The sequence below is a fragment of the Leptodactylus fuscus genome, unplaced genomic scaffold, assembly GCF_031893055.1.
Source record: "Leptodactylus fuscus isolate aLepFus1 unplaced genomic scaffold, aLepFus1.hap2 HAP2_SCAFFOLD_228, whole genome shotgun sequence".
Taxonomy (NCBI): domain Eukaryota; kingdom Metazoa; phylum Chordata; class Amphibia; order Anura; family Leptodactylidae; genus Leptodactylus; species Leptodactylus fuscus.
This window is the reverse complement of record NW_027440251.1, coordinates 103,121-175,209: the sequence shown is the minus strand read 5'-3', so window position 1 is coordinate 175,209 and position 72,089 is coordinate 103,121. Positions and strand designations below refer to the sequence as shown.

The 72,089-nt window shown below is 51.4% G+C and overlaps 2 protein-coding genes across 2 annotated transcripts; one reads left to right on the top strand and one right to left on the bottom strand.

The window, feature by feature from the left end:
* Positions 1 to 14,233: 14,233 nt before the first annotated feature.
* TMEM256 (transmembrane protein 256) lies at positions 14,234 to 17,018 on the top strand (the record flags this gene model as incomplete). Its single annotated transcript, XM_075261594.1, has 3 exons — positions 14,234 to 14,271; positions 16,527 to 16,607; positions 16,840 to 17,018. Coding segments are annotated over 3 exons (263 nt in total), but the record flags the coding sequence as incomplete, so codon positions are not given.
* Positions 17,019 to 44,538: 27,520 nt separating this feature from the next.
* On the bottom strand, positions 44,539 to 50,572 carry LOC142187389 (cornifelin homolog). The gene is made up of 4 exons (XM_075261593.1): positions 50,545 to 50,572; positions 46,498 to 46,633; positions 44,888 to 45,057; positions 44,539 to 44,764 (listed from the first exon to the last, which is right to left on the bottom strand). Exons 2-4 carry the CDS (start codon positions 46,628 to 46,630, stop codon positions 44,600 to 44,602), a joined length of 468 nt encoding a protein of 155 aa, XP_075117694.1. The 5' UTR covers positions 46,631 to 46,633; positions 50,545 to 50,572; the 3' UTR covers positions 44,539 to 44,599.
* Between the last annotated feature and the right edge of the window lie 21,517 nt (positions 50,573 to 72,089).

Here is a 72,089-nt window from a genome sequence, read left to right as displayed (position 1 = left end):
CGGGGGGTGTTACCTGTGTATATATAGTGCTGTGCGCCCCCTGCTGGTGATGTATGTGTGTGTGTATATATACAGAGCGGGGGGTGTTACCTGTGTATATATAGTGCTGTGCGCCCCCTGCTGGTGATGTATGTGTGTGTGTGTATATATACAGAGCGGGGGTGTTACCTGTGTATATATAGTGCTGTGCGCCCCCCTGCTGGTGATGTATGTGTGTGTGTATATATACAGAGCGGGGGTGTTACCTGTGTATATATAGTGCTGTGCGCCCCCTGCTGGTGATGTATGTGTGTGTGTGTTATATATACAGAGCGGGGGTGTTACCTGTGTATATATAGTGCTGTGCGCCCCCTGCTGGTGATGTATGTGTGTGTGTATATATACAGAGCGGGGGTGTTACCTGTGTATATATAGTGCTGTGCGCCCCCTGCTGGTGATGTATGTGTGTGTGTGAGTATATACAGAGCGGGGGGTGTTACCTGTGTATAATATAGTGCTGTGCGCCCCTGCTGGTGATGTATGTGTGTGTGTGTATATATACAGAGCGGGGGGTGTTACCTGTGTATATATAGTGCTGTGCGCCCCCTGCTGGTGATGTATGTGTGTGTGTATATATACAGAGCGGGGGTGTTACCTGTGTATATATAGTGCTGTGCGCCCCCTGCTGGTGATGTATGTGTGTAGTATATATACAGAGCGGGGGGTGTTACCTGTGTATATATAGTGCTGTGCGCCCCCTGCTGGTGATGTATGTGTGTGTGTGTATATATACAGAGCGGGGGGTGTTACCTGTGTATATATAGTGCTGTGCGCCCCCTGCTGGTGATGTATGTGTGTGTGTGTATATATACAGAGCGGGGGTGTTACCTGTGTATATATAGTGCTGTGCGCCCCCTGCTGGTGATGTATTGTGTGTGTGTATATATACAGAGCGGGGGTTGTTACCTGTGTATATATAGTGCTGTGCGCCCCCTGCTGGTGATGGATGTGTGTGTGTGTATATACAGAGCGGGGGGTGTTACCTGTGTATATATAGTGCTGTGCGCCCCCTGCTGGTGATGATGTGTGTGTGTATATATACAGAGCGGGGGTGTTACCTGTGTATATATAGTGCTGTGCGCCCCCTGCTGGTGATGGTATGTGTGTGTGTGTATATATACAGAGCGGGGGGTGTTACCTGTGTATATATAGTGCTGTGCGCCCCCTGCTGGTGATGTATGTGTGTGTGTGTGTATATATACAGAGCGGGGGGTGTTACCTGTGTATATATAGTGCTGTGCGCCCCCTGCTGGTGATGTATGTGTGTGTGTATATATACAGAGCGGGGGTGTTACCTGTGTATATATAGTGCTGTGCGCCCCTGCTGGTGATGTATGTGTGTGTGTGTATATATACAGAGCGGGGGGTGTTACCTGTGTATATATAGTGCTGTGCGCCCCCTGCTGGTGATGTGTAGTGTGTGTGTGTATATATACAGAGCGGGGGGGTGTTACCTGTGTATATATAGTGCTGTGCGCCCCCTGCTGGTGATGTATGTGTGTGTGTATATATACAGAGCGGGGGGTGTTACCTGTGTATATATAGTGCTGTGCGCCCCCTGCTGGTGATGTATGTGTGTGTGTATATATACAGAGCGGGGGGTGTTACCTGTGTATATATAGTGCTGTGCGCCCCCTGCTGGTGATGTATGTGTGTGTGTGTATATATACAGAGCGGGGGTGTTACCTGTGTATATATAGTGCTGTGCGCCCCCTGCTGGTGATGGATGTGTGTGTGTGTATATATACAGAGCGGGGGGTGTTACCTGTGTATATATAGTGCTGTGCGCCCCCTGCTGGTGATGTATGTGTGTGTGTGTATATATACAGAGCGGGGGTGTTACCTGTGTATATATAGTGCTGTGCGCCCCCCTGCTGGTGATGTATGTGTGTGTGTATATATACAGAGCGGGGGGTGTTACCTGTGTATATATAGTGCTGTGCGCCCCCTGCTGGTGATGTTATGTGTGTGTGTGTATATATACAGAGCGGGGGGTGTTACCTGTGTATATATAGTGCTGTGCGCCCCCTGCTGGTGATGTGTAGTGTGTGTGTGTGTGTATATATACAGAGCGGGGGGTGTTACCTGTGTATATATAGTGCTGTGCGCCCCCTGCTGGTGATGTATGTGTGTGTATATATATACAGAGCGGGGGTGTTACCTGTGTATATATAGTGCTGTGCGCCCCCTGCTGGTGATGTTATGTGTGTGTGTATATATACAGAGCGGGGGTGTTACCTGTGTATATATAGTGCCTGTGCGCCCCCTGCTGGTGATGTATGTGTGTGTGTGTATATATACAGAGCGGGGGGTGTTACCTGTGTATATATAGTGCTGTGCGCCCCCTGCTGGTGATGTATGTGTGTGTGTGTATATATACAGAGCGGGGGGTGTTACCTGTGTATATATAGTGCTGTGCGCCCCCTGCTGGTGATGTATGTGTGTGTGTATATATACAGAGCGGGGGGTGTTACCTGTGTATATATAGTGCTGTGCGCCCCCTGCTGGTGATGTATGTATGTGTGTGTGTATATACAGAGCGGGGGGTGTTACCTGTGTATATATAGTGCTGTGCGCCCCCTGCTGGTGATGTATGTGTGTGTGTGTATATATACAGAGCGGGGGGTGTTACCTGTGTATATATAGTGCTGTGCGCCCCCTGCTGGTGATGTATGTGTGTGTGTATATACAGAGCGGGGGGTGTTACCTGTGTATATATAGTGCTGTGCGCCCCCTGCTGGTGATGTATGTGTGTGTGTGTATATATACAGAGCGGGGGGTGTTACCTGTGTATATATAGTGCTGTGCGCCCCCTGCTGGTGATGTATGTGTGTGTATATATACAGAGCGGGGGTGTTACCTGTGTATATATAGTGCTGTGCGCCCCTGCTGGTGATGTATGTGTGTGTGTGTATATATACAGAGCGGGGGGTGTTACCTGTGTATATATAGTGCTGTGCGCCCCCTGCTGGTGATGTAGTGTGTGTGTGTATATACAGAGCGGGGGGTGTTACCTGTGTATATATAGTGCTGTGCGCCCCCTGCTGGTGATGTATGTGTGTGTGTGTATATATACAGAGCGGGGGGTGTTACCTGTGTATATATAGTGCTGTGCGCCCCCTGCTGGTGATGTATGTGTGTGTGTGTATATACTACAGAGCGGGGGGTGTTACCTGTGTATATATAGTGCTGTGCGCCCCCTGCTGGTGATGGTATGTGTGTGTGTGTATATATACAGAGCGGGGGGTGTTACCTGTGTATATATAGTGCTGTGCGCCCCCTGCTGGTGATGTATGTGTGTGTGTGTATATATACAGAGCGGGGGGTGTTACCTGTGTATATATAGTGCTGTGCGCCCCCTGCTGGTGATGTATGTGTGTGTGTGTATATATACAGAGCGGGGGGTGTTACCTGTGTATATATAGTGCTGTGCGCCCCCTGCTGGTGATGGATGTGTGTGTGTGTATATATACAGAGCGGGGGGTGTTACCTGTGTATATATAGTGCTGTGCGCCCCCTGCTGGTGATGTGTATGTGTGTGTGTGTATATATACAGAGCGGGGGGTGTTACCTGTGTATATATAGTGCTGTGCGCCCCCCTGCTGGTGATGTATGTGTGTGTGTGTATATATACAGAGCGGGGGGTGTTACCTGTGTATATATAGTGCTGTGCGCCCCCTGCTGGTGATGTGATGTGTGTGTGTGTGTATATATACAGAGCGGGGGTGTTACCTGTGTATATATAGTGCTGTGCGCCCCCTGCTGGTGATGTGATGTGTGTGTGTGTATATATACAGAGCGGGGGTGTTACCTGTGTATATATAGTGCTGTGCGCCCCCTGCTGGTGATGTATGTGTGTGTGTGTATATATACAGAGCGGGGGGTGTTACCTGTGTATATATAGTGCTGTGCGCCCCCTGCTGGTGATGTATGTGTGTGTGTGTATATATATTACAGAGCGGGGGGGTGTTACCTGTGTATATATAGTGCTGTGCGCCCCCTGCTGGTGATGTGTATGTGTGTGTGTGTATATATACAGAGCGGGGGGTGTTACCTGTGTATATATAGTGCTGTGCGCCCCCTGCTGGTGATGTATGTGTGTGTGTGATATATACAGAGCGGGGGGTGTTACCTGTGTATATATAGTGCTGTGCGCCCCCTGCTGGTGATGTATGTGTGTGTGTATATATACAGAGCGGGGGTGTTACCTGTGTATATATAGTGCTGTGCGCCCCCTGCTGGTGATGTATGTGTGTGTATATATATATACAGAGCGGGGGGTGTTACCTGTGTATATATAGTGCTGTGCGCCCCCCTGCTGGTGATGTATGTGTGTGTGTGTATATATACAGAGCGGGGGGTGTTACCTGTGTATATATAGTGCTGTGCGCCCCCTGCTGGTGATGTGTATGTGTGTGTGTGTATATACAAGAGCGGGGGGTGTTACCTGTGTATATATAGTGCTGTGCGCCCCCCTGCTGGTGATGTGTATGTGTGTGTGTGTATATATACAGAGCGGGGGGTGTTACCTGTGTATATATAGTGCTGTGCGCCCCCTGCTGGTGATGTATGTGTGTGATATATATATACAGAGCGGGGGGTGTTACCTGTGTATATATAGTGCTGTGCGCCCCCTGCTGGTGATGTATGTGTGTGTGTGTATATATACAGAGCGGGGGTGTTACCTGTGTATATATAGTGCTGTGCGCCCCCTGCTGGTGATGTATGTGTGTGTGTGTGTATATATACAGAGCGGGGGGTGTTACCTGTGTATATATAGTGCTGTGCGCCCCCTGCTGGTGATGTATGTGTGTGTGTGTATATATACAGAGCGGGGGGTGTTACCTGTGTATATATAGTGCTGTGCGCCCCTGCTGGTGATGTATGTGTGTGTGTATAATACAGAGCGGGGGGTGTTACCTGTGTATATATAGTGCTGTGCGCCCCCTGCTGGTGATGTATGTGTGTGTGTATATATACAGAGCGGGGGGTGTTACCTGTGTATATATAGTGCTGTGCGCCCCCCTGCTGGTGATGTATGTGTGTGTGTGTATATATACAGAGCGGGGGGTGTTACCTGTGTATATATAGTGCTGTGCGCCCCCTGCTGGTGATGTATGTGTGTGTGTGTATATATACAGAGCGGGGGGTGTTACCTGTGTATATATAGTGCTGTGCGCCCCTGCTGGTGATGTGTATGTGTGTGTGTATATATACAGAGCGGGGGGTGTTACCTGTGTATATATAGTGCTGTGCGCCCCCTGCTGGTGATGTGTATGTGTGTGTGTGTATATATACAGAGCGGGGGTGTTACCTGTGTATATATAGTGCTGTGCGCCCCCTGCTGGTGATGTGTGTGTGTGTGTGTATATATATACAGAGCGGGGGTGTTACCTGTGTATATATAGTGCTGTGCGCCCCCTGCTGGTGATGGATGTGTGTGTGTATATATACAGAGCGGGGGTGTTACCTGTGTATATATAGTGCTGTGCGCCCCCTGCTGGTGATGTATGTGTGTTGTGTATATATACAGAGCGGGGGGTGTTACCTGTGTATATATAGTGCTGTGCGCCCCCTGCTGGTGATGGTATGTGTGTGTGTGTATATATACAGAGCGGGGGTGTTACCTGTGTATATATAGTGCTGTGCGCCCCCTGCTTGGTGATGTATGTGTGTGTGTATATATACAGAGCGGGGGGGTGTTACCTGTGTATATATAGTGCTGTGCGCCCCCTGCTGGTGATGTATGTGTGTGTGTGTATATACAGAGCGGGGGGTGTTACCTGTGTATATATAGTGCTGTGCGCCCCCTGCTGGTGATGTATGTTGTGTGTGTGTATATACAGAGCGGGGGGTGTTACCTGTGTATATATAGTGCTGTGCGCCCCCTGCTGGTGATGTATGTGTGTGTTGTATATATACAGAGCGGGGGGTGTTACCTGTGTATATATAGTGCTGTGCGCCCCCTGCTGGTGATGTATGTGTGTGTGTATATATACAGAGCGGGGGGTGTTACCTGTGTATATATAGTGCTGTGCGCCCCCTGCTGGTGATGTATGTGTGTGTGTATATATACAGAGCGGGGGGTGTTACCTGTGTATATATAGTGCTGTGCGCCCCCTGCTGGTGATGTATGTGTGTGTGTATATATACAGAGCGGGGGGTGTTACCTGTGTATATATAGTGCTGTGCGCCCCCTGCTGGTGATGTATGTGTGTGTGTATATATACAGAGCGGGGGGTGTTACCTGTGTATATATAGTGCTGTGCGCCCCCCTGCTGGTGATGTATGTGTGTGTGTAATATATACAGAGCGGGGGTGTTACCTGTGTATATATAGTGCTGTGCGCCCCCTGCTGGTGATGGATGTGTGTGTGTATATATACAGAGCGGGGGGTGTTACCTGTGTATATATAGTGCTGTGCGCCCCCTGCTGGTGATGTGTATGTGTGTGTGTATATATACAGAGCGGGGGGGTGTTACCTGTGTATATATAGTGCTGTGCGCCCCCTGCTGGTGATGGATGTGTGTGTGTGTGTATATATACAGAGCGGGGGGTGTTACCTGTGTATATATAGTGCTGTGCGCCCCTGCTGGTGATGTATGTGTGTGTGTATATATACAGAGCGGGGGGTGTTACCTGTGTATATATAGTGCTGTGCGCCCCCTGCTGGTGATGTATGTGTGTGTGCATATATACAGAGCGGGGGGGTGTTACCTGTGTATATATAGTGCTGTGCGCCCCCTGCTGGTGATGTATGTGTGTGTGTATATATACAGAGCGGGCGGGTGTTACCTGTGTATATATAGTGCTGTGCGCCCCCTGCTGGTGATGTATGTGTGTGTGTGTATATATACAGAGCGGGGGGTGTTACCTGTGTATATATAGTGCTGTGCGCCCCCTGCTGGTGATGTATGTGTGTGTGTATATATACAGAGCGGGGGGTGTTACCTGTGTATATATAGTGCTGTGCGCCCCCTGCTGGTGATGGATGTGTGTGTGTGTATATATACAGAGCGGGGGGTGTTACCTGTGTATATATAGTGCTGTGCGCCCCCTGCTGGTGATGTATGTGTGTGTGTATATATACAGAGCGGGGGTGTTACCTGTGTATATATAGTGCTGTGCGCCCCCTGCTGGTGATGTGTGTGTATGTGTGTGTGTGTGTGTATATATACAGAGCGGGGGGTGTTACCTGTGTATATATAGTGCTGTGCGCCCCCTGCTGGTGATGTATGTGTGTGTGTATATATACAGAGCGGGGGGTGTTACCTGTGTATATATAGTGCTGTGCGCCCCCCTGCTGGTGATGTGTATGTGTGTGTGTATATATACAGAGCGGGGGGTGTTACCTGTGTATATATAGTGCTGTGCGCCCCCTGCTGGTGATGTATGTGTGTGTGTATATACAGAGCGGGGGGTGTTACCTGTGTATATATAGTGCTGTGCGCCCCCTGCTGGTGATGGATGTGTGTGTGTGTATATATACAGAGCGGGGGGTGTTACCTGTGTATATATAGTGCTGTGCGCCCCCTGCTGGTGATGTATGTGTGTGTGTGTATATATACAGAGCAGGGGGGTGTTACCTGTGTATATATAGTGCTGTGCGCCCCCTGCTGGTGATGTATGTGTGTGTGTATATATACAGAGCGGGGGGGTGTTACCTGTGTATATATATGTGCTGTGCGCCCCCTGCTGGTGATGTATGTGTGTGTGTGTATATATACCAGAGCGGGGGTGTTACCTGTGTATATATAGTGCTGTGCGCCCCCTGCTGGTGATGTATGTGTGTGTGTGTATATATACAGGAGTGGGGGGTGTTACCTGTGTATATATAGTGCTGTGCGCCCCCTGCTGGTGATTTGTGTGTGTGTGTGTATATATACAGAGCGGGGGGTGTTACCTGTGTATATATAGTGCTGTGCGGCCCCCTGCTGGTGATGTGTATGTGTGTGTGTATATATACAGAGCGGGGGTGTTACCTGTGTATATATAGTGCTGTGCGCCCCCTGCTGGTGATGTATGTGTGTGTGTATATATACAGAGCGGGGGGTGTTACCTGTGTATATATAGTGCTGTGCGCCCCCCTGCTGGTGATGTATGTGTGTGTGTATATATACAGAGCGGGGGGTGTTACCTGTGTATATATAGTGCTGTGCGCCCCCCTGCTGGTGATGTATGTGTGTGTGTATATATACAGAGCGGGGGGTGTTACCTGTGTATATATAGTGCTGTGCGCCCCCTGCTGGTGATTTGTGTGTGTGTGTTGATTTGTGTGTGTGTGTGTATATATACAGAGCGGGGGGTGTTACCTGTGTATATATAGTGCTGTGCGCCCCTGCTGGTGATGTGTATGTGTGTGTGTATATATACAGAGCGGGGGTGTTACCTGTGTATATATAGTGCTGTGCGCCCCCTGCTGGTGATTTGTGTGTGTGTGTGTATATATACAGAGCGGGGGGTGTTACCTGTGTATATATAGTGCTGTGCGCCCCCTGCTGGTGATGTGTATGTGTGTGTGTATATATACAGAGCGGGGGTGTTACCTGTGTATATATAGTGCTGTGCGCCCCCTGCTGGTGATGTATGTGTGTGTGTGTATATATACAGAGCGGGGGTGTTACCTGTGTATATATAGTGCTGTGCGCCCCCTGCTGGTGATGTATGTGTGTGTGTGTATATATACAGAGCGGGGGGTGTTACCTGTGTATATATAGTGCTGTGCGCCCCCTGCTGGTGATGTATGTGTGTGTGTGTATATATACAGAGCGGGGGGTGTTACCTGTGTATATATAGTGCTGTGCGCCCCCTGCTGGTGATGTATGTGTGTGTGTATATATACAGAGCGGGGGGTGTTACCTGTGTATATATAGTGCTGTGCGCCCCCTGCTGGTGATGTATGTGTGTGTGTGTATATATACAGAGCGGGGGGTGTTACCTGTGTATATATAGTGCTGTGCGCCCCCTGCTGGTGATGTATGTGTGTGTGTGTATATATACAGAGCGGGGGGTGTTACCTGTGTATATATAGTGCTGTGCGCCCCCTGCTGGTGATGTATGTGTGTGTGTATATATACAGAGCGGGGGGTGTTACCTGTGTATATATAGTGCTGTGCGCCCCCTGCTGGTGATGGATGTGTGTGTGTATATATACAGAGCGGGGGGTGTTACCTGTGTATATATAGTGCTGTGCGCCCCCTGCTGGTGATGGATGTGTGTGTGTGTATATATACAGAGCGGGGGGTGTTACCTGTGTATATATAGTGCTGTGCGCCCCCTGCTGGTGATGTATGTGTGTGTGTATATATACAGAGCGGGGGTGTTACCTGTGTATATATAGTGCTGTGCGCCCCCTGCTGGTGATGTATGTGTGTGTGTGTATATATACAGAGCGGGGGTGTTACCTGTGTATATATAGTGCTGTGCGCCCCCTGCTGGTGATGTATGTGTGTGTGTATATATACAGAGCGGGGGGTGTTACCTGTGTATATATAGTGCTGTGCGCCCCCTGCTGGTGATGTATGTGTGTGTGTGTATATATACAGAGCGGGGGTGTTACCTGTGTATATATAGTGCTGTGCGCCCCCTGCTGGTGATGTGTGTGTGTGTGTGTATATATACAGAGCGGGGGGTGTTACCTGTGTATATATAGTGCTGTGCGCCCCCTGCTGGTGATGTATGTGTGTGTGTGTGTATATATACAGAGCGGGGGGTGTTACCTGTGTATATATAGTGCTGTGCGCCCCCTGCTGGTGATGTATGTGTGTGTGTGTATATATACAGAGCGGGGGTGTTACCTGTGTATATATAGTGCTGTGCGCCCCCTGCTGGTGATGTATAGTGTGTGTGTATATATACAGAGCGGGGGGTGTTACCTGTGTATATATAGTGCTGTGCGCCCCCTGCTGGTGATGTATATGTGTGTGTGTATATATACAGAGCGGGGGGTGTTACCTGTGTATATATAGTGCTGTGCGCCCCCTGCTGGTGATGTATGTGTGTGTGTGTATATATACAGAGCGGGGGTGTTACCTGTGTATATATAGTGCTGTGCGCCCCCTGCTGGTGATGTATGTGTGTGTGTGTATATATACAGAGCGGGGGGTGTTACCTGTGTATATATAGTGCTGTGCGCCCCCTGCTGGTGATGTATGTGTGTGTGTATATATACAGAGCGGGGGGTGTTACCTGTGTATATATAGTGCTGTGCGCCCCCTGCTGGTGATGTATGTGTGTGTGTGTGTGTGTATATACAGAGCGGGGGGTGTTACCTGTGTATATATAGTGCTGTGCGCCCCCTGCTGGTGATGTATGTGTGTGTGTGTATATATATTACTGAGAGTGGGGGTGTTACCTGTGTATATATAGTGCTGTGCGCCCCCTGCTGGTGATGTATGTGTGTGTGTGTGTATATATACAGAGCGGGGGGTGTTACCTGTGTATATATAGTGCTGTGCGCCCCCTGCTGGTGATGTATGTGTGTGTGTGTATATATACAGAGCGGGGGGTGTTACCTGTGTATATATAGTGCTGTGCGCCCCCTGCTGGTGATGTATGTGTGTGTGTATATATACAGAGCGGGGGTGTTACCTGTGTATATATAGTGCTGTGCGCCCCCTGCTGGTGATGGATGTGTGTGTGTGTATATATACAGAGCGGGGGGTGTTACCTGTGTATATATAGTGCTGTGCGCCCCCTGCTGGTGATGTGTGTGTGTGTGTATATATACAGAGCGGGGGGTGTTACCTGTGTATATATAGTGCTGTGCGCCCCCTGCTGGTGATGTATGTGTGTGTGTGTATATATACAGAGCGGGGGTGTTACCTGTGTATATATAGTGCTGTGCGCCCCCTGCTGGTGATGTATGTGTGTGTGTATATATACAGAGCGGGGGGTGTTACCTGTGTATATATAGTGCTGTGCGCCCCCTGCTGGTGATGTATGTGTGTGTGTATATATACAGAGCGGGGGGTGTTACCTGTGTATATATAGTGCTGTGCGCCCCCTGCTGGTGATGTATGTGTGTGTGTGTATATATACAGAGCGGGGGTGTTACCTGTGTATATATAGTGCTGTGCGCCCCCTGCTGGTGATGTATGTGTGTGTGTGTATATATACAGAGCGGGGGTGTTACCTGTGTATATATAGTGCTGTGCGCCCCCTGCTGGTGATGTATGTGTGTGTGTGTGTGTGTATATACAGAGCGGGGGGTGTTACCTGTGTATATATAGTGCTGTGCGCCCCCTGCTGGTGATGTATGTATGTGTGTGTGTGTATATATATTACTGAGAGTGGGGGTGTTACCTGTGTATATATAGTGCTGTGCGCCCCCTGCTGGTGATGTATGTGTGTGTGTATATATACAGAGCGGGGGTGTTACCTGTGTATATATAGTGCTGTGCGCCCCCTGCTGGTGATGGATGTGTGTGTGTGTATATATACAGAGCGGGGGGTGTTACCTGTGTATATATAGTGCTGTGCGCCCCCTGCTGGTGATGTGTGTGTGTGTGTATATATACAGAGCGGGGGTGTTACCTGTGTATATATAGTGCTGTGCGCCCCCTGCTGGTGATGTGTGTGTGTGTGTGTATATATACAGAGCGGGGGGTGTTACCTGTGTATATATAGTGCTGTGCGCCCCCTGCTGGTGATGTATGTGTGTGTGTATATATACAGAGCGGGGGGTGTTACCTGTGTATATATAGTGCTGTGCGCCCCCTGCTGGTGATGTATGTGTGTGTGTGTGTATATACAGAGCGGGGGGTGTTACCTGTGTATATATAGTGCTGTGCGCCCCCTGCTGGTGATGTGTGTGTGTGTGTATATATACAGAGCGGGGGGTGTTACCTGTGTATATATAGTGCTGTGCGCCCCCTGCTGGTGATGTGTGTGTGTGTGTGTGTGTGTGTGTGTATATATACAGAGCGGGGGGTGTTACCTGTGTATATGTAGTGCTGTGCGCCCCCTGCTGGTGATGTATGTGTGTATATATATATACAGAGCGGGGGGTGTTACCTGTGTATATATAGTGCTGTGCGCCCCCTGCTGGTGATGTATGTGTGTGTGTGTATATATACAGAGCGGGGGGTGTAACCTGTGTATATATAGTGCTGTGCGCCCCCTGCTGGTGATGGATGTGTGTGTGTATATATACAGAGTGGGGGTGTTACCTGTGTATATATAGTGCTGTGCGCCCCCTGCTGGTGATGTATGTGTGTGTGTATATATATTACTGAGAGCGGGGGTGTTACCTGTGTATATATAGTGCTGTGCGCCCCCTGCTGGTGATGTATGTGTGTGTGTATATATACAGAGCGGGGGGTGTTACCTGTGTATATATAGTGCTGTGCGCCCCCTGCTGGTGATGTATGTGTGTGTGTGTGTATATACAGAGCGGGGGGTGTTACCTGTGTATATATAGTGCTGTGCGCCCCCTGCTGGTGATGTATGTGTGTGTGTGTATATATACAGAGTGGGGGTGTTACCTGTGTATATATAGTGCTGTGCGCCCCCTGCTGGTGATGTATGTGTGTGTGTGTGTATATACAGAGCGGGGGGTGTTACCTGTGTATATATAGTGCTGTGCGCCCCCTGCTGGTGATGTATGTGTGTGTGTATATATACAGAGCGGGGGGTGTTACCTGTGTATATATAGTGCTGTGCGCCCCCTGCTGGTGATGTGTGTGTGTGTGTGTGTGTGTGTGTGTGTGTGTGTGTGTGTGTATATATATACAGAGCGGGGGTGTTACCTGTGTGTATATAGTGCTGTGCGCCCCCTGCTGGTGATGTGTGTGTGTATATATACAGAGCGGGGGGTGTTACCTGTGTATATATAGTGCTGTGCGCCCCCTGCTGGTGATGGATGTGTGTGTGTGTATATATACAGAGCGGGGGGTGTTACCTGTGTATATATAGTGCTGTGCGCCCCCTGCTGGTGATGGATGTGTGTGTGTGTATATATACAGAGCGGGGGTGTTACCTGTGTATATATAGTGCTGTGCGCCCCCTGCTGGTGATGGATGTGTGTGTGTGTATATATACAGAGCGGGGGTGTTACCTGTGTATATATAGTGCTGTGCGCCCCCTGCTGGTGATGTATGTGTGTGTGTGTATATATACAGAGCGGGGGTGTTACCTGTGTATATATAGTGCTGTGCGCCCCCTGCTGGTGATGTATGTGATATGTTACAGTGTTGCGGTGTTATTACATGTACACTATGGGCCTGTAGCTGCAGTGATGTCTCGACTGTGGAGAACATCTTGTGTTACCAGAGACCCCCAACCCGATGGGCTACAATGACTACCGAGCAGTAGCCCTGACATCCACCTGATGAAGGTCCTAGAGAGACTGGTCCTGACACACCTGCGCCCCCTAGTGAGCTCCGCTCTGGACCCTTCCAGTTTGCCCATCGGCCGGGCATTGGGGTACATGCCGCCACCATCTCCTTGGTCTTCCCGGCATTAATCCTGAGCTGGCTCCGCTGACCCCAGTCCACACAGTCCCAGTATAAGTCTCTGTACTCGCTGTCGCCCCCATCAGTGATAAGGCCGCCTATAGCAGAGACATCGGAGGACTTCTGTAAGTAACAGCTGGAGGAGTTGTGTCTAAAGTCAGCAGTGTACAGTGTGAGCAGGGGCGAGAGCTGGAGCTTGTGGTGCCCCCGTACTACAGATCACAGTGTCAGACACACAGTCCCGGGCTCTCACATACTGAGGGCGGGGTGTCAGGTAGTCTAGGATCCAGTAGGACAGGTGATGGTCCCTCCACCAAGGTCCAGCTTCTCCCTCAGTAGTCCCGGGCTCTCACATACTGAGGGCGGGGTGTCAGGTAGTCCTGGATCCAGTAGGACAGGTGATGGTCCCTCCACCAAGGTCCAGCTTCTCCCTCAGTAGCCCTGGCTGATGGTGGTAAAAGCTCCGGAGAAGTCACAGGACATTATTCTCACAGTGTTCCCGGGTTTCTCCAGGTGAGAGAGCTCTGTGAAGAAGGTGGATGATGGCGGCATCTACCCCAATGCCTGGCCAATAAGAGCACAGGTGTGTCACTATATATACTGTGCGCCCCCTGCTGGTGATGTTGTACTTGTATATACCCTGCTGGTGATGTCGTGTGTGTGTGTGTGTGTGTGTAATATATATATAATACTGTGCGCCCTCTGCTGGTGATGGTGACTTCTATTTTTTTGTATTTCAGGTTTCCGTCGCAGCGATCGGGACGATTACCTGAAGGAGGTGATTGCGATGCCCGGTGTTGTCTGGTGTCTCTGATGTTTGGTGTTTCTTTTTGGTGTTGTCCGGTGGTGTCTCTGGTGTTTCTTTGTGGTGGTGTCTGGTGTCTCTTGTGTTGGCTGGGTGTTGTCGTCTGTGTTGCCTGGTGTCTCTGATGTTTGGTGTCTGGTGTTTCTTTCTGGTGTTGTCCGGTGGTGTCTCTTGTGTTGTCTGGTGTCTCTGGTTTTGCCTGGTGTTTGGTGTTTCTTTCTGGTGTCTCTGATGTGTCTGGGTGCTGTCTGGTGTTGCGTGGTGTCTGGCTGCTGTCTGGGTGGTGTCTGGGTGTTGTCTGGTGTTGCGTGGTGTCTGGGTGCTGTCTGGTGGTGTCTGGGTGTTGCGTGCTTTCTGGTGTTGTCTGGTGTTGCCTAGTGTTGCGTGCTGTCTGTGTGGTGTCTGGGTGTTGTCTGGTGTCTTGGTGCTGTCTGGTGGTGTCTGGGTGTTGCGTGCTGTCTGGGTGTTGTCTGGTGTTGCGTGGTGTCTGGGTGCTGTCTGGTGGTGTCTGGGTGTTGCCTGATGTTGCGTGGTGTCTGGGTGTTGCGTGCTGTCTGGTGTTGCATGCTGTCTGGGTGTTGTCTGGTGTTGCGTGGTGTCTGGGTTCTGTCTGGTGGTGTCTGGGTGTTGCCTGGTGTTGCGTGGTGTCTTGGTGTTGCGTGGTGTCTGGGTGCTGTCTGGTGGTGTCTGGGTGTTGCGTGGTGTCTGGGTGTTGCCTGGTTTTGCGTGGTGTCTGGGTGGTGTCTGGGTGTTGTCTGGTGTTGCGTGGTGTCTGGGTGCTGTCTGGTGGTGTCTGGGTGTTGCGTGGTGTCTGGGTGCTGTCTGGTGTTCTCTGGTGGTGTTGCGTGGTGTCTCTGATGTGTCTGGGTGGTGTCTGCTCTCTCTGATGTTGTCTGTGGTGGTGTCTGGTGTCTCTTGTGTTGGCTGGGTGTTGTCGTCTGTGTTGCCTGGTGTCTCTGATGTGTCTGGTGTTTGGTGTTTCTTTCTGGTGTTGTCCGGTGGTGTCTCTTGTGTTGTCTGGTGTCTCTGGTTTTGCCTGGTGTTTCTTTCTGGTGTGTCTGGTGTCTGGGTGCTGTCTGGTGGTGTCTGGGTGTTGTCTGGTGTTGCGTGGTGTCTGGGTGCTGTCTGGTGGTGTCTGGGTGTTGCCTGGTGTTGCGTGCTGTCTGGTGTTGCCTAGTGTTGCGTGCTGTCTGGGTGGTGTCTGGGTGTTGTCTGGTGTTGCGTGGTGTCTGGGTGTTGCGTGCTGTCTGGTGTTGCCTAGTGTTGCGTGCTGTCTGGGTGTTGTCTGGTGTTGCGTGGTGTCTGGGTGCTGTCTGGTGGTGTCTGGGTGTTGCCTGGTGTTGCGTGCTGTCTGGGTGCTGTCTGGGTGTTGCCTGGTGTTGCGTGGTGTCTGGGTGCTGTCTGGTGTTGCGTGGTGTCTGGGTGCTGTCTGGTGGTGTGTTGCGTGGTGTCTGGGTGCTGTCTGGGTGTTGCCTGGTGTTGCGTGCTGTCTGGGTGTTGCCTGGTGTTGCGTGGTGTCTGGGTGCTGTCTGGTGTTGCGTGGTGTCTGGGTGCTGTCTGGTGGTGTGTTGCGTGGTGTCTGGGTGCTGTCTGGTGTTGCGTGGTGTCTGGGTGCTGTCTGGTGGTGTGTTGCGTGGTGTCTGGGTGCTGTCTGGTGCTGTCTGGGTGTTGCGTGCTGTCTGGGTGTTGCGTGCTGTCTGGGTGTTGCGTGGTGTCTGGGTGGTGTCTGGTGTTGCGTGGTGTCTGGGTGCTGTCTGGGTGTTGCGTGGTGTCTGGTGGTGTCTGGTGTCTCTTGTGTTGTCTGGTGTTTGGTTTTTCTCTCTGGTGGTGTCTCTGATGTTGTTTGGTGTTTCTTTCTGGTGGTGTCCGGTGCTGTCTCTGGTGTTGTCCGGTGCTGTCTCTGGTGGTGTCCGGTGCTGTCTCTGGTGGTGTCCGGTGCTGTCTCTGGTGTTGTCCGGTGCTGTCTCTGGTGGTGTCCGGTGCTGTCTCTGGTGGTGTCCGGTGCTGTCTCTGGTGGTGTCCGGTGCTGTCTCTGGTGTTGTCTCTGGAGTTCCTTACGCTCTCCCCGGTCTCTCGCCTGTCTGGTTTCTTGAGCTGTGAATGAGTTTTGTCCATGAGGGTGGTTTTGTTGTTCAGCCCCTCCCCCACCCCTGTACTAATAGGTCACACATAGAGTGTCAGCTCCTGGGGCTCGGGGTGGTTTCTTAGTCTTCTCTTCTGTCTTGCAGCTCTATGTGACCGGTAACCAGTATCACTTCCTGCACAGCCTGGCCCTATTAGCTGCCCCGCACTGCCGGCGCCCCCTGCTGGTAGGTACCTGTATGGTCTGAGCTTATCATATGTGTCCTGTATATACCATATCTATATCCTCCCCTGTATATACCGTGTGTCTCTCTCTCCTCCCCTGTATATACCATGTCGCTCTCTCTCCTCCCCTGTATATACCGTGTCTCTCTCTCCTCCCCTGTATATACCGTGTCTCTCTCTCCTCCCCTGTATATACTGTGTCTCTATATACCCTCTCTCTGGCTCCCCCTACAGGCCGGTTCTCTCCTGACCTCGGGCATGGTGCTGTTCTGCGGCTCCTTCTATTATCACGCTCTTACTGGAGATCCCACTCTGACCAAGGCGGCTCCTTATGGGGGCACTCTACTCATCCTGGGCTGGGCGGCCATGGCGCTCTGATTCCGTGTATATACCTGTATACTGATTGGTGGTAATAAAGGCTTCCAACATGTGTCACAGCTCCGCTCTTACTGTAAGTTATCCTGACGGGGCATTAATACCCCCTCACTGTGTATAGTGCGCCCCCCCCCATACATACACTGTATAGTGCCCCCATTACTGTGCTCCCCCTCACACACACTGTATAGTGCCCCCCATTACTGTGCTCCCCTCACACACACTGTATAGTGTCCCCATTACTGTGCTCCCCTCACACACACTGTATAGTGCCCCCATTACCGTGCTCCCCCTCACACACACTGTATAGTGCCCCCCATTACTGTGCTCCCCTCACACACAGTGTATAGTGCCCCATTACCGTGCTCCCCTCACACACACTGTATAGTGTCCCCATTACTGTGCTCCCCTCACACACACTGTATAGTGCCCCCATTACTGTGCTCCCCCTCACACACACTGTATAGTGCCCCCATTACCGTGCTCCCCCTCACACACACTGTATAGTGCCCCCCATTACTGTGCTCCCCTCACACACACTGTATAGTGCCCCATTACCGTGCTCCCCTCACACACACTGTATAGTGTCCCCATTACTGTGCTCCCCTCACACACACTGTATAGTGCCCCCATTACTGTGCTCCCCCTCACACACACTGTATAGTGCCCCCATTACCGTGCTCCCCCTCACACACACTGTATAGTGCCCCCATTACTGTGCTCCCCCTCACACACACTGTATAGTGCCCCATTACTGTGCTCCCCCTCACACACACTGTATAGTGCCCCCATTACTGTGCTCCCCCTCACACACACTGTATAGTGCCCCATTACTGTGCTCCCCCTCACACACACTGTATAGTGCCCCCATTACCGTGCTCCCCTCACACACTGTATAGTGCCCCCATTACCGTGCTCCCCCTCACACACACTGTATAGTGCCCCCATTACCGTGCTCCCCCTCACACACACTGTATAGTGCCCCCCATTACCGTGCTCCCCTCACACACACTGTATAGTGCCCCATTACCGTGCTCCCCCTCACACACACTGTATAGTGCCCCATTACCGTGCTCCCCTCACACACTGTATAGTGCCCCCATTACCGTGCTCCCCCTCACACACACACTGTATAGTGCCCCATTACCGTGCTCCCCCTCACACACACTGTATAGTGCCCCATTACCGTGCTCCCCTCACACACTGTATAGTGCCCCCATTACGGTGCTCCCCTCACACACACTGTATAGTGCCCCCATTACCGTGCTCCCCCTCACACACTGTATAGTGCCCCATTACTGTGCTCCCCTCACACACACTGTATAGTGCCCCATTACTGTGCTCCCCTCACACACTGTATAGTGCCCCCATTACTGTGCTCCCCTCACACACACTGTATAGTGCCCCCCATTACCGTGCTCCCCTCACACACTGTATAGTGCCCCATTACTGTGCTCCCCCTCACACACACTGTATAGTGCCCCCCATTACTGTGCTCCCCCTCACACACACTGTATAGTGCCCCCATTACCGTGCTCCCCCTCACACACACTGTATAGTGCCCCCATTACTGTGCTCCCCCTCACACACACTGTATAGTGCCCCCATTACCGTGCTCCCCCTCACACACACTGTATAGTGCCCCCATTACTGTGCTCCCCTCACACACTGTATAGTGCCCCCATTACTGTGCTCCCCACACACACACACACTGTATAGTGCCCCCATTACTGTGCTCCCCACACACACACACACTGTATAGTGCCCCCATTACCGTGCTCCCCTCACACACACTGTATAGTGCCCCCATTACCGTGCTCCCCTCACACACACTGTATAGTGCCCCCATTACCGTGCTCCCTTCTCACACTGTATAGTGCCCCCATTACAGTGCTCCCCTCACACACACTGTATAGTGCCCCCCATTACCGTGCTCCCCTCACACACACTGTATAGTGCCCCCATTACTGTGCTCCCCTCACACACACACTGTATAGTGCCCCCATTACCGTGCTCCCCCTCACACACACTGTATAGTGCCCCCATTACCGTGCTCCCCCTCACACACACTGTATAGTGCCCCCATTACTGTGCTCCCCCTCACACACACTGTATAGTGCCCCCATTACTGTGCTCCCCCTCACAAACACTGTATAGTGCCCCCATTACCGTGCTCCCCCTCACACACACTGTATAGTGCCCCCATTACTGTGCTCCCCTCACACACTGTATAGTGCCCCCATTACCGTGCTCCCCCTCACACACTGTATAGTGCCCCCCATTACCGTGCTCCCCCTCACACACACTGTATAGTGCCCCCATTACTGTGCTCCCCTCACACACTGTATAGTGCCCCCATTACCGTGCTCCCCCTCACACACTGTATAGTGCCCCCATTACCGTGCTCCCCTCACACACACTGTATAGTGCCCCCATTACCGTGCTCCCCTCACACACACTGTATAGTGCCCCCCATTACCGTGCTCCCCTCACACACACTGTATAGTGCCCCCATTACTGTGCTCCCCTCACACACACACTGTATAGTGCCCCCATTACCGTGCTCCCCCCTCACACACACTGTATAGTGCCCCCATTACCGTGCTCCCCCTCACACACACTGTATAGTGCCCCCATTACCGTGCTCCCCCTCACACACACTGTATAGTGCCCCCATTACCGTGCTCCCCCTCACACACACTGTATAGTGCCCCATTACTGTGCTCCCTCACACACACTGTATAGTACCCCCATTACTGTGCTCCCCTCACACACTGTATAGTGCCCCCATTACCGTGCTCCCCCTCACACACACTGTATAGTGCCCCATTACTGTGCTCCCCTCACACACTGTATAGTGCCCCCATTACCGTGCTCCCCCTCACACACACTGTATAGTGCCCCCATTACTGTGCTCCCCTCACACACACTGTATAGTGCCCCCCATTACTGTGCTCCCCTCACACACACTGTATAGTGTCCCCATTACCGTGCTCCCCTCACACACACTGTATAGTGCCCCCATTACTGTGCTCCCCTCACACACACTGTATAGTGCCCCATTACCGTGCTCCCCTCACACACACTGTATAGTGCCCCATTACCGTGCTCCCCCTCACACACACTGTATAGTGCCCCCATTACTGTGCTCCCCACACACACACACTGTATAGTGCCCCCATTACCGTGCTCCCCCTCACACACACTGTATAGTGCCCCATTACTGTGCTCCCCTCACACACACTGTATAGTGCCCCATTACCGTGCTCCCCCTCACACACACTGTATAGTGCCCCCATTACCGTGCTCCCCTCACACACTGTATAGTGCCCCCATTACCGTGCTCCCCCTCACACACACTGTATAGTGCCCCATTACCGTGCTCCCCCCCTCACACACTGTATAGTGCCCCCATTACCGTGCTCCCCTCACACACTGTATAGTGCCCCCAATACCGTGCTCCCCCTCACACACACACTGTATAGTGCCCCCATTACTGTGCTCCCCCTCACACACACTGTATAGTGCCCCATTACCGTGCTCCCCTCACACACTGTATAGTGCCCCCATTACGGTGCTCCCCTCACACACACTGTATAGTGCCCCCATTACCGTGCTCCCCCTCACACACTGTATAGTGCCCCATTACTGTGCTCCCCTCACACACACTGTATAGTGCCCCATTACCGTGCTCCCCTCACACACTGTATAGTGCCCCCATTACTGTGCTCCCCTCACACACACTGTATAGTGCCCCCATTACTGTGCTCCCCCTCACACACACTGTATAGTGCCGCCTATTACTGTGCTCCCCCTCACACACACTGTATAGTGCCCCATTACCGTGCTCCCCACACACACACACTGTATAGTGCCCCATTACTGTGCTCCCCACACACACACACTGTATAGTGCCCCATTACCGTGCTCCCCTCACACACACTGTATAGTGCCCCCATTACTGTGCTCCCCCTCACACACACTGTATAGTACCCCCATTACCGTGCTCCCCTCACACACTGTATAGTGCCCCCATTACCGTGCTCCCCCTCACACACACTGTATAGTGCCCCCATTACCGTGCTCCCCCTCACACACACTGTATAGTGCCCCCATTACCGTGCTCCCCCTCACAAACACTGTATAGTGCCCCCATTACCGTGCTCCCCTCACACACTGTATAGTGCCCCCAATACCGTGCTCCCCCTCACACACACACTGTATAGTGCCCCCATTACTGTGCTCCCCCTCACACACACTGTATAGTGCCCCATTACCGTGCTCCCCTCACACACTGTATAGTGCCCCCATTACGGTGCTCCCCTCACACACACTGTATAGTGCCCCCATTACCGTGCTCCCCCTCACACACTGTATAGTGCCCCATTACTGTGCTCCCCTCACACACACTGTATAGTGCCCCATTACCGTGCTCCCCTCACACACTGTATAGTGCCCCCATTACTGTGCTCCCCTCACACACACTGTATAGTGCCCCCATTACTGTGCTCCCCCTCACACACACTGTATAGTGCCGCCTATTACTGTGCTCCCCCTCACACACACTGTATAGTGCCCCATTACCGTGCTCCCCACACACACACACTGTATAGTGCCCCATTACTGTGCTCCCCACACACACACACTGTATAGTGCCCCATTACCGTGCTCCCCTCACACACACTGTATAGTGCCCCCATTACTGTGCTCCCCCTCACACACACTGTATAGTACCCCCATTACCGTGCTCCCCTCACACACTGTATAGTGCCCCCATTACCGTGCTCCCCCTCACACACACTGTATAGTGCCCCCATTACCGTGCTCCCCCTCACACACACTGTATAGTGCCCCCATTACCGTGCTCCCCCTCACAAACACTGTATAGTGCCCCCATTACCGTGCTCCCCCTCACACACACTGTATAGTGCCCCCATTACTGTGCTCCCCTCACACACTGTATAGTGCCCCCATTACCGTGCTCCCCCCTCACACACACTGTATAGTGCCCCCATTACCGTGCTCCCCCCTCACACACACTGTATAGTGCCCCCATTACCGTGCTCCCCTCACACACACTGTATAGTGCCCCCATTACCGTGCTCCCCCTCACACACACTGTATAGTGCCCCCATTACTGTGCTCCCCTCACACACACTGTATAGTGCCCCCCATTACCGTGCTCCCCTCACACACACTGTATAGTGCCCCCATTACTGTGCTCCCCTCACACACACACTGTATAGTGCCCCCATTACCGTGCTCCCCCCTCACACACACTGTATAGTGCCCCCATTACCGTGCTCCCCCTCACACACACTGTATAGTGCCCCCATTACCGTGCTCCCCCTCACACACACTGTATAGTGCCCCATTACTGTGCTCCCCTCACACACACTGTATAGTACCCCCATTACTGTGCTCCCCTCACACACTGTATAGTGCCCCCATTACCGTGCTCCCCCTCACACACACTGTATAGTGCCCCATTACTGTGCTCCCCTCACACACTGTATAGTGCCCCCATTACCGTGCTCCCCCTCACACACACTGTATAGTGCCCCCATTACTGTGCTCCCCTCACACACACTGTATAGTGCCCCCATTACTGTGCTCCCCTCACACACACTGTATAGTGCCCCATTACCGTGCTCCCCTCACACACACTGTATAGTGCCCCATTACCGTGCTCCCCTCACACACACACACACACTGTATAGTGCCCCATTACTGTGCTCCCCCTCACACACACTGTATAGTGCCCCATTACCGTGCTCCCCTCACACACACTGTATAGTGCCCCATTACCGTGCTCCCCTCACACACACTGTATAGTGCCCCCATTACCGTGCTCCCCTCACACACACACACACTGTATAGTGCCCCATTACCGTGCTCCCCTCACACACACTGTATAGTGCCCCATTACCGTGCTCCCCTCACACACTGTGTAGTGCCCCATTACCGTGCTCCCCTCACACACACACACACACTGTATAGTGCCCCATTACTGTGCTCCCCTCACAGACACTGTATAGTACCCCCATTACTGTGCTCCCCTCACACACTGTATAGTGCCCCCATTACCGTGCTCCCCCTCACACACACTGTATAGTGCCCCCATTACCGTGCTCCCCCTCACACACACTGTATAGTGCCCCATTACCGTGCTCCCCCTCACATAAACTGTATAGTGCCCCCATTATTGTGCTCCCCTCACACACACTGTATAGTGCCCCATTACTGTGCTCCCCTCACACACACTGTATAGTGCCCCATTACCGTGCTCCCCTCACACACACTGTATAGTGCCCCCCATTACCGTGCTCCCCTCACACACACACACACTGTATAGTGCCCCTATTACCGTGCTCCCCTCACACACACTGTATAGTGCCCCATTACCGTGCTCACCTCACACTCACTGTATAGTGCTCCATTACTGTGCTCCCCTCACACACACTGTATAGTGCTCCATTACTGTGCTCCCCTCACACACACTGTATAGTGCCCCATTACTGTGCTCCCCTCACACACACTGTATAAAGCCCCATTACTGTGCTCCCCTCACATACACTGTATAGTGCCCCATTACCGTGCTCCCCCTCACACACACTGTATAGTGCCCCCATTACCGTGCTCCCCTCACACACTGTATAGTGCCCCCATTACCGTGTTCTTCCTCACACACATTGTATAGTGCCCCATTACCGTGCTCCCCTCACACACACTGTATAGTGCCCCATTACCGTGCTCCCCTCACACACACTGTATAGTGCCCCATTACCGTGCTCCCCCTCACACACACTGTATAGTGCCCCCATTACCGTGCTCCCCTCACACACACTGTATAGTGCCCCCATTACCGTGCTCCCCTCACACACACTGTATAGTGCCCCCATTACTGTGCTCCCCTCACACACTGTATAGTGCCCCCATTACCGTGCTCCCCTCACACACACACTGTATAGTGCCCCCATTACCGTGCTCCCCTCACACACTGTATAGTGCCCCCATTACTGTGCTCCCCTCACACACTGTATAGTGCCCCCATTACTGTGCTCCCCTCACACACACTGTATAGTGCCCCATTACCGTGCTCCCCTCACACACTGTATAGTGCCCCCATTACCGTGCTCCCCTCACACACACTGTATAGTGCCCCCATTACCGTGCTCCCCTCACACACACTGTATAGTGCCCCATTACCGTGCTCCCCTCACACACACTGTATAGTGCCCCCATTACTGTGCTCCCCTCACACACACTGTATAGTGCCCCCATTACCGTGCTCCCCTCACACACACTGTATAGTGCCCCCATTACCGTGCTCCCCCTCACACACACTGTATAGTGCCCCCATTACTGTGCTCCCCTCACACACACTGTATAGTGCCCCCATTACTGTGCTCCCCTCACACACACTGTATAGTGCCCCCATTACCGTGCTCCCCTCAAACACACTGTATAGTGCCCCATTACTGTGCTCCCCTCACACACTGTATAGTGCCCCCATTACCGTGCTCCCCTCACACACACTGTATAGAGCCCCCATTACCTTGCTCCCCTCACACACACTGTATAGTGCCCCCATTACCGTGCTCCCCTCACACACTGTATAGTGCCCCCATTACTGTGCTCCCCTCACACACACGCTGTATAGTGCCCCATTTCCGTGCTCCCCTCACACACACTGTATAGTGCCCCATTACCGTGCTCCCCTCACACACTGTATAGTGCCCCCATTACCGTGCTCCCCTCACACACACTGTATAGTGCCCCCATTACCGTGCTCCCCTCACACACACTGTATAGTGCCCCCATTACCGTGCTTCCCTCACACACTGTATAGTGCCCCCATTACCGTGCTCCCCTCACACACACACACACACTGTATAGTGCCCCATTACCGTGCTCCCCTCACACACACACTGTATAGTGCCCCATTACCGTGCTCCCCTCACACACACACTGTATAGTGCCCCATTACCGTGCTCCCCTCACACACACTGTATAGTGCCCCCATTACCGTGCTCCCCCCTCACACACACTGTATAGTGCCCCATTATTGTGCTCCCCTCACACACTGTATAGTGCCCTCATTACCGTGCTCCCCTCACACACACTGTATAGTGCCCCATTACTGTGCTCCCCTCACACACACACTGTATAGTGCCCCATTACTGTGCTCCCCTCACACACACTGTATAGTGCCCCATTACTGTGCTCCCCTCACACACACTGTATAGTGTTCCATTACTGTGCTCCCCTCACACACACACTGTATAGTGCCCCCATTACCGTGCTCCCCTCACACACTGTATAGTGCCCCCATTACTGTGCTCCCCTCACACACTGTATAGTGCCCCCATTACTGTGCTCCCCTCACACACACTGTATAGTGCCCCATTACCGTGCTCCCCTCACACACTGTATAGTGCCCCCATTACCGTGCTCCCCTCACACACACTGTATAGTGCCCCCCATTACCGTGCTCCCCTCACACACACTGTATAGTGCCCCATTACCGTGCTCCCCTCACACACACTGTATAGTGCCCCCATTACTGTGCTCCCCTCACACACACTGTATAGTGCCCCCATTACCGTGCTCCCCTCACACACACTGTATAGTGCCCCCATTACCGTGCTCCCCCCTCACACACTGTATAGTGCCCCCATTACTGTGCTCCCCTCACACACACTGTATAGTGCCCCCATTACTGTGCTCCCCTCACACACACTGTATAGTGCCCCCATTACCGTGCTCCCCTCAAACACACTGTATAGTGCCCCATTACCGTGCTCCCCTCACACACTGTATAGTGCCCCCATTACCGTGCTCCCCTCACACACTGTATAGTGCCCCCATTACCGTGCTCCCCTTCACACACACTGTATAGTGCCCCCATTACCGTGCTCCCTCACACGCTGTATAGTGCCCCCATTACCGTGCTCCCCTCACACTCACTGTATAGTGCCCCATTACCGTGCTCCCCTCACACACACTGTATAGTGCCCCATTACTGTGCTCCCCCTCACACACTGTATAGTGCCCCATTTCTGTGCTCCCCTCACACACACTGTATAGTGCCCCCATTACCGTGCTCCCCCTCACACACACTGTATAGTGCCCCATTACCGTGCTCCCCCTCACACACACTGTATAGTGCCCCCATTACCGTGCTCCCCTCACACACACACTGTATAGTGCCCCCATTACCGTGCTCCCCTCACACACACACTGTATAGTGCCCCCATTACCGTGCTCCCCTCACACACACACTGTATAGTGCCCCATTACCGTGCTCCCCCTCACACACACTGTATAGTGCCCCCATTACCGTGCTCCCCTCACACACTGTATAGTGCCCCCATTACCGTGCTCCCCTCACACACACTGTATAGTGCCCCATTACCGTGCTCCCCTCACACACACTGTATAGTGCCCCCATTACTGTGCTCCCCTCACACACACTGTATAGTGCCCCCATTACTGTGCTCCCCTCACACACACTGTATAGTGCCCCCATTACCGTGCTCCCCTCACACACACACTGTATAGTGCCCCCATTACCGTGCTCCCCCTCACACACACTGTATAGTGCCCCCATTACCGTGCTCCCCCTCACACACACTGTATAGTGCCCCCATTACCGTGCTCCCCCTCACACACACTGTATAGTGCCCCATTACTGTGCTCCCCTCACACACACTGTATAGTACCCCCATTACTGTGCTCCCCTCACACACTGTATAGTGCCCCCATTACCGTGCTCCCCCTCACACACACTGTATAGTGCCCCATTACTGTGCTCCCCTCACACACTGTATAGTGCCCCCATTACCGTGCTCCCCCTCACACACACTGTATAGTGCCCCCATTACTGTGCTCCCCTCACACACACTGTATAGTGTCCCCATTACCGTGCTCCCCTCACACACACTGTATAGTGCCCCCATTACTGTGCTCCCCTCACACACACTGTATAGTGCCCCATTACCGTGCTCCCCTCACACACACTGTATAGTGCCCCATTACCGTGCTCCCCCTCACACACACTGTATAGTGCCCCCATTACCGTGCTCCCCCTCACACACACTGTATAGTGCCCCCATTACTGTGCTCCCCTCACACACACTGTATAGTGTCCCCATTACCGTGCTCCCCTCACACACACTGTATAGTGCCCCCATTACTGTGCTCCCCTCACACACACTGTATAGTGCCCCATTACCGTGCTCCCCTCAAACACACTGTATAGTGCCCCATTACCGTGCTCCCCCTCACACACACTGTATAGTGCCCCCATTACTGTGCTCCCCACACACACACACTGTATAGTGCCCCCATTACCGTGCTCCCCCTCACACACACTGTATAGTGCCCCATTACTGTGCTCCCCTCACACACACTGTATAGTGCCCCATTACCGTGCTCCCCCTCACACACACTGTATAGTGCCCCCATTACCGTGCTCCCCTCACACACTGTATAGTGCCCCCATTACCGTGCTCCCCCTCACACACACTGTATAGTGCCCTACCGTGCTCCCCCCCTCACACACTGTATAGTGCCCCCATTACCGTGCTCCCCTCACACACTGTATAGTGCCCCCAATACCGTGCTCCCCCTCACACACACACTGTATAGTGCCCCCATTACTGTGCTCCCCCTCACACACACTGTATAGTGCCCCATTACCGTGCTCCCCTCACACACTGTATAGTGCCCCCATTACGGTGCTCCCCTCACACACACTGTATAGTGCCCCCATTACCGTGCTCCCCCTCACACACTGTATAGTGCCCCATTACTGTGCTCCCCTCACACACACTGTATAGTGCCCCATTACCGTGCTCCCCTCACACACTGTATAGTGCCCCCATTACTGTGCTCCCCCTCACACACACTGTATAGTGCCCCCATTACTGTGCTCCCCCTCACACACACTGTATAGTGCCGCCTATTACTGTGCTCCCCCTCACACACACTGTATAGTGCCCCCATTACCGTGCTCCCCACACACACACACTGTATAGTGCCCCATTACTGTGCTCCCCACACACACACACTGTATAGTGCCCCATTACCGTGCTCCCCTCACACACACTGTATAGTGCCCCCATTACTGTGCTCCCCCCTCACACACACTGTATAGTACCCCCATTACCGTGCTCCCCTCACACACTGTATAGTGCCCCCATTACCGTGCTCCCCCTCACACACACTGTATAGTGCCCCCATTACCGTGCTCCCCCTCACACACACTGTATAGTGCCCCCATTACCGTGCTCCCCCTCACAAACACTGTATAGTGCCCCCATTACCGTGCTCCCCCTCACACACACTGTATAGTGCCCCCATTACTGTGCTCCCCCTCACACACTGTATAGTGCCCCCATTACCGTGCTCCCCCCTCACACACACTGTATAGTGCCCCCATTACCGTGCTCCCCCCTCACACACACTGTATAGTGCCCCCATTACCGTGCTCCCCTCACACACACTGTATAGTGCCCCCATTACCGTGCTCCCCCTCACACACACTGTATAGTGCCCCCATTACTGTGCTCCCCTCACACACACTGTATAGTGCCCCCCATTACCGTGCTCCCCTCACACACACTGTATAGTGCCCCCATTACTGTGCTCCCCTCACACACACACTGTATAGTGCCCCCATTACCGTGCTCCCCCCTCACACACACTGTATAGTGCCCCCATTACCGTGCTCCCCCTCACACACACTGTATAGTGCCCCCATTACCGTGCTCCCCCTCACACACACTGTATAGTGCCCCATTACTGTGCTCCCCTCACACACACTGTATAGTACCCCCATTACTGTGCTCCCCTCACACACTGTATAGTGCCCCCATTACCGTGCTCCCCCTCACACACACTGTATAGTGCCCCATTACTGTGCTCCCCTCACACACTGTATAGTGCCCCCATTACCGTGCTCCCCCTCACACACACTGTATAGTGCCCCCATTACTGTGCTCCCCTCACACACACTGTATAGTGCCCCCATTACTGTGCTCCCCTCACACACACTGTATAGTGCCCCATTACCGTGCTCCCCTCACACACACTGTATAGTGCCCCATTACCGTGCTCCCCTCACACACACACACACACTGTATAGTGCCCCATTACTGTGCTCCCCCTCACACACACTGTATAGTGCCCCATTACCGTGCTCCCCTCACACACACTGTATAGTGCCCCATTACCGTGCTCCCCTCACACACACTGTATAGTGCCCCCATTACCGTGCTCCCCTCACACACACACACACTGTATAGTGCCCCATTACCGTGCTCCCCTCACACACACTGTATAGTGCCCCCATTACCGTGCTCCCCTCACACACACACACACTGTATAGTGCCCCATTACCGTGCTCCCCTCACACACTGTGTAGTGCCCCATTACCGTGCTCCCCTCACACACACACACACACTGTATAGTGCCCCATTACTGTGCTCCCCTCACAGACACTGTATAGTACCCCCATTACTGTGCTCCCCTCACACACTGTATAGTGCCCCCATTACCGTGCTCCCCCTCACACACACTGTATAGTGCCCCCATTACCGTGCTCCCCCTCACACACACTGTATAGTGCCCCATTACCGTGCTCCCCCTCACATAAACTGTATAGTGCCCCCATTATTGTGCTCCCCTCACACACACTGTATAGTGCCCCATTACTGTGCTCCCCTCACACACACTGTATAGTGCCCCATTACCGTGCTCCCCTCACACACACTGTATAGTGCCCCCCATTACCGTGCTCCCCTCACACACACACACACTGTATAGTTCCCCTATTACCGTGCTCCCCTCACACACACTGTATAGTGCCCCATTACCGTGCTCCCCTCACACACACTGTATAGTGCCCCCCATTACCGTGCTCCCCTCACACACACTGTATAGTGCCCCATTACCGTGCTCCCCTCACACACACTGTATAGTGCCCCCCATTACCGTGCTCCCCTCACACACACTGTATAGTGCCCCATTACTGTGCTCACCTCACACTCACTGTATAGTGCTCCATTACTGTGCTCCCCTCACACACACTGTATAGTGCTCCATTACTGTGCTCCCCTCACACACACTGTATAGTGCCCCATTACTGTGCTCCCCTCACACACACTGTATAAAGCCCCATTACTGTGCTCCCCTCACATACACTGTATAGTGCCCCATTACCGTGCTCCCCCTCACACACACTGTATAGTGCCCCCATTACCGTGCTCCCCTCACACACTGTATAGTGCCCCCATTACCGTGTTCTTCCTCACACACATTGTATAGTGCCCCATTACCGTGCTCCCCTCACACACACTGTATAGTGCCCCATTACCGTGCTCCCCTCACACACACTGTATAGTGCCCCATTACCGTGCTCCCCCTCACACACACTGTATAGTGCCCCCATTACCGTGCTCCCCTCACACACACTGTATAGTGCCCCCATTACCGTGCTCCCCTCACACACACTGTATAGTGCCCCCATTACTGTGCTCCCCTCACACACTGTATAGTGCCCCCATTACCGTGCTCCCCTCACACACACACTGTATAGTGCCCCCATTACCGTGCTCCCCTCACACACTGTATAGTGCCCCCATTACTGTGCTCCCCTCACACACTGTATAGTGCCCCCATTACTGTGCTCCCCTCACACACACTGTATAGTGCCCCATTACCGTGCTCCCCTCACACACTGTATAGTGCCCCCATTACCGTGCTCCCCTCACACACACTGTATAGTGCCCCCATTACCGTGCTCCCCTCACACACACTGTATAGTGCCCCCATTACCGTGCTCCCCTCACACACACTGTATAGTGCCCCCATTACTGTGCTCCCCTCACACACACTGTATAGTGCCCCCATTACCGTGCTCCCCTCACACACACTGTATAGTGCCCCCATTACCGTGCTCCCCCTCACACACACTGTATAGTGCCCCCATTACTGTGCTCCCCTCACACACACTGTATAGTGCCCCCATTACTGTGCTCCCCTCACACACACTGTATAGTGCCCCCATTACCGTGCTCCCCTCAAACACACTGTATAGTGCCCCATTACTGTGCTCCCCTCACACACTGTATAGTGCCCCCATTACCGTGCTCCCCTCACACACACTGTATAGAGCCCCCATTACCTTGCTCCCCTCACACACACTGTATAGTGCCCCCATTACCGTGCTCCCCTCACACACTGTATAGTGCCCCCATTACTGTGCTCCCCTCACACACACGCTGTATAGTGCCCCATTTCCGTGCTCCCCTCACACACACTGTATAGTGCCCCATTACCGTGCTCCCCTCACACACTGTATAGTGCCCCCATTACCGTGCTCCCCTCACACACACTGTATAGTGCCCCCATTACCGTGCTCCCCTCACACACACTGTATAGTGCCCCCATTACCGTGCTTCCCTCACACACTGTATAGTGCCCCCATTACCGTGCTCCCCTCACACACACACACACACTGTATAGTGCCCCATTACCGTGCTCCCCTCACACACACACTGTATAGTGCCCCATTACCGTGCTCCCCTCACACACACACTGTATAGTGCCCCATTACCGTGCTCCCCTCACACACACTGTATAGTGCCCCCATTACCGTGCTCCCCCCTCACACACACTGTATAGTGCCCCATTATTGTGCTCCCCTCACACACTGTATAGTGCCCCCATTACCGTGCTCCCCTCACACACACTGTATAGTGCCCCATTACTGTGCTCCCCTCACACACACACTGTATAGTGCCCCATTACTGTGCTCCCCTCACACACACTGTATAGTGCCCCATTACTGTGCTCCCCCTCACACACACTGTATAGTGTTCCATTACTGTGCTCCCCTCACACACACACTGTATAGTGCCCCCATTACCGTGCTCCCCTCACACACTGTATAGTGCCCCCATTACTGTGCTCCCCTCACACACTGTATAGTGCCCCCATTACTGTGCTCCCCTCACACACACTGTATAGTGCCCCATTACCGTGCTCCCCTCACACACTGTATAGTGCCCCCATTACCGTGCTCCCCTCACACACACTGTATAGTGCCCCCATTACCGTGCTCCCCTCACACACACTGTATAGTGCCCCATTACCGTGCTCCCCTCACACACACTGTATAGTGCCCCCATTACTGTGCTCCCCTCACACACACTGTATAGTGCCCCCATTACCGTGCTCCCCTCACACACACTGTATAGTGCCCCCATTACCGTGCTCCCCCTCACACACACTGTATAGTGCCCCCATTACTGTGCTCCCCTCACACACACTGTATAGTGCCCCCATTACTGTGCTCCCCTCACACACACTGTATAGTGCCCCCATTACCGTGCTCCCCTCAAACACACTGTATAGTGCCCCATTACCGTGCTCCCCTCACACACTGTATAGTGCCCCCATTACCGTGCTCCCCCTCACACACTGTATAGTGCCCCCATTACCGTGCTCCCCTTCACACACACTGTATAGTGCCCCCATTACCGTGCTCCCCTCACACGCTGTATAGTGCCCCCATTACCGTGCTCCCCTCACACTCACTGTATAGTGCCCCATTACCGTGCTCCCCTCACACACACTGTATAGTGCCCCCATTACTGTGCTCCCCTCACACACTGTATAGTGCCCCATTTCTGTGCTCCCCTCACACACACTGTATAGTGTCCCATTACCGTGCTCCCCCTCACACACTGTATAGTGCCCCCATTACCGTGCTCCCCCTCACACACACTGTATAGTGCCCCATTACCGTGCTCCCCCTCACACACACTGTATAGTGCCCCCATTACCGTGCTCCCCTCACACACACACTGTATAGTGCCCCCATTACCGTGCTCCCCTCACACACACACTGTATAGTGCCCCATTACCGTGCTCCCCCTCACACACACTGTATAGTGCCCCCATTACCGTGCTCCCCTCACACACTGTATAGTGCCCCCATTACCGTGCTCCCCTCACACACACTGTATAGTGCCCCATTACCGTGCTCCCCTCACACACACTGTATAGTGCCCCCATTACTGTGCTCCCCTCACACACACTGTATAGTGCCCCCATTACTGTGCTCCCCTCACACACACTGTATAGTGCCCCCATTACCGTGCTCCCCTCACACACTTAATACTGCCCCATTACTGTGCTCCCCTCACACACACTGTATAGTGCCTCCATTACTGTGCTCCCCTCACACACTGTATAGTGCCCCATTACTGTGCTCCCCTCACACACACTGTATAGTGCTCCATTACTGTGCTCCCCTCACACACACTGTATAGTGCCCCATTACCGTGCTCCCCTCACACACACTGTATAGTGCCCCCATTACCGTTTTCCCCTCACACACACTGTATAGTGCCCCATTACTGTGCTCCCCTCACACACACTGTATAGTGCCCCATTACTGTGCTCCCCCTCACACACTGTATAGTGCCCCCATTACCGTGCTCCCCCTCACACACACTGTATAGTGCCCCATTACTGTGCTCCCCCTCACACACTGTATAGTGCCCCATTACTGTGCTCCCCTCACACACACTGTATAGTGCCCCATTACTGTGCTCCCCTCACACACACTGTATAGTGTCCCATTACTGTGCTCCCCTCACACACTGTATAGTGCCCCCATTACTGTGCTCCCCTCACACACACACTGTATAGTGCCCCATTACTGTGCTCCCCTCACACACACTGTATAGTGCCCCCATTACTGTTCTCCCCCCTCACACACTGTATAGTGCCCCATTACTGTGCTCCCCTCACACACACACTGTATAGTGTCCCATTACTGTGCTCCCCTCACACACACTGTATAGTGCCCCCATTACTGTGCTCCCCTCACACACACACTGTATAGTGCCCCATTACTGTGCTCCCCTCACACACTGTATAGTGCCCCATTACCGTGCTCCCCCTCACACACTGTATAGTGCCCCATTACTGTGCTCCCCCTCACACACACTGTATAGTGCCCCCCCCTCACACACACTGTATAGTGCCCCATTACCGTGCTCCCCCTCACACACACTGTATAGTGCCCCATTACCGTGCTCCCCCTCACACACACTGTATAGTGCCCCATTACCGTGCTCCCCCTCACACACACTGTATAGTGCCCCCCATTACCGTGCTCCCCTCACACACACTGTATAGTGCCCCATTACCGTGCTCCCCCTCACACACACTGTATAGTGCCCCATTACCGTGCTCCCCCTCACACACACTGTATAGTGCCCCCCATTACCGTGCTCCCCTCACACACACTGTATAGTGCCCCATTACCGTGCTCCCCCTCACACACACTGTATAGTGCCCCCCCCATTACCGTGCTCCCCTCACACACACTGTATAGTGCCCCATTACCGTGCTCCCCCTCACACACACTGTATAGTGCCCCATTACCGTGCTCCCCCTCACACACACTGTATAGTCCCCCTATTACTGTTCTCCCCTCACACACACTGTATAGTGCCCAATTACCGTGCTCCCCCTCACACACACTGTATAGTGCCCCCATTACCGTGCTCCCCCTCACACACACTGTATAGTGCCCCTATTACTGTGCTCCCCTCACACACACTGTATAGTGCCCCATTACCGTGCTCCCCCTCACACACACTGTATAGTGCCCCTATTACCGTGCTCCCCTCACACACACTGTATAGTGCCCCCATTACCGTGCTCCCCCTCACACACACTGTATAGTGCACCATTACCGTGCTCCCCTCACACACACCGTATAGTGCCCCATTACCGTGCTCCCCCTCACACACACTGTATAGTGCCCCTATTACCGTGCTCCCCTCACACACACTGTATAGTGCCCCCATTACCGTGCTCCCCCTCACACACACTGTATAGTGCCCCATTACCGTGCTCCCCTCACACACACCGTATAGTGCCCCATTACCGTGCTCCCCCTCACACACACTGTATAGGGCCCCATTACCGTGCTCCCCTCACACACACTGTATAGTGCCCCCCATTACCGTGCTCCCCTCACACACACTGTATAGTGCCCCATTACTGTGCTCCCCTCACACACACTGTATAGTGCCCCCCATTACCGTGCTCCCCTCACACACACTGTATAGTGCCCCCCATTACCGTGCTCCCCTCACAGACACACTGTATAGTGCCCCCATTACCGTGCTCCCCTCACACACACTGTATAGTGCCCCCCCATTACCGTGCTCCCCTCACACACACACTGTATAGTGCCCCCATTACCGTGCTCCCCTCACACACACTGTATAGTGCCCCCCATTACCGTGCTCCCCTCACACACACTGTATAGTACCCCATTACCGTGCTCCCCTCACACACACTGTATAGTGCCCCCATTACCGTGCTCCCCTCACACACACACACACACTGTATAGTGCCCCATTACCGTGCTCCCCTCACACACACTGTATAGTGCCCCATTATCGTGCTCCCCTCACACACACTGTATAGTGCCCCATTACCGTGCTCCCCCTCACACACACACACACACTGTATAGTGCCCCATTACCGTGCTCCCCTCACACACACTGTATAGTGCCCCATTATCGTGCTCCCCCTCACACACACTGTATAGTGTCCCCATTACTGTGCTCCCCTCACACACACTGTATAGTGCCCCCATTACCGTGCTCCCCCTCACACACACTGTATAGTGCCCCCATTACCGTGCTCCCCTCACACACACTGTATAGTGCCCCCATTACCGTGCTCCCCCTCACACACACTGTATAGTGCCCCATTACTGTGCTCCCCTCACACACACTGTATAGTACCCCCCATTACTGTGCTCCCCTCACACACTGTATAGTGCCCCCATTACCGTGCTCCCCCTCACACACACTGTATAGTGCCCCATTACCGTGCTCCCCTCACACACACACTGTATAGTGCCCCATTACCGTGCTCCCCCTCACACACACTGTATAGTGCCCCATTACCGTGCTCCCCCTCACACACACTGTATAGTGCCCCCATTACTGTGCTCCCCTCACACACACACTGTATAGTGCCCCCATTACCGTGCTCCCCTCACACACACTGTATAGTGCCCCCCATTACCGTGCTCCCCTCACACACACTGTATAGTGCCCCCCATTACCGTGCTCCCCTCACACACACTGTATAGTGCCCCCCATTACCGTGCTCCCCTCACACACCGTATAATGCCCTCCATTACCGTGCTCCCCTCTCACACACTGTATAGTGCCCCCCATTACCGTGCTCCCCTCACACACACTGTATAGTGACCCCATTACCGTGCTCCCCCTCACACACACTGTATAGTGCCCCATTACTGTGCTCCCCTCACACACACTGTATAGTACCCCCATTACTGTGCTCCCCTCACACACTGTATAGTGCCCCCATTACCGTGCTCCCCCTCACACACACTGTATAGTGCCCCATTACCGTGCTCCCCTCACACACTGTATAGTGCCCCCATTACCTTGCTCCCCCTCACACACACTGTATAGTGCCCCATTACCGTGCTCCCCTCACACACACTGTATAGTACCCCCATTACTGTGCTCCCCTCACACACTGTATAGTGCCCCATTACCGTGCTCCCCTCACACACACTGTATAGTGCCCCCATTACCGTGCTCCCCTCACACACACACTGTATAGTGCCCCATTACCGTGGTCCCCTCACACACACTGTATAGTGCCCCATTACCGTGCTCCACTCACACACACTGTATAGTGCCCCATTACCGTGCTCCCCTCACACACACTGTATAGTGTCCCCATTACTGTGCTCCCCTCACACACACTGTACAGTGCCCCCATTACCGTGCTCCCCCTCACACACACTGTATAGTGCCCCCATTACCGTGCTCCCCTCACACACACTGTATAGTGCCCCCATTACCGTGCTCCCCCTCACACACACTGTATAGTGCCCCATTACCGTGCTCCCCCTCACATACACTGTATAGTGCCCCCATTACTGTGCTCCCCTCACACACACTGTATAGTGCCCCCATTACTGTGCTCCCCTCACACACACTGTATAGTGCCCCATTACCGTGCTCCCCTCACACACACTGTATAGTGCCCCCCATTACCGTGCTCCCATCACACACACACACACTGTATAGTGCCCCATTACCGTGCTCCCCTCACACACACTGTATAGTGCCCCATTACCGTGCTCCCCTCACACACACTGTATAGTGCCCCCCATTACCGTGCTCCCCTCACACACACTGTATAGTGCCCCATTACTGTGCTCCCCTCACACACACTGTATAGTGCCCCATTACTGTGCTCCCCTCACACACACTGTATAGTGCCCCATTACTGTGCTCCCCTCACACACACTGTATAGTGCTTCATTACTCTGCTCCCCTCACACACACTGTATAGTGCTCCATTACTGTGCTCCCCTCACACACACTGTATAGTGCCCCATTACTATGCTCCCCTCACACACACTGTATAGTGCCCCATTACTGTGCTCCCCTCACACACACTGTATAGTGCCCCCATTACTGTGCTCCCCTCACACACACTGTATAGTGCCCCCATTACCGTGCTCCCCTCACACACACTGTATAGTGTCCCCATTACTGTGCTCCCCTCACACACACTGTATAGTGTCCCCATTACTGTGCTCCCCTTACACACACTGTATAGTGCCCCATTACTGTGCTCCCCTCACACACACACTGTATAGTGTCGCATTACTGTGCTCCCCTCACACACACTGTATAGTGCCCCCATTACCGTGCTCCCCTCACACACTGTATAGTGCCCCATTTCTGTGCTCCCCTCACACACACTGTATAGTGCCCCATTACCGTGCTCCCCTCACACACGTTATAGTGTCCCATTACTGTGCTCCCCTCACACACACTGTATAGTGCCCCCATTACCGTTCTCCCCTCACACACACTGTATAGTGCCCCCATTACCGTTCTCCCCTCACACACACTGTATAGTGCCCCATTACCGTGCTCCCCCTCACACACACTGTATAGTGCCCCCATTACCGTGCTCCCCTCACACACACTGTATAGTGTCCCCATTACTGTGCTCCCCTTACACACACTGTATAGTGCCCCATTACCGTGCTCCCCCTCACACACACTGTATAGTGCCCCCATTACCGTGCTCCCCTCACACACACTGTATAGTGTCCCCATTACTGTGCTCCCCTCACACACACTGTATAGTGTCCCCATTACTGTGCTCCCCTTACACACACTGTATAGTGCCCCATTACTGTGCTCCCCTCACACACACACTGTATAGTGCCTCCCATTACTGTGCTCCCCTCACACACACTGTATAGTGTCGCATTACTGTGCTCCCCTCACACACACTGTATAGTGCCCCCATTACCGTGCTCCCCTCACACACTGTATAGTGCCCCATTTCTGTGCTCCCCTCACACACACTGTATAGTGCCCCATTACCGTGCTCCCCTCACACACGTTATAGTGTCCCATTACTGTGCTCCCCTCACACACACTGTATAGTGCCCCCATTACCGTTCTCCCCTCACACACACTGTATAGTGCCCCCATTACCGTTCTCCCCTCACACACACTGTATAGTGCCCCCATTACCGTGCTCCCCCTCACACACACTGTATAGTGCCCCATTACTGTGCTCCCCTCACACACACTGTATAGTGCCCCCATTACCGTGCTCGCCTCACACACACTGTATAGTGCCCCCATTACCGTGCTCCCCCTCACACACACTGTATAGTGCCCCATTACCGTGCTCCCCCTCACACACACTGTATAGTGCCCCCATTACTGTGCTCCCCTCACACACTGTATAGTGCCCCCATTACTGTGCTCCCCTCACACACTGTATAGTGCCCCCATTACCGTGCTCCCCCTCACACACACTGTATAGTGCCCCATTACCGTGCTCCCCTCACACACACTGTATAGTGCCCCCATTACCGTGCTCCCCTCACACACACTGTATAGTGCCCCCATTACCGTGCTCCCCTCACACAAACTGTATAGTGCCCCCATTAATGTGCTTCCCTCACACACTGTATAGTGCCCCCATTACTGTGCTCCCCTCACACACACACTGTATTGTGCCCCATTTCCGTGCTCCCCTCACACACACTGTATAGTGCCCCATTACCGTGCTCCCCTCACACACACACTGTATTGTGCCCCATTACCGTGCTCCCCTCACACACACACTGTATAGTGCCCCATTACCGTGCTCCCCTCCCACACACACTGTATAGTGCCCCATTTCCGTGCTCCCCTCACACACACTGTATAGTGCCCCCATTACCGTGCTCCCCTCACACACACTGTATAGTGCCCCCATTACCGTGCTCCCCTCACACACTGTATAGTGCCCCCATTACCGTGCTCCCCCCTCACACACACTGTATAGTGCCCCATTACTGTGCTCCCCTCACACACTGTATAGTGCCCCCCATTACCGTGCTCCCCTTCACACACACTGTATAGTGCCCCATTACCGTGCTCCCCTCACACACACTGTATAGTGCCCCATTACTGTGCTCCCCTCACACACACTGTATAGTGCTCCATTACTGTGCTCCCCTCACACACATTGTATAGTGCCCCATTACCGTGCTCCCCTCACACACACTGTATAGTGCCCCATTACTGTGCTCCCCTCACACACACTGTATAGTGCCCCCATTACTGTGCTCCCCCTCACACACTGTATAGTGCCCCATTACCGTGCTCCCCTCACACACACACTGTATAGTGCCCCATTACTGTGCTCCCCCTCACACACTGTATAGTGCCCCCATTACCGTGCTCCCCCTCACACACACTGTATAGTGCCCCCATTACCGTGCTCCCCTCACACACACACTGTATAGTGCCCCCATTACCGTGCTCCCCTCACACACACACTGTATAGTGCCCCCATTACCGTGCTCCTTCTCACACACATTGTATAGTGCCCCATTACCGTGCTCCCCTCACACACTGTATAGTGCCCCCATTACCGTGCTCCCCTCACACACACTGTATAGTGCCCCATTACCGTGCTCCCCCTCACACACACTGTATAGTTCCCCATTACCGTGCTCCCCTCACACACACTGTATAGTGCCCCATTACCGTGCTCCCCTCACACACTGTATAGTGCCCTTATTACCGTGCTCCCCTCACACACTGTATAGTGCCCCATTACTGTGCTCCCCTCACACACACTGTATAGTGCCCCCATTACTGTGCTCCCCTCACACACACTGTATAGTGCCCCATTACTGTGCTCCCCTCACACACACTGTATAGTGCCCCCATTACTGTGCTCCCCCTCACACACTGTATAGTGCCCCCATTACTGTGCTCCCCCTCACACACTGTATAGTGCCCCATTACTGTGCTCCCCTCACACACACACTGTATAGTGTCCCATTACTGTGCTCCCCTCACACACACACTGTATAGTGCCCCCATTACTGTGCTCCCCTCACACACACACTGTATAGTGCCCCATTACTGTGCCCCCCCTCACACACACTGTATAGTGCCCCCCCTCACACACACTGTATAGTGCCCCATTACCGTGCTCCCCCTCACACACACTGTATAGTGCCCCCATTACCGTGCTCCCCCTCACACACTGTATAGTGCCCCATTACTGTGCTCCCCTCACACACACTGTATAGTACCCCCCATTACCGTGCTCCCCCTCACACACACTGTATAGTGCCCCATTACCGTGCTCCCCCTCACACACACTGTATAGTGCCCCATTACCGTGCTCCCCTCACACACACTGTATAGTGCCCCATTACCGTGCTCCCCTCACACACACTGTATAGTGCCCCCATTACCGTGCTCCCCTCACACACACTGTATAGTGCCCCCATTACTGTGCTCCCCTCACACACACTGTATAGTGCCCCATTACCGTGCTCCCCCTCACACACACTGTATAGTGCCCCATTACCGTGCTCCCCCTCACACACACTGTATAGTGCCCCCATTACCGTGCTCCCCTCACACACACTGTATAGTGCCCCATTACCGTGCTCCCCCTCACACACACTGTATAGTGCCCCCATTACCGTGCTCCCCTCACACACACTGTATAGTGCCCCCATTACCGTGCTCCCCCTCACACACACTGTATAGTGCCCCCCATTACCGTGCTCCCCTCACACACACTGTATAGTGCCCCATTACCGTGCTCCCCCTCACACACACTGTATAGTGCCCCCATTATTGTGCTCCCCTTCACACACACTGTATAGTGCCCCATTACCGTGCTCCCCTTCACACACACTGTATAGTGCCCCCATTACCGTGCTCCCCTCACACGCTGTATAGTGCCCCCATTACCGTGCTCCCCTCACACACACTGTATAGTGCCCCCATTACCGTGCTCCCCTCACACACACTGTATAGTGCCCCCATTACCGTGCTCCCCTCACACACTGTATAGTGCCCCCATTACCGTGCTCCCCTCACACACTGTATAGTGCCCCCATTACCGTGCTCCCCTCACACACACACTGTATAGTGCCCCATTACCGTGCTCCCCTCACACACTGTATAGTGCCCCCATTACCGTGCTCCCCTCACACACTGTATAGTGCCCCCATTACCGTGCTCCCCTCACACACTGTATAGTGCCCCATTACCGTGCTCCCCTCACACACACTGTATAGTGCCCCATTACCGTGCTCCCCTTCACACACTGTATAGTGCCCCATTACCGTGCTCCCCTCACACACACACTGTATAGTGCCCCATTACCGTGCTCCCCTCACACACACTGTATAGTGCCCCATTACCGTGCTCCCCTTCACACACTGTATAGTGCCCCATTACCGTGCTCCCCTCACACACACTGTATAGTGCCCCATTACCGTGCTCCCCTTCACACACTGTATAGTGCCCCATTACCGTGCTCCCCTCACACACACTGTATAGTGCCCCCATTACCGTGCTCCCCCTCACACACACTGTATAGTGCCCCCATTACCGTGCTCCCCCTCACACACACTGTATAGTGCCCCCATTACCGTGCTCCCCTCACACACACTGTATTGTGCCCCCATTACCGTGCTCCCCCTCACACACACTGTATAGTGCCCCCCATTACCGTGCTCCCCTCACACACACTATAGTGCCCCATTACCGTGCTCCCCCTCACACACACTGTATAGTGCCCCCCATTACCGTGCTCCCCCTCACACACACTGTATAGTGCCCCCCATTACCGTGCTCCCCCTCACACACACTGTATAGTGCCCCATTACCGTGCTCCCCCTCACACACACTGTATAGTGCCCCTATTACCGTGCTCCCCTCACACACACTGTATAGTGCCCCATTACCGTGCTCCCCTCACACACTGTATAGTGCCTCCCATTACCGTGCTCCCCTCACACACACTGTATAGTGCCCCATTACCGTGCTCCCCCTCACACACACACTGTATAGTGCCCCCATTACCGTGCTCCCCTCACACACACTGTATAGTGCCCCCATTACCGTGCTCCCCTCACACACACTGTATAGTGCCCCCATTACCGTGCTCCCCTTCACACACTGTATAGTGCCCCATTACCGTGCTCCCCCTTCACACACTGTATAGTGCCCCATTACCGTGCTCCCCTTCCACACACTGTATAGTGCCCCCATTACCGTGCTCCCCTCACACACACTGTATAGTGCCCCATTACCGTGCTCCCCCTCACACACACTGTATAGTGCCCCATTACCGTGCTCCCCCCTCACACACACTGTATAGTGCCCCCATTACCGTGCTCCCCTCACACACACTGTATAGTGCCCCCATTACCGTGCTCCCCTCACACACACTGTATAGTGCCCCCCATTACCGTGCTCCCCTCACACACACTGTATAGTGCCCCCATTACCGTGCTCCCCCTCACACACACTGTATAGTGCCCCCTATTACCGTGCTCCCCTTCACACACTGTATAGTGCCCCATTAACCGTGCTCCCCCTCACACACTGTATAGTGCCCCATTACCGTGCTCCCCTTCACACACTGTATAGTGCCCCATTACCGTGCTCCCCCTCACACACACTGTATAGTGCCCCATTACCGTGCTCCCCCTCACACACTGTATAGTGCCCCATTACCGTGCTCCCCTCACACACTGTATAGTGCCCCATTACCGTGCTCCCCTCACACACTGTATAGTGCCCCATTACCGTGCTCCCCTCACACACACTGTATAGTGCCCCCATTACCGTGCTCCCCTCACACACACTGTATAGTGCCCCATTACCGTGCTCCCCTCACACACACTGTATAGTGCCCCCATTACCGTGCTCCCCTCACACACACTGTATAGTGCCCCCCATTACCGTGCTCCCCTCACACACACTGTATAGTGCCCCCATTACCGTGCTCCCCTCACACACACACTGTATAGTGCCCCCATTACCGTGCTCCCCTCACACACACTGTATAGTGCCCCATTACCGTGCTCCCCTCACACACACTGTATAGTGCCCCATTACCGTGCTCCCCTCACACACACTGTATAGTGCCCCCATTACCGTGCTCCCCTCACACACACTGTATAGTGCCCCATTACCGTGCTCCCCTCACACACACTGTATAGTGCCCCCATTACCGTGCTCCCCCTCACACACTGTATAGTGCCCCCATTACCGTGCTCCCCTTCACACACTGTATAGTGCCCCCATTACCGTGCTCCCCCTCACACACACTGTATAGTGCCCCCATTACCGTGCTCCCCTCACACACACTGTATAGTGCCCCATTACCGTGCTCCCCCTCACACACACTGTATAGTGCCCCATTACCGTGCTCCCCCTCACACACACTGTATAGTGCCCCATTACCGTGCTCCCCCTCACACACACTGTATAGTGCCCCATTACCGTGCTCCCCCTCACACACACTGTATAGTGCCCCATTACCGTGCTCCCCCGTCACCACACACTGTATAGTGCCCCCATTACCGTGCTCCTCCTCACACACTGTATAGTGTCCCCATTACCGTGCTCCCCTCACACACACTGTATAGTGCCCCCATTACCGTGCTCCCCTCACACACACTGTATAGTGCCCCCATTACCGTGCTCCCCCTCACACACACTGTATAGTGCCCCATTACCGTGCTCCCCCTCACACACACTGTATAGTGCCCCCATTACCGTGCTCCCCTTCACACACTGTATAGTGCCCCATTACCGTGCTCCCCCTCACACACACTGTATAGTGCCCCAAGGTTGCTACAACTTTGCTGCACCTTTTTGGGTGTCAGTGTAACCCCCACCGGTCTCCATCCCTGACGGGTAGTGGAGGGTCTGGTGTCGGGGCGGTCAGAGAAGCAAAAGCAACAGAGAGGAGACGTGTCGGGGCCAGACGTGGCTTGTAATAATATTCTTGTTGTATGTATATACATTTCCTGCGCCATCCGCCAGCCTTGCCCCTCCCTGTGCCATCGGCCCCTCCCCCCACCTTCGGGCCCCTCATGTCCTCCTTTATCTCTGGGGCTTGTTGCTTTGTCCTTGGGTCACTCGGTTCTGTTGCCCTCTGGGCTAGTAATTCTGATGTTGCGTCACAGTGTAACTTGGGTTTTGCAGAGTTGCCCGCAGGCACGGCGGTGGTCTGGGGCGGTCACGAAGGTGAATGGCTGCTTGCGCTTCTTGATCTCGCGAGCCATCTGGCACCAGGAGCAGGACATGCACCAGTAGGCCGTGCAGCAGTCACTGAAGATGGAGCCCTGGATGGAGAGAGAAGGACAGAGCGCCATCCGGTGGTCAGACAGATGATGTCATGGTGGCCTGAAGTGTGGCCAAAGCTACAAATCCTGAGCCCCGGGCTGCGGTGTATAACCCATACCTACCGGGATCTTGTATCTCTCACGGAGCGCCGCCCTCATGGACAGAGAGATAATGGGGCAGCAGCCGTTAGTATTTATACTGCAGTACTCCAGCAGGGGGAGACACAGGCACTCCCCGAAGTCACTGGACGTAGCGCACTGGAAGCACGGGAAACACCAGAAAGCGAAGCAGCCTGAGCAAGAGGACAGAGGAGTCAGAAGTAGACAAGGGGGCGGGGCTGTGACACCCTCTAAGACATGATATACACAGGGGACGGGGCTGTGACTACCTCTCACACATGATATATACAGGGGCGAGTCTGTGACTACCTCTCACACATGATATATACAGGGGGCGGGGCTGTGACTACCTCTCACACATGATATATACAGGGGGCGGGGCTGTGACTACCTCTCACACATGATATATACAGGGGCGAGGCTGTGACTACCTCTCACACATGATATATACAGGGGGCGGGGCTGTGACTACCTCTCACACATGATATATACCGGGGCGAGGCTGTGACTACCTCTCACACATGATATATACAGGGGCGGGGCTGTGACTACCTCTCAGATATGATATATACAGGGGGCGGGGCTGTGACTACCTCTCACACATGATATATACAGGGGGTGGGGCTGTGACTACCTCTCAGACATGATATATACAGGGGCGGGGCTGTGACTACCTCTCAGACATATATACAGGGGGCGGGGCTGTGACTACCTCTCACACATGATATATACAGGGGGCGGGGCTGTGACTACCTCTCACACATGATATATACAGGGGGCGGGGCTGTGACTACCTCTCAGACATGATATATACAGGGGCGGGGCTGTGACAACCTCTCAGACATGATATATACAGGGGCGGGGCTGTGACTACCTCTCAGATATGATATATACAGGGGGGCGGGGCTGTGACTACCTCTCACACATGATATATACAGGGGGTGGGGCTGTGACTACCTCTCAGACATGATATATACAGGGGCGGGGCTGTGACTACCTCTCAGACATATATACAGGGGGCGGGGCTGTGACTACCTCTCACACATGCTATATACAGGGGGCGGTGCTGTGACTACCTCTCACACATGATATATACAGGGGGCGGGGCTGTGACTACCTCTCAGACATGGTATATACAGGGGGCGGGGCTGTGACTACCTCTCAGACATGATATATACAGGGGCGGGGCTGTGACAACCTCTCAGACATGATATATACAGGGGGCGGGGCTGTGACTACCTCTCAGACATGCTATATACAGGGGGCGGGGCTGTGACAACCTCTCAGACATGATATATACAGGGGGCGGGGCTGTGACTACCTCTCAGACATGATATATACAGGGGCGGGGCTGTGACTACCTCTCAGAGATGATATATACAGGGGGGCGGGGCTGTGACTACCTCTCACACATGATATATACAGGGGGCGGGGCTGTGACTACCTCTCAGACATGATATATACAGGGGGCGGGGCTGTGACTACCTCTAAGACATAATATATACAGGCTGGTTGTCAGTAACAGGGGGGCGGAGCTGTGACTACCTCTCTGACACTTGATATGCAGGCTAGTTGTCATAAGATCTGGAGTTCCCCTTTAAGCCATCACTTACATAGCCCCATGTCCTCACAGCAGTCGCAGACTCCTGAGCTCCAGTCATTTGGGGTCAGTGCAGTGAATGTGGTCGTGGTCTGGGATAGCGCTACCGGCTGGACAGACACGGTCTGTGAGGTGACCCCCTGCATGATCTGTAATAGAAGACATGGTGCAGATATGAGGACATTGTGTCGCCGGCTCCTCCTACATTGGACATGAGATGTTGGATGAGTCTCTATAATACCGGACTGTTATCCTGGGGTCACAGGGCAGGGGGAGGCCATTAGAGGGGGGGGTCCATGTACAGATTACCCAGCGATAGCTGCAGCACAATGTGGGGCTACTCATGTGAGCAGAAGAGAGCGACACCTGCAGTGTAAAGCATGGAGCTGTTATGGTGGGAGGAGCTGAAAGGATCTGTCATTGCAGGTAACCAATCATTGTGGAGTTATTATGGTGTCATTTCTGGATCTTATATCATTGTCTGCAGGTTCTAGGATTTCCTTAAAAAATAACCATATACATGGTGATACCTCTGTCACATGACTATACACCAACAGTGACATCATCACTCTCCAGATATCAATGATATTATACAGGAGGTGACGTCAGATATCAGCGATATTATACAGGAGGTGACATCATCAGATATCAGTGATATTATACAGGAGGTGACATCATCAGATATCAGTGATATTATACAGGAGGTGACATCAGATATCAGTGATATTATACAGGAGGTGACATCAGATATCAGTGATATTATACAGGAGGTGACATCATCAGATATCAGTGATATTATACAGGAGGTGACGTCAGATATCAGTGATATTATACAGGAGGTGACATCATCAGATATCAGTGATATTATACAGGAGGTGACGTCAGATATCAGTGATATTATACAGGAGGTGACATCAGATATCAGTGATATTATACAGGAGGTGACGTCAGATATCAGTGATATTATACAGGAGGGGACATCATCAGATATCAGTGATATTATACAGGAGGTGACATCATCAGATATCAGTGATATTATACAGGAGGTGACATCATCAGATATCAGTGATATTATACAGGAGGTGACATCATCAGATATCAGTGATATTATACAGGAGGTGACATCAGATATCAGTGATATTATACAGGAGGTGACATCATCAGATATCAGTGATATTATACAGGAGGTGACGTCAGATATCAGTGATATTATACAGGAGGTGACATCATCAGATATCAGTGATATTATACAGGAGGTGACGTCAGATATCAGTGATATTATACAGGAGGTGACATCAGATATCAGTGATATTATACAGGAGGTGACATCAGATATCAGTGATATTATACAGGAGGTGACATCATCAGATATCAGTGATATTATACAGGAGGTGACGTCAGATATCAGTGATATTATACAGGAGGTGACATCATCAGATATCAGTGATATTATACAGGAGGTGACGTCAGATATCAGTGATATTATACAGGAGGTGACATCAGATATCAGTGATATTATACAGGAGGTGACGTCAGATATCAGTGATATTATACAGGAGGGGACATCATCAGATATCAGTGATATTATACAGGAGGTGACATCAGATATCAGAGATATTATACAGGAGGGGACATCATCAGATATCAGTGATATTATACAGGAGGGGACATCATCAGATATCAGTGATATTATACAGGAGGGGACATCATCAGATATCAGCGATATTATACAGGAGGTGACATCAGATATCAGTGATATTATACAGGAGGTGACATCATCAGATATCAGTGATATTATACAGGAGGTGACATCAGATATCAGAGATATTATACAGGAGGGGACATCATCAGATATCAGTGATATTATACAGGAGGTGACGTCAGATATCAGTGATATTATACAGGAGGTGACATCAGATATCAGAGATATTATACAGGAGGGGACATCATCAGATATCAGTGATATTATACAGGAGGTGACATCAGATATCAGAGATATTATACAGGAGGGGACATCATCAGATATCAGTGATATTATACAGGAGGTGACATCAGATATCAGCGATATTATACAGGAGGTGACATCATCAGATATCAGTGATATTATACAGGAGGTGACATCATCAGATATCAGTGATATTATACAGGAGGTGACATCATCAGATATCAGTGATATTATACAGGAGGTGACGTCAGATATCAGTGATATTATACAGGAGGGGACATCATCAGATATCAGTGATATTATACAGGAGGTGACATCAGATATCAGCGATATTATACAGGAGGGGACATCATCAGATATCAGTGATATTATACAGGAGGTGACGTCAGATATCAGTGATATTATACAGGAGGTGACGTCAGATATCAGTGATATTATACAGGAGGTGACATCAGATATCAGTGATATTATACAGGAGGGGACATCATCAGATATCAGTGATATTATACAGGAGGTGACATCAGATATCAGAGATATTATACAGGAGGTGACATCATCAGATATCAGTGATATTATACAGGAGGTGACATCAGATATCAGTGATATTATACAGGAGGTGACATCAGAGATCAGTGATATTATACAGGAGGTGACATCAGAGATCAGTGATATTATACAGGAGGTGACATCATCAGATATCAGCGATATTATACAGGAGGTGACATCAGATATCAGTGATATTATACAGGAGGTGACATCAGATATCAGTGATATTATACAGGAGGGGATCAGATATCAGTGATATTATACAGGAGGTGACATCATCAGATATCAGTGATATTATACAGGAGGTGACATCAGATATCAGTGATATTATACAGGAGGTGACATCAGATATCAGCGATATTATACAGGAGGTGACATCATCAGATATCAGTGATATTATACAGGAGGGGACATCATCAGATATCAGTGATATTATACAGGAGGTGACGTCAGATATCAGTGATATTATACAGGAGGTGACATCATCAGATATCAGTGATATTATACAGGCGGTGACATCATCAGATATCAGTGATATTATACAGGAGGTGACGTCAGATATCAGTGATATTATACAGGAGGTGACATCAGATATCAGTGATATTATACAGGAGGTGACATCAGATATCAGTGATATTATACAGGAGGTGACATCATCAGATATCAGTGATATTATACAGGAGGTGACATCACATATCAGTGATATTATACAGGAGGTGACATCATCAGATATCAGTGATATTATACAGGAGGTGACATCATCAGATATCAGTGATATTATACAGGAGGTGACATCATCAGATATCAGTGATATTATACAGGAGGTGACATCATCAGATATCAGTGATCTTATACAGGAGGTGACATCAGAGATCAGTGATATTATACAGGAGGTGACATCATCAGATATCAGTGATATTATACAGGAGGTGACATCATCAGATATCAGTGATATTATACAGGAGGTGACATCATCAGATATCAGTGATATTATACAGGAGGGGACATCATCAGATATCAGTGATATTATACAGGAGGTGACATCAGATATCAGTGATATTATACAGGAGGTGACATCAGATATCAGTGATATTATACAGGAGGTGACATCATCAGATATCAGTGATATTATACAGGAGGTGACATCACATATCAGTGATATTATACAGGAGGTGACATCATCAGATATCAGTGATATTATACAGGAGGTGACATCATCAAATATCAGTGATATTATACAGGAGGTGACATCATCAGATATCAGTGATCTTATACAGGAGGTGACATCAGAGATCAGTGATATTATACAGGAGGTGACATCATCAGATATCAGTGATATTATACAGGAGGTGACATCATCAGATATCAGTGATATTATACAGGAGGTGACATCAGATATCAGTGATATTATACAGGAGGTGACATCAGATATCAGTGATATTATACAGGAGGTGACGTCAGATATCAGTGATATTATACAGGAGGTGACGTCAGATATCAGTGATATTACACAGGTCTATGGATATATAACGGTTATAGAGGAGATAGAAGTGCAGGGTTCTACCATACCTGTACGCGGAGTTGCTCGCCTCTGCTGGTATCCACTTTGACAGTGATCGGGTCGCTGTCTGTTATATAGTCTGTAAAACTGCCCCAACCGGACCAGATGTCACAGAGGAATTTTGCATTAAAAGTATGTGAACCCTCCCAATTCTCTCAGAATTGTCTTTTCTGTACTTGGGGAAGTGTCACCCTTATTGGATATTTCGCCAATGCCGGAGGCTGTCCCAGAGCCGCAGTCTATATACTATATATAGCACCACACTGCTCCTCTGTACAGGTAGGTATTTATATATATATATATGCCCTTTGTATATCCTGACACTGCAGGTATGCCATAACACTATGCTGAGGAGGAAGGACATCAGCAATGATGTTAGAGAAGCCATTGTGCGTCAGTCTGGGATGGGTTATATGACACAGGAGAGCTGGAGATAATCCCCGCAGCTGCTCCACTCACCCTCAGGGGCCGCAGATAGGACAAGTGGAGGGGGGAAGAAGAACATCTGATCCATCTACAAGACCTCCCACCATTGTCCTCTGGACAGACGAGACCCCAGTGGACATATGTGTCCATAACGTACAGCGCCACATGTGGTGAGAACCGACATCAGCCCAAGCCCCTCGTACCCGGGGTCCAGTCAGTCCACTTAGTGTATTTAGCAGTGGCCGATCTCTTGGGATCTTCTTCCTCTGAATCGTCAGCTCTTCTGGTTTTATCCATATTTGGTGGGCGTCTCATGAGCGTTGTGATGATGACACCATCAGTTATTTACAGTCCTGTATTCTTCTCTTGTGTATTACACCATGTTCACATGAACCCTTTGGGCAGGAATGTGGTATTTCTGGTCTGTATGAAGATCTTCTGTAGTTCCCTGCCGAGCCCCATTTGCTAACCTCATTGTCACAGCAGGGGGGGGGGTCCTGAAAGACCACAGAGTAACCCAAACCACACAGGGAATATGGACGGGCTGCAGTCGCCCCAGTAAACACCGCGCATGCGCAAACTGAAGGCGCACGCTCCAAGCCCACACAACATACTGGAAGAGATCCAAACGCTGAACTCATCACACAAAGCGGATTGGGGTGTCATCCTTTGTGTCTACATGATGGGAGTCTCGCCATGAACCAAGTCGTACCCCTGGCCGGACCCTACGGTCAGCTGGTGACTGTTCATAGTGATGCGGTGCCAGGGTGGAGGGCAGGACTTCCCCTCTTGGTGATATCACTGAGGGCAGTATATGGGAGTTCTGACCCTGGAAGCCATGTGAGCAGACTGAGGCTCCATTACTGATCTAGGCCTGAGCCCGGTTTGGTCTCGTCTCTCCTCTGTTACTTTATGTATTATTTTGTGCTTCTATCTGTATTTGCTAGACAATCCGTTGCTGTATATCTCTGTATACGTGGCTAGTACTGGCCCAATCGGGTAATCAAATATATGACATGTATAAAGCTCGTTTGTTATTATCCTATGGACTCAGCGCACTTATGGGGCGTGAGAGGAAAGTAAGAAGGATAATTGTGGCTGCGCCGAGCGGCTCCAAAACCGTATATAATAACCCTGCACCGTATACCCATGTCATACATACTGTACATAATGACATCTAGTGGTGGGGGTAGTCACTACATCAGGTGCCTGCATCACACACACCAACGGGCAATACAAGAGGAGACTTCAAGAACAAAACTCCTTGTATACACAGCCCTAGAAGTACCACCGCTGATCAGCACAGGTCACTACAAATCACCGCTGATCAGCACAGGTCACTACAGAACACCGCCCATCATCACAGGTCACTACAGATCCCCACTGATCATCACAGGTCACTACAGATCCCCACTGATCATCACAGGTCACTACAGATCCCCACTGATCATCACAGGTCACTACAGATCCCCACTGATCATCACAGGTCACTACAGATCACCGATGATCATCACAGGTCACTACAGATCACCACCGATCATCATAGGTCACTACAGATCACCACCGATCATCACAGGTCACTACAGATCCCCACTGATCATCACAGGTCACTACAGATCCCCACCGATCATCACAGGTCACTACAGATCACCGCCGATCATCACAGGTCACTACAGATCACTGCCGATCATCAAAGGTCACCACAGATCACCACCGATCAATACAGGTCACTACAGATCACCACCGATCATCACAGGTCACTACAGATCACCACCGATCATCACAGGTCACTACAGATCACCACCGATCATCACAGGTCACTACAGATCCCCACTGATCATCACAGGTCACTACAGATCCCCACCGATCATCACAGGTCACTACAGATCACCGCCAATCATCACAGGTCACTACAGATCACTGCCGATCATCAAAGGTCACCACAGATCACCGCCGATCATCACAGGTCACCACAGATCACCACCGATCATCACAGGTCACCACAGATCACCACCGATCATCACAGGTCACCACAGATCACCACCGATCATCACAGGTCACTACAGATCACTGCCGATCATTACAGGACACTACAGATCCCCGCTGATCATCACAGGTCACTACAGATCACCGCTGATCATCACAGGTCACTACATATCACTGCCGATCATCACAGGTCACTACAGATCACTGCCGATCATTACAGGACACTACAGATCACCGCTGATCATCACAGGTCACAACAGATCACCGCCGATCATCACAGGTCACTACAAATCAGCACCGATCATCACAGGTCACAACAGATCACCGCCGATCATCACAGGTCACTACAGATCACCGCCGATCATCACAGGTCACTACAGATCACCGCCGATCATCACAGGTCACTACATATCACCGCTGATCATCACAGGTCACTACAGATCCACACTGATCATCACAGGTAATTACAGATCCCCACTGATCATCACAGGTTACTACAGATCACCGCCGATCATCACATGACACTACAGATCCCCACTGATCATCACAGGTCACTACAGATCCACACTGATCATCACAGGTAATTACAGATCCCCACTGATCATCACAGGTTACTACAGATCACCGCCGATCATCATATGACACTACAGATCCCCACTGATCATCACAGGTCACTACAGATCACCGCCGATCATCACAGGTCACTACAGATCCCCGCTGATCAGCAGAGGTCACTACAGATCCCCACTGATCATCATAGGTCACTACAGATCACCACCGATCATCACAGGTCACTACAGATCACCACCAATCATCACAGGTCACTACAGATCACCGCTGATCATCACAGGTCACGACAGATCACTGCCGATCATCACAGGTCAATACAGATCACTGCCGATCATCACAGGTCACTACAGATCACCGATGATCATCACAGGTCACTACAGATCACCGCCGATCATCACAGGTCACTACAGATCACCGCCGATCATCACAGGTCACTACAGATCACTGCCGATCATCACAGGTCACTCCAGATCAACGCCGATCATCATAGGTCACTACAGATCTCTGCCGATCATCACAGGTCACTACAGATCACCGCCGATCATCACAGGTCACTACAGATCACCGCTGATCATCACAGGTCACTACAGATCACCGGTGATCATCACAGGACACTACAGATCACCGCCGATCATCACAGGTCACTACAGATCACCACTGATCATCACAGGTCACTACAGATCCACACTGATCATCACAGGTTACTACAGATCACTGCCGATCATCACATGACACTACAGATCCCCACTGATCATCACAGGTCACTACAGATCACCGTCGATCATCACAGGTCACTACAGATCCCCGCTGATCAGCAGAGGTCACTACAGATCCCCACTGATCATCATAGGTCACTACAGATCACTGCCGATCATTACAGGACACTACAGATCACTGCCGATCATCACAGGTCACTCCAGATCACCGCCAATCATCACAGGTCACTACAGATCCCCGCTGATCATCACAGGTCACTACAGAACCCCACTGATCAGCACAGGTCACTACAGATCACCGCCGATAATCAAAGGTCACTACAGATCACTGCCGATCAACACAGGACACTACAGATCCCCACCGATCATCACAGGTCACTACAGATCCGCACTGATCATCACATGTCACTACAGATCTCCACTGATCATCACAGGTCACTACAGATCCCCACTGATCATCACAGGTCATTACGGATCCCCACTGCTCATCACAGTTCACTACAGATCACCACTGATCATCACAGGTCACTACAGATCACTTCCGATCATCACAGGACACTACAGATCCCCACTGATCACCAAAGGTCACTACAGATCCCTGCTGATCATCACAGGTCACTACAGATCACCACCGATCATCACAGGTCACTACAGATCCCCACTGATCACCAAAGGTCACTACAGATCCCCACTGATCATCCCCACAGATCACTGCCGATCATCAAAGGTCACTACAGATCCCCACTGATCATCACAGGTCACTACAGATCCTCACCGATCATTACAGGTCATTTCAGATCACCGCTGATCATCACAGGAAACTACAGATCACTGCCGATCATCACAGGTCACTACAGATCCCAACTGATCATTACAGGTCACTAAAGATCACTGCCGATCATCACAGGTCACTACAGATCACCGCTGATCATCACAGGTCACTACAGATCACCGCCGATCATCACAGGTCACTACAGATCACCGCTGATCATCACAGGTCACTACAGATCACTGCTGATCATCACAGGTCATTACAGATCACTGCCGATCATCACAGGTCACTACAGATCCCCACTGATCATCACAGGTCACTACAGATCACCGCCGATCATCACAGGTCACTACAGATCACCGCTGATCATCACAGGTCACTACAGATCACTGCCGATCATCACAGGACACTACAGATCACTACCGATCATCACAGGTCACCACACATTCCCACTGATCATCACAGGTCACTACAGATCACCACCGATCATCACAGGACACTACAGATCCCCACCGATCATCACAGGTCACTACAGATCCGCACTGATCATCACATGTCACTACAGATCTCCACTGATCATCACAGGTCACAAGAGATCCACACTGATCATCACAGGTCATTACAGATCCCCACTGATCAGCACAGGTTACTACAGATCACTGCCGATCATCACAGGTCAATACAGATCCCCGCTGATCATCACAGGTCACTACAGATCACCACCGATCATCACAGGTCACTACAGATCCCCACTGATCATCACAGGTCACTACAGATCCCCACTGATCAGCACAGGTCACTACAGATCACCACCAATCATCACAGGTCACAACAGATCACCACCAATCATCACAGGTCACTACAGATCACCGCTGATCATCACAGGTCACTACAGATCACTGCCGATCATCACAGGTCACTACAGATCTCCACTGATCATCACAGGTCATTACAGATCCCCACTGATCACCACAGGTCACTACAGATCACCGCTGATCATGACAGGTCACTACAGATCACCGCCAATCATCACAGGTCACTACAGATCACCGCCGATCATCACAGGTCACAACAGATCACCGCTGATCATCACAGGTCACTACAGATCACTGCCAATCATCACAAGACACTACAGATCACTGCCGATCATCACAGATCACTACAGATCACCGTCGATCATCACAGGTCACTACAGATCACCACCAATAATCACAGGTCAATACAGATCACCGTTGATCATCACAGGTCACTACAGATCACCGCCGATCATCACAGGTCACTACAGATCACTGCCGATCATCACAGGTCACTCAAGATCTCCACCGATCATCATAGGTCACTACAGATCTCTGCCGATCATCACAGGTCACTACAGATCACCGCCGATCATCACAGGTCACTACAGATCACCGCTGATCATCACAGGTCACTACAGATCACCGTTGATCATCACAGGACACTACAGATCACCACTGATCATCACAGGTCACTACAGATCCACACTGATCATCACAGGTAATTACAGATCCCCACTGATCATCACAGGTCACTACAGATCACCGCCGATCATCACAGGTCACTACAGATCCCCGCTGATCAGCAGAGGTCACTACAGATCCCCACTGATCATCATAGGTCACTACAGATCACCACCGATCATCACAGGTCACTACAGATCCCCACTGATCACCAAAGGTCACTACAGATCCCCACTGATCATCCCCACAGATCACTGCCGATCATCAAAGGTCACTACAGATCCCCACTGATCATCACAGGTCACTACAGATCCTCACCGATCATTACAGGTCATTTCAGATCACCGCTGATCATCACAGGAAACTACAGATCACTGCCGATCATCACAGGTCACTACAGATCCCAACTGATCATTACAGGTCACTAAAGATCCCAACTGATCATTACAGGTCACTAAAGATCACTGCCGATCATCACAGGTCACTACAGATCACCGCTGATCATCACAGGTCACTACAGATCACCGCCGATCATCACAGGTCACTACAGATCACCGCTGATCATCACAGGTCACTACAGATCACTGCTGATCATCACAGGTCATTACAGATCACTGCCGATCATCACAGGTCACTACAGATCCCCACTGATCATCACAGGTCACTACAGATCACCGCCGATCATCACAGGTCACTACAGATCACCGCTGATCATCACAGGTCACTACAGATCACTGCCGATCATCACAGGACACTACAGATCACTACCGATCATCACAGGACACTACAGATCACTACCGATCATCACAGGTCACCACACATTCCCACTGATCATCACAGGTCACTACAGATCACCACCGATCATCACAGGTCACTACAGATCCCCACCGATCATCACAGGTCACTACAGATCCCCACTGATCATCACAGGTCACAAGAGATCCACACTGATCATCACAGGTCATTACAGATCCCCACTGATCAGCACAGGTTACTACAGATCACTGCCGATCATCACAGGTCAATACAGATCCCCGCTGATCTTCACAGGTCACTACAGATCACCACCGATCATCACAGGTCACTACAGATCCCCACTGATCATCACAGGTCACTACAGATCCCCACTGATCAGCACAGGTCACTACAGATCACCACCAATCATCACAGGTCACAACAGATCACCACCAATCATCACAGGTCACTACAGATCACCGCTGATCATCACAGGTCACTACAGATCACTGCCGATCATCACAGGTCACTACAGATCTCCACTGATCATCACAGGTCATTACAGATCCCCACTGATCATCACAGGTCACTACAGATCACCGCTGATCATCACAGGTCACTACAGATCACCGCCAATCATCACAGGTCACTACAGATCACCGCCGATCATCACAGGTCACAACAGATCACCGCTGATCATCACAGGTCACTACAGATCACTGCCAATCATCACAAGACACTACAGATCACTGCCGATCATCACAGATCACTACAGATCACCGTCGATCATCACAGGTCACTACAGATCACCACCAATAATCACAGGTCAATACAGATCACCGTTGATCATCACAGGTCACTACAGATCACCGCCGATCATCACAGGTCACTACAGATCACTGCCGATCATCACAGGTCACTCAAGATCTCCACCGATCATCACAGGTCACTACAGATCACTGCCGATCATCACAGATCACTACAGATCACCGTCGATCATCACAGGTCACTACAGATCACCACCAATAATCACAGGTCAATACAGATCACCGTTGATCATCACAGGTCACTACAGATCACCGCCGATCATCACAGGTCACTACAGATCTCTGCCGATCATCACAGGTCACTACAGATCACCGCCGATCATCACAGGTCACTACAGATCACCGCTGATCATCACAGGTCACTACAGATCACCGTTGATCATCACAGGACACTACAGATCACCACTGATCATCACAGGTCACTACAGATCCACACTGATCATCACAGGTAATTACAGATCCCCACTGATCATCACAGGTCACTACAGATCACCGCCGATCATCACAGGTCACTACAGATCCCCGCTGATCAGCAGAGGTCACTACAGATCCCCACTGATCATCATAGGTCACTACAGATCACCACCGATCATCACAGGTCACTACAGATCACCACCAATCATCACAGGTCACTACAGATCACCGCTGATCATCACAGGTCACTACAGATCCCCGCCGATCATCACAGGTCACTACAGATCACTGCCGATCATCACAGGTCACTACAGATCACTGCCGATCATCACAGGTCACTACAGATCACCGATGATCATCACAGGTCACTACAGATCACCGCCGATCATCACAGGTCACTACAGATCACCGCCGATCATCACAGGTCACTACAGATCACTGCCGATCATCACAGGTCACTCCAGATCACCGCCGATCATCATAGGTCACTACAGATCTCTGCCGATCATCACAGGTCACTACAGATCACTGCCGATCATCACAGGTCACTCCAGATCACCGCCGATCATCATAGGTCACTACAGATCTCTGCCGATCATCACAGGTCACTACAGATCACCACCGATCATCACAGGTCACTACAGATCACCGCTGATCATCACAGGTCACTACAGATCACCGGTGATCATCACAGGACACTACAGATCACCGCCGATCATCACAGGTCACTACAGATCACCACTGATCATCACAGGTCACTACAGATCCACACTGATCATCACAGGTTACTACAGATCACCGCCGATCATCAAATGACACTACAGATCCCCACTGATCATCACAGGTCACTACAGATCACCGCCGATCATCACAGGTCACTACAGATCCCCGCTGATCAGCAGAGGTCACTACAGATCCCCACTGATCATCATAGGTCACTACAGATCACTGCCTATCATTACAGGACACTACAGATCACTGCCGATCATCACAGGTCACTCCAGATCACCGCCAATCATCACAGGTCACTACAGATCCCCGCTGATCATCACAGGTCACTAAAGATCCCCACTGATCATCACATGTCACTACAGATCCCCACTGATCATCACATGTCACTACAGATCTCCACTGATCATCACAGGTCACTACACATCCCCACTGATCATCACAGGTCATTACGGATCCCCACTGCTCATCACAGTTCACTACAGATCAACACTGATCATCACAGGTCACTACAGATCAATGCCGATCATCACAGATCAATACAGATCACCGCCGATCATCACAGGTCACTACAGATCCCCACTGATCATCACAGGTCACTCCAGATCACCGCCGATCATCATAGGTCACTACAGATCCCTGCTGATCATCACAGGTCACTACAGATCACCACCGATCATCACAGGTCACTACAGATCCCCACTGATCACCAAAGGTCACTACAGATCCCCACTGATCATCCCCACAGATCACTGCTGATCATCAAAGGTCACTACAGATCCCCACTGATCATCACAGGTCACTACAGATCCTCACCGATCATTACAGGTCATTTCAGATCACCGCTGATCATCACAGGTCAATAACGATCACTGCCGATCATCACAGGAAACTACAGATCACTGCTGATCATCACAGGTCACTACAGATCCCAACTGATCATTACAGGTCACTACAGATCACTGCTGATCATCACAGGTCACGACAGATCACCGCTGATCATCACAGGTCACTACAGATCCCCACTGATCATCACAGGTCACTACAGATCACTGCCGATCATCACAGGACACTACAGATCACTGCAGATCATCACAGGTCACTACAGATCACCGCTGATCATCACAGGTCACTACAGATCACCGCCGATCATCACAGGTCACTACAGATCACCGCTGATCATCACAGGTCACTACAGATCACCGCCGATCATCACAGGTCACTACAGATCACCGCTGATCATCACAGGTCACTACAGATCACAGCCGATCATCACAGGTCACTACAGATCACCGCCGATCATCACAGGTCACTACAGATCACTGCCGATCATCACAGGTCACTACAGATCACTACCGATCATCACAGGTCACCACACATTCCCACTGATCACCACAGGTCACTACAGATCACCGCCGATCATCACAGGTCACTACAGATCACCGCCGATCATCACAGGTCACTACAGATCACTGCCGATCATCACAGATCACTACAAATCCCCACTGATCATCACAGGTCACTAGAGATCCACACTGATCATCACAGGTCATTACAGATCCCCACTGATCAGCACAGGTTACTACAGATCACTGCCGATCATCACAGGTCACTACAGATCCCCGCTGATCATCACAGGTCACTACAGATCACCGCCGATCATCACAGGTCACTACAGATCCCCAATGATCATCACAGGTCACTACAGATCACCGCCGATCATCACAGGTCACAACAGATCACCGCTGATCATCACAGGTCACTACAGATCACTGCCAATCATCACAAGACACTACAGATCACTGCCGATCATCACAGATCACTACAGATCACCGTCGATCATCACAGGTCACTACAGATCACTGCCAATCATCACAAGACACTACAGATCACTGCTGATCATCACAGATCACTACAGATCACTGCCGATCATCACTGGTCACTTCAGATTCCCACTGATCATCACAGGTCAATATAGATCACCACCGATCATCACAGGTCACTACAGATCCCCGCTGATCATCTCAGTTCACTACAGATCACTGCCGATCATCAGAGGTCACTACAGATCACTGCCGATCATCACAGGTCACTACAGATCCCCACTGATCATCACAGGTCACTACAGATCAACACCGATCATCACAGGTCACTACAGATCCCCACTGATCATTACAGGTCACTACAGATCCCCACTGATCATCACAGTTCACTACAGATCACCGCTGATCATCACAGATCACTACAGATCACTGCCGATCATCACAGGACACTACATGTCCCCACCGATCATCACAGGTCGCTGCAGATCCGCGCTGATCAGCAGAGGTCACTAAAGATCACCACCAATCATCACAGGTCACTACAGATCACTGCCGATCATCACAGGTCACTACAGATCCCCACTGATCATCACAGGTCACTACAGATCACCGCTGATCATCACAGATCACTAAAGATCACTGCCGATCATCACAGGACAATACAGATCCCCACCGATCATCACAGGTCACTACAGATCCCCGCTAATCATCACAGGTCTCTCCAGATCACCGCCGATCATTATAGGTCACTACAGATCACTGCCGATCATCACAGGTCACTACAAATTCCCACTGATCATCACAGGTCACTACAGATCCCCACTGATCATCACAGGTCACTAAAGATCACCGCTGATCATCACAGATCACTACAGATCACTGCCGATCATCACAGGACACTACAGATCCCCACGATCATCACAGGTCACTACAGATCCCCGCTAATCATCACAGGTCTCTCCAGATCACCGCGGATCATTATAGGTCACTACAGATCACTGCCGATCATCACAGGTCACTACAGATCCTCACTGATCATTACAGGTCATTTCAGATCACCGCTGATCATCAAAGGTCACTAACGATCACTTCCGATCATCACAGGTCACTACAGATCACTGCTGATCATCACAGGTCACTACAGATCCCCTCTGATCAGCAGAGGTCACTACAAATCACCGCTGATCATCACAGGTCACTACAGATCCCAACTGATCATTACAGGACACTACAGATCACTGCCGATCAGCACAGGTCAATACAGATCACCGCTGATCATCAAAGGTCACTACAGATCACCGCCGATCATCACAGGTCACTACAGATCCCTGCTGATCATCACAGGTCACTACAGATCACCACTGATCATCACAGGTCACTACAGATCACCGCTGATCATCACAGGTCACTACAGATCACCGCTGATCATCAAAGGTCACTACAGATCACCGCCGATCATCACAGGACACTACAGATACCCACCGATCATCACAGGTCACTACAAATCAGCGTCGATCATCACAGGTCACTACAGATCACCGCCGATCATCACAGGTCACTACAGATCACCGCCGATCATCACAGGTCACTACAAATCAGCGCCGATCATCACAGGTCACTACAGATCAACGCTGATCATCACAGGTCACTACAGATCACCACTGATCATCACAGGTCACTACAGATCACTGCCGATCATTACAGGACACTACAGATCCCCGCTGATCATCACAGGTCACTACAGATCACCGCTGATCATCACAGGTCACTACATATCACTGCCGATCATCACAGGTCACTACAGATCTCCACTGATCATCACAGGTCATTACAGATCCCCACTGATCATCACAGGTCACTACAGATCACCGCTGATCATCACAGGTCACAACAGATCACCGACGATCATCACAGGTCACTACAGATCACCGCCGATCATCACAGGTCACTACAGATCACCGCCGATCATCACAGGTCACTACATATCACCGCTGATCATCACAGGTCACTACAGATCACCACTGATCATCACAGGTCACTACAGATCACTGCCGATCATCACAGGTCACTACAGATCCCCACTGATCATCACAGGTCACTACAGATACCCACTGATCAGCACAGGTCACTACAGATCACCACCGATCATCACAGGTCACTACAGATCACCGCCGATCATCACAGGTCACTACAGATCACCGCCGATCATCACAGGTCACTACAGATCACCGCCGATCATCACAGGTCACTACAGATCCCCACCGATCATCACAGGTTACTACAGATCACCGCCAATCATCACAGGTCACTACAGATCACCGCCGATCATCACAGGTCACTACAGATCACGGCCGATCATCACAGGTCACTACAGATCACTGCCGATCATCAAAGGTCACCACAGATCACCACCGATCATCACAGGTCACCACAGATCACCACCGATCATCACAGGACACTACAGATCCCCTTTGATCAGCACAGGTCACTACAGATCCCCACTGATCATCACAGGTCACTACAGATCCCCATTGATCAGCACAGGTCACTACAGATCACCACCGATCATCACAGGTCATTACAGATCACCGCTGATCATCAAAGGTCACTACAGATCCCTGCTGATCATCACAGGTCACTACAGATCACCACTGATCATCACAGGTCACTACAGATCTCCACTGATCATCACAGGTCACTACAGATCACCGCTGATCATCACAGGTCACTACAGATCACCACTGATCATCACAGGTCACTACAGATCTCCACTGATCATCACAGGTCACTACAGATCACCGCTGATCATCAAAGGTCACTACAGATCACCGCCGATCATTACAGGACACTACAGATACCCACCGATCATCACAAGTCACTACAAATCAGCGCCGATCATCACAGGTCACTACAGATCACCGCCGATCATCACAGGTCACTACAAATCAGCGCCGATCATCACAGGTCACTACAGTTCAACGCTGATCATCACAGGTCAATACAGATCACCACTGATCATCACAGGTCACTACAGATCACCGCCGATCATCACAGGTCACTACAAATCAGCACCGATCATCACAGGTCACTACAGATCACTGCCGATCATCACAGGTCACTACAGATCACCGCCGATCATCACAGGTCACTACAGATCACCGCCGATCATCACAGGTCACTACAGATCACCGCCGATCATCACAGGTCACTACAGATCACCGCCGATCATCACAGGTCACTACAAATCAGCGCCGATCATCACAGGTCACTACAGATCAACGCTGATCATCACAGGTCACTACAGATCACCACTGATCATCACAGGTCACTACAGATCCACACTGATCATCACAGGTAATTAAAGATCCCCACTGATCATCACAGGTTACTACAGATCACCGCCGATCATCACATGACACTACAGATCACTGCCGATCATTACAGGACACTACAGATCTCCACTGATCATCACAGGTCATTACAGATCCCCACTGATCATCACAGGTCACTACAGATCACCGCTGATCATCACAGGTCACAACAGATCACCGCCGATCATCACAGGTCACTACAGATCACCGCCGATCATCACAGGTCACTACAGATCACCGCCGATCATCACAGGTCACTACATTTCACCGCTGATCATCACAGGTCACAACAGATCACCGCTGATCATCACAGGTCACTACAGATCACCACTGATCATCACAGGTCACTACAGATCACCGCCGATCATCACAGGTCACTACAGATCCCCACTGATCATCACAGGTCACTACAGATCCCCACTGATCATCACAGGTCACTACAGATCCCCACTGATCATCACAGGTCACTACAGATCCCCACTGATCATCACAGGTCACTACAGATCACCACCGATCATCACAGGTCACTACAGATCACTGCCGATCATCACAGGTCACTCCAGATCTCCGCCGATCATCATAGGTCACTACAGATCTCTGCCGATCATCAAAGGTCTCTACAGATCACCGCCGATCATAACAGGTCACTACAGATCACCGGTGATCATCACAGGACACTGCAGATCACCGCCGATCATCACAGGTCACTACAGATCACCAGTGATCATCACAGGTCACTACAGATCCACACTGATCATCACAGGTTACTACAGATCACCGCCGATCATCACATGACACTACAGATCCCCACTGATCATCACAGGTCACTACAGATCACAGCCTATCATCACAGGTCACTACAGATCACAGCCAATCATCACAGGTCACTACAGATCTCCACTGATCAACACAGGTAATTACAGATCCCCACTGATCATCACAGGTTACTACAGATCACCGCCGATCATCACATGACACTACAGATCCCCACTGATCATCACAGGTCACTACAGATCACCGCCGATCATCACAGGTCACTACAGATCCCCGCTGATCAGCAGAGGTCACTACAGATTCCCACTGATCATCACAGGTCACTACAGATCACTGCCGATCATCACAGGTCACTACAGATCACCGCCGATCATCACAGGTCACTACAGATCCCCACCGATCATCACAGGTCACGACAGATCCCCCGCTGATCATTACAGGTCACTCCAGATCACCGCCAATCATCACAGGTCACTACAGATCCGCGCTGATCATCACAGGTCACTACAGATCCCCGCTGATCATCACAGGTCACTACAGAACCCCACTGATCAGCACAGGTCACTACAGATCACCGCCGATCATCAAAGGTCACTACAGATCACTGCCGATCATCACAGGACACTACAGATCCCCACCGATCATCACAGGTCACTACAGATCCCCACTGATCATCACAGGTCACTACAGATCTCCACTGATCATCACAGGTCACTACAGATCCCCACTGATCATCACAGGTCATTACGGATCCCCACTGCTCATCACAGTTCACTACAGATCACCACTGATCATCACAGGTCAATACAGATCAGCGCCGATCATCACAGGTTACTACAGATCCCCACTGATCATCACAGGTCACTCCAGATCACCGCCGATCATCATAGGTCACTACAGATCCCTGCTGATCATCACAGGTAACTACAGATCACCACTGATCATCACAGGTCACTACAGATCACTGCCGATCATCACAGGACACTACAGATCACTGCCGATCATCACAGGTCACTACAGATCACCGCTGATCATCACAGGTCACTACAGATCACCGCCGATCATCACAGGTCACTACAGATCACCGCTGATCATCACAGGTCACTACAGATCACCGACGATCATCACAGGTCACTACAGATCACCGCTGATCATCACAGGTCACTACAGATCACAGCCGATCATCACAGGTCACTACAGATCACCGCCGATCATCACAGGTCAATACAGATCACTGCCAATCATCACAGGACACTACAGATCACTACCGATCATCACAGGTCACCACACATTCCCACTGATCATCACAGGTCACTACAGATCACCGCCGATCATCACAGGTCACTACAGATCACCGCCGATCATCACAGGTCACTACAGATCACTGCCGATCATCACAGATCACTACAGATCCCCACTGATCATCACAGGTCACTAGAGATCCACACTGATTATCACAGGTCATTACAGATCCCCACTGATCAGCACAGGTTACTACAGATCACTGCCGATCATCACAGGTCACTACAGATCCCCGCTGATCATCACTGGTCACTACAGATCACCACCGATCATCACAGGTCACTACAGATCCCCACTGATCATCACATGTCACTACAGATCTCCACTGATCATCACAGGTCATTACAGATCCCCACTGATCATCACAGGTCACTACAGATCACCGCTGATCATCAAAGGTCACTACAGATCACCGCCAATCATCACAGGTCACTACAGATCACCGCCGATCATCACAGGTCACAACAGATCACCGCTGATCATCACAGGTCACTACAGATCACTGCCAATCATCACAAGACACTACAGATCACTGCCGATCATCACAGATCACTACAGATCACCGTCGATCATCACAGGTCACTACAGATCACTGCCAATCATCACAAGACACTACAGATCACTGCTGATCATCACAGATCACTACAGATCACTGCCGATCATCACTGGTCACTTCAGATTCCCACCGATCATCACAGGTCACTACAGATCCCCGCTGATCATCTCAGTTCACTACAGATCACTGCCGATCATCAGAGGTCACTACAGATCACTGCCGATCATCACAGGTCACTACAGATCCCCACTGATCATCACAGGTCACTACAGATCAACACCGATCATCACAGGTCACTACAGATCCCCACTGATCATTACAGGTCACTACAGATCCCCACTGATCATCACAGGTCACTACAGATCACCGCTGATCATCACAGGTCACTACAGATCACTGCCGATCATCACAGGACACTACATGTCCCCACCGATCATCACAGGTCGCTGCAGATCCGCGCAGATCAGCAGAGGTCACTAAAGATCACCACCAATCATCACAGGTCACTACAGATCACTGCCGATCATCACAGGTCACTACAGATTCCCACTGATCATCACAGGTCACTACAGATCCCCACTGATCATCACAGGTCACTACAGATCACCGCTGATCATCACAGATCACTACAGATCACTGCCGATCATCACAGGACAATACAGATCCCCACCGATCATCACAGGTCACTACAGATCCCCGCTAATCATCACAGGTCTCTCCAGATCACCGCCGATCATCACAGGTCACTACAAATTCCCACTGATCATCACAGGTCACTACAGATCCCCACTGATCATCACAGGTCACTAAAGATCACCGCTGATCATCACAGATCACTACAGATCACTGCCGATCATCACAGGACACTACAGATCCCCACGATCATCACAGGTCACTACAGATCCCCGCTAATCATCACAGGTCTCTCCCGATCACCGCGGATCATTATAGGTCACTACAGATCACTGCCGATCATCACAGGTCACTACAGATCCTCACTGATCATTACAGGTCATTTCAGATCACCGCTGATCATCAAAGGTCACTAACGATCACTGCCGATCATCACAGGAAACTACAGATCACTGCTGATCATCACAGGTCACTACAGATCCCCTCTGATCATTACAGGTCACTACAGATCACTGCCGATCATAACAGGTCACTACAGATCACCGCCGATCATCACAGGTCAATACAGATCCCAACTGATCATTACAGGTCACTACAGATCACTGCCGATCATCACAGGTCACTACAGATCACCGCCGATCATCACAGGTCAATACAGATCCCCAATGATCATCACAGGTCACTACAGATCACCGCCGATCATCACAGGTCACTACAGATCACCGCCGATCATCACAGGTCACCACACATTCCCACTGATCATCACAGGTCACTAAAGATCACCACCGATCATCACAGGTCACTTCAGATCCCCACCGATCATCACAGGTCACCATAGATCCCCATTGATCAGCACAGGTTACTACAGATCACTGCCGATCATCACAGGTCACTACAGATCACCGCTGATCATCACAGGTCACTACAGATCACTGCCGATCATCACAGGTCACTACAGATCCTCACTGATCATTACAGGTCATTTCAGATCACCGCTGATCATCAAAGGTCACTAACGATCACTGCCGATCATCACAGGAAACTACAGATCACTGCTGATCATCACAGGTCACTACAGATCCCCTCTGATCATTACAGGTCACTACAGATCACTGCCGATCATAACAGGTCACTACAGATCACCGCCGATCATCACAGGTCAATACAGATCCCAACTGATCATTACAGGTCACTACAGATCACTGCCGATCATCACAGGTCACTACAGATCACCGCCGATCATCACAGGTCAATACAGATCCCCAATGATCATCACAGGTCACTACAGATCACCGCCGATCATCACAGGTCACTACAGATCACTGCCGATCATCACAGGTCACTACAGATCACTGCCGATCATCACAGGACACTACAGATCACCGCCGATCATCACGGGTCACTACAGATCACCGCCGATCATCACAGGTCACCACACTTTCCCACTGATCATCACAGGTCACTAAAGATCACCACCGATCATCACAGGTCACTTCAGATCCCCACCGATCATCACAGGTCACCATAGATCCCCATTGATCAGCACAGGTTACTACAGATCACTGCCGATCATCACAGGTCACTACAGATCACCGCTGATCATCACAGGTCACTACAGATCACCACCGATCATCACAGGTCACTACAGATCCCCACTGATCAACACAGGTCACTACAGATCACCACCGATCATCAAGGGTCACTAGAGATCACCACCAATCATCACAGGTCACTACAGATCACCGTTGATCATCTCAGGTCACTACAGATCACCATCGATCATCACAGGTCACTACAGATCACTGCCGATCATCACAGGTCACTACAGATCACCGCTGATCATCACAGGTCACTACAGATCACCACCCATCATCACAGGTCACTACAGATCCCCACTGATCATCACAGGTCACTACAGATCCCCACTGATCAGCACAGGTCACTACAGATCACCACCGATCATCACAGGTCACTACAGATCACCGCCGATCATCACAGGTCACTACAAATCACCGCCGATCATCACAGGTCACTACAGATCACCGCCGATCATCACAGGTCACTACAGATCACCGCCGATCATCACAGGTCACTACAGATCCCCACCGATCATCACAGGTCACTACAGATAACCGCCAATCATCACAGGTCACTACAGATCACCGCCGATCATCACAGGTCACTACAGATCACCGCCCATCATCACAGGTCACTACAGATCACTGCCGATCATCAAAGGTCACCACAAATCACCACCGATCATCACAGGTCACCACAGATCACCAACGAATATCACAGGACACTACAGATCCCCATTGATCAGCACAGGTCACTACAGATCCCCACTGATCATCACAGGTCACTACAGATCCCCATTGATCAGCACAGGTCACTACAGATCACCACCGATCATCACAGGTCATTACAGATCACCGCTGATCATCAAAGGTCACTACAGATCACCGCCGATCATCACAGGTCACTACAGATCCCTGCTGATCATCACAGGTCACTACAGATCACCACTGATCATCACAGGTCACTACAGATCACCGCTGATCATCACAGGTCACTACAGATCACCGCTGATCATCAAAGGTCACTACAGATCACCGCCGATCATCACAGGACACTACAGATACCCACCGATCATCACAGGTCACTACAAATCAGCGCCGATCATCACAGGTCACTACAGATCACCGCCGATCATCACAGGTCACTACAGATCACCGCCGATCATCACAGGTCACTACAAATCAGCGCCGATCATCACAGGTCACTACAGATCAACGCTGATCATCACAGGTCACTACAGATCACCACTGATCATCACAGGTCACTACAGATCACTGCCGATCATTACAGGACACTACAGATCCCCGCTGATCATCACAGGTCACTACAGATCACCGCTGATCATCACAGGTCACTACATATCACTGCCGATCATCACAGGTCACTACAGATCTCCACTGATCATCACAGGTCATTACAGATCCCCACTGATCATCAAAGGTCACTACAGATCACCGCTGATCATCACAGGTCACAACAGATCACCGCCGATCATCACAGGTCACTACAGATCACCGCCGATCATCAGAGGTCACTACAGATCACCGCCGATCATCACAGGTCACTACATGTCACCGCTGATCATCACAGGTCACTACAGATCACCACTGATCATCACAGGTCACTACAGATCACTGCCGATCATCACAGGTCACTACAGATCCCCACTGATCATCACAGGTCACTACAGATCCCCACTGATCAGCACAGGTCACTACAGATCACCACCGATCATCACAGGTCTCTACAGATCACCACCGATCATCACAGGTCACTACAGATCACCGCTGATCATCACAGGTCACTACAGATCACCGCCGAACATCACAGGTCACTACAAATCAGCGCCAATCATCACAGGTCACTACAGATCACCGCCGATCATCACAGGTCACTACAGATCACCGCCGATCATCACAGGTCACTACAGATCCCCACCGATCATCACAGGTTACTACAGATCACCGCCAATCATCACAGGTCACTACAGATCACCGCCGATCATCACAGGTCACTACAGATCACGGCCGATCATCACAGGTCACTACAGATCACTGCCGATCATCAAAGGTCACCACAGATCACCACCGATCATCACAGGTCACCACAGATCACCACCGATCATCACAGGACACTACAGATCCCCTTTGATCAGCACAGGTCACTACAGATCCCCACTGATCATCACAGGTCACTACAGATCCCCATTGATCAGCACAGGTCACTACAGATCACCACCGATCATCACAGGTCATTACAGATCACCGCTGATCATCAAAGGTCACTACAGATCACCGCCGATCATCACAGGTCACTACAGATCCCTGCTGATCATCACAGGTCACTACAGATCACCACTGATCATCACAGGTCACTACAGATCTCCACTGATCATCACAGGTCACTACAGATCACCGCTGATCATCACAGGTCACTACAGATCACCGCTGATCATCAAAGGTCACTACAGATCACCGCCGATCATCACAGGACACTACAGATACCCACCGATCATCACAAGTCACTACAAATCAGCGCCGATCATCACAGGTCAGTACAGATCACCGCCGATCATCACAGGTCACTACAAATCAGCGCCGATCATCACAGGTCACTACAGTTCAACGCTGATCATCACAGGTCACTACAGATCACCGCCGATCATCACAGGTCACTACAGATCACTGCCGATCATCACAGGTCACTACAGATCACCGCCGATCATCACAGGTCACTACAGATCACCGCTGATCATCACAGGTCACTACAGATCACCGCCGATCATCACAGGTCACTACAGATCACCGCCGATCATCACAGGTCACTACAAATCAGCGCCGATCATCACAGGTCACTACAGATC

Excerpts from the sequence above, each read along its gene's own strand:
- LOC142187389 (XM_075261593.1), bottom strand. The coding sequence starts at position 46,630 with ATGCAGGGGGTCACCTCACAGACCGTGTCTGTCCAGCCGGTAGCGCTA. Across the intron at positions 45,058-46,497 it reads CTGTGAGGACATGGGGCTAT|GCTGCTTCGCTTTCTGGTGT; the intron begins GTAAGTGATGGC and ends CCTCTTGCTCAG. Across the intron at positions 44,765-44,887 it reads GTGAGAGATACAAGATCCCG|GGCTCCATCTTCAGTGACTG; the intron begins GTAGGTATGGGT and ends CTCTCCATCCAG.